Here is a 72,089-nt window from a genome sequence, read left to right as displayed (position 1 = left end):
GCCAAATATTATCAAATATCATATAAGTCCAGGGCTCAGTACCTGCTGGACACCCACAGTTCTTAGTCAAAAAGACAAATGTCAGTTTGTTTGAGAGTGGTGGGGAAATGGGAAATAATTTCAAATGCTTGGGAATGAGTGGAATCTATTAGATTTTACAAATGGTCTGTTTGCTCTGCACAAATATGGCTTCCTACAAGAATCCCTTGAAAACAAGCAAATCACAAAATTTCTCCCTTTTGGCCAGCTGATTATTGCAGTTTAATTTGATATTAAAGCCAAGGTGTCACAGGTGCTCACGCGATCCATGTCGCAGATCGTGGGTACTCCCATGCTCCGTTGTATGCCTGTCCCCGTCCCCCGGTCTGGACTCATCTCTCCAGTCTTCAGTCTTCAGTCTGCCTCCATGCTTCCTGCTATGCCTTCCAGGGCTCCAGTCCAGCAGTGTCTCCAGTCCGTCCCAGCGTTACCAGTGTTCCTCTGTGTTCATGATGTCAACCCAGCCTCGTACTGTTTCCTGCATATCCTTTACTTTGGCTGCCAACGAGGGCCTCATACCATCTCCCGCGGTGGTCCAGAGGGTCCACTGGTCCACAGATTCCTCCCTCCAGACTCTTCCCATAGAGACTTTTAGTTCTGTTGTCTGTGTGACCATTACACAAGGATAATTTTTCAGTGCTACTTATTGACCTCACAGTAAGTTTTGACTACATCTGTAGTCATATGGCTGCATAAACTCATAAACAATACATTTACTTAGGCCTTAATAGGGGACTGGGTAAAAGAGAAGGATGGTATAACTGATTAATTATTGGAAATAAATTTGGTAGGTTTGGAAGATTTATTGCATATTGACCAGCATAATATAGAGAGAACAAAGTCTGGTCAATATAGTACAGATATTTAAGGAAACAGATAGCTAAGGGATTGAATTTGAAAATAAAGTGACATTGATGGACTTACCAAGTTTATGTGCTTCTGAATATTACCAATTGCTGTTGTCTTATAGATCTGTAAAAGGGGGTAGGGAGGATATAGTAAGGGTCTCCCTGTTTGAGGATCTCTATCCTAGGCATATAAGATAATAGGAAAAGCAATAGATAAAGGGCAGCCAGAAATGAACATAGTAAGAAAAAAATTCCTGAAAAGAAGAAAGTATTCAAAAGCTAAGAAAGGTAAATATAGTTTGTAAATCTGAATCAAAATCAGAATGTTATATATATTGTGCATATATGGCTTATTATCTATCTCTAGAGAATTATGTCCCAGGATATACTAGAAAACGTCCTTAATGCCAAGAGAAGAATACTAGTATCTTTCACTCCTTCTAGGAATGCAAGGTCATAACTAAATTTTGGAGACAAATAAAAGATGATAAAGTAACTAATCAAGAGTTTTCCCTACTATATCTTTTTCACTACAAAGACAGGGAATAACAGCCCTAAATATTGTAAAAATCTTAAAGATTTGAAGAAAATAATGAAATTCAAGAAAATAATCAATACATATGTTGACAAATAAAAGCTTACTTTGTTTAACAAGGACATAGTAACTATGCGATAGTATAAAGGATGGGAAAGGTAGAGGAAAAGATAAGAAGATATGTAGAAATGATTCATTGCTCAATGGTAGGGGAAGGGCGAGGGATTAGACTATGTATTTATTCAGATGTGTGGTTAAATCTTAAACAATCATGTATGTATTCTAGGTCCAATAAAGATTTTTCAACAAAAAAACTTTGGCCATGTGCCACACAACAGGCCACAAGCAGGGAAAAGTTTGTTGACCGTTCTGGCTCGGAGGAGATGGGAGGACCTGCTATATAGTTTGTGGCACAGCCACCTGACTCTGCCACGATGTGACACGGTTTGCTCATCGCAATAGAACGCTGGCTGGCTAGCTCACAGTCCCAATATATGGTCACGTGAATAAGGTCTTAGGCTGTAGCTCAATAGTTAGGTCAATCCACAAAAGGTTAATTGATTTATCACTTATCTCTTAGTAAGTAGTCAAGGGGGAGGTAACCTTTTAATTTTATTCAGCACACAGAGATTACCCCTTCCTCCAGTGAAAACTAAAGGTTGCTTTCACCACGGCAAGTTGGAGCTTAATACATATTCGCTTTAGGGGCCATATGTTTTGAACAATGGAACAATTTCAAATGTAAAACCCATATTCAATAGTCACACAATAATTCATTCCTCACTGACAGATCCTCTTTAATGGCACATTTAATAATACAAATATTAAAATGATAAAGTACAATCCTAAGCATTCTGACATGTTTTTACACATATTTTAAAGATTTTCCTGGAATTCTTCTAACTTGTTACTGTACAGATAACTTGGTTAAGCCTTTCTGACCATGAAAATTAAGATTTCTACAACCCACGCACGAGAATGAGATATGAACTATATACTGATCTCTGGATAATAATGTACTGCAAAGAAATGACGTCTATACCATGAGCTAGCGGAACAGGCTCTATAGAATATTGAGGCCAACAAAGAAAATATCTAACCATCTAAGTATTTTTAGATATAATATGAAGTAGTAACAGTAAAAGTCACCCCAGAGATTGTGTAGTTTTAAGGGTTTTCTATCAAACTGCACCAGAATGGTTTCTCCTACCATTGTATGCAAAACAGAACAATGGCAGGTAGAATTTATTGTATAAAGAAATAAAACATCCCATTGTTTGTGTCGCTCAGGATTGTATTTAGTATCCATGGATTCTGAATGCAGTAACAATGTGCATTATGAAGATAGGTATGTGTTTTCTCAGCATTTATAATATAATGATGAACAATTTACGTACTTGAGGAGCAAATAAGGAAACAATAATGTCCTTTTTCATATGAAAGAAATGTATTATGAAAACAACAAATAAAGCAAATTACACGTCTAATACAATGCTCTGCTTCCTTGGAACAGGAATGTTCTATAAATGTCCAGTGATGATAATTGTTCACCATTTCATGCATTGAAATGGAATGTAACATATTAAGTAGGGAAGTCGTTTATTTGGCATTAAACATTATATTAATGCTATACATTAACATTCTGCCAAACAATGCAGAAAACAAGAAGTGAACGCATATATTGAACAATGGAATTTACTTGTTCAGTTGCAATGTTATCTCCTGTTTTGTATTGTATGAATATTGAGTAAATTATTAAATATATTTTTATGGCATGTATTTGCAAAAATTTTACATTATTCTAGATTATGGTCTTGTAAAACATATACATATTCACTATTTAACTATGTGAACTTCTAATAATCATTCAATAAATTATTATATTATGAAATATTATTATTATTATTAATAATAATAATAACAATAATAATAATTTGGGGTTATTAGATGACACCATAAACAGAAGCATAAAATTATGCACGTAGATATGCAATCTTCAAAAACAAGAATTTATGCAAGAACCATGGACTACACTCGCAAAATCAAAATCAGATTGCCATTTGTAGAGGTCAGAAACCCTGACATCTCACCAAGTGTGGGTACAAGAAGTGGTTGGAGCTAGATGATCATTGAATGCCCATCTTTTTGGCATGATCATTTTACTTCACCAGAGTTTGTCAGAATACCCCACACCCTCAACTACCTTTATAAGATGACTTGTTCTCATATACAAAGAATATATATGGTAGCTAAAAGACAAAATTGGTCAACTCCAACTGGCAGATGGATGGCTCACATTAGGGCAAAAGAGATTTGTTACAAAGTTCCTTGTATCTCTGCTTGCTCGCCAACATATGATGTCTCTTGATGTATCAGGTGATGGCCTCTCAATGTACCCTGTGGCCTGCTGTGCAGTGTTTATTTTATTATATACAATATCTGCACTTAGCTAACAAAATAGAGTGGGATAACAAATAATATTTTAAACGTATTTCTCTTTCTCTGATTGTATCTGAGTCTCTGAGTCTCTCTGACTGTCACTGACTGTCTCTGAATGTCTCCATCTCTGACCATCTCTTTAAGTGACTGCCTCTGACCATCTCTTTTAGTGACTGTCACTCACTGTCTCTTGGAGTGACTGTCACTGACTTTCTCTTGGAGTGACTCTCTCTGCCCGTCTCTTTCAGTGACTGTCACTGACCGTCTCTTTCAGTGACTGTCTCTGACCATCTTTTTCAATTACTGTCTGTGACCGTCTCTTTCAGTGATTGTCTCCAACCATCTCTTTCAGTGACTGCCTCTGACCATCTCTTTCAGTGACTGCCTCTGACCGTCTCTTTCAGTGACTGCCTCTGACCGTCTCTTTCAGTGACTGTCTCTGTCCGTCTCTTTCAGTGACTGTCTCTGACTGTCTCTTTCAGTGACTGTCTCTGACTGTCTCTTTCAGTGACTGACTCCGATTGTCACTTTGTCTGGGGAGATTTATCAGAAGTGTGTGAGAGCAGATCTGCTCTAGTTGCCCATAGCAACCAATCAGTGCTCAAGTTTCATTTTTGCACTGCTGTTTATAAAATTACAGCTGATTGGTTTCCATGGGCAACTGGAACAGTTCTGATAAATTTCCCCCTATCTTTGTATCTCTATCCACCTCTTACATCTTATCTCACATATAAGTGTCTTATACTCATTGCCTAGAGTAATCAATCAAAACTCAGAGCTCATATTAATGACCTGTGGCAGAATAGCAACCAATCGCCACTCACTTTCCAACTGCCATCAGCAGACATTAGCATACAAAGGGTGCTGGAGGGGATTCAAATTAATTGTACCAGTGTCAATGGTACAAATGATCACCTTCCGGCTCCTGTTGTTTTCTCTTCGGGAGCACATCATGAAGGAAGAATCCTTAACTCCTCTTTCCTTGTTCCCCCAAAGCAGCGCTCTGCACTGTATGCAATGGCTCTGAAGCCGACACACATGATGATGTCATCACATCACCTGTGCCAGCTTCAGAGCTGGCGCGTACAGCAGGCACATGCTGAAGAAAAAAGGCGGCTGCTGCGCTGCTCCATGGGGAATGAGGAAAGGTGATTTTTTTTCTTTCCTAGAGTGGGGGGGGGGGGGGGGGCACTGTGGCTATGGGAGGAGGGGGCAATGTTCCAAATGGGTGGGGGAGCAGAGTGGCTATGGGGGGAGGAGGCAGTGTGCCTTATGGGTGTGGGGAAGTGTGGCTATGGGAGAGGGGTCAGTATGCTTTATGAGTGGGGGATTAGTGTGGCTACTAGGGCAGGGGGCAGCGTGGCTACTCGGTGGGAAGTATTTTAATAAATTCTGGTTTATTGTATACAGATGATGTGGGACAGCTCTCATTATTTGGTGGTGGTCTTAGCCCCCAAATACCCATCAAAACGTCTCATAAAATATGCTATAATATATACCAAGCTACAATAAATGTCACTGTAAATGTCAGGAAAAGCCCTTCATTGTTTGCGGAATGTTTCAATACATTTTGGATTTGCCGATGCTTTGCCATAGGACTGGCACATTTCTTGCTTCTGTCTTGGGCAGCAAAACTTGTTTTCTCGTTTCCCAAGCAATGAAGCGAAACATTATAAATAGATACATGTGGAAGCAATCTATCAAATGTGTGGAAAGTTACTTTACATGTTTCCTTTATGTAATTTTGCTTAGGCCTGTAAGCATCACCATCTGCTTCTCCTGCTTGAGCACACAGCCCACTCTCCTCGTCTCTTTGCATCTTTCTCTTTGGCTTTTCTTTACACAGCCATATATTTTCCTTCTGCTTCGTTTAGCTTTCTGGCTACAACGTGTTAAAAATCCTCTCTGTGATTACAGGCCCCATCAAAGAGGCGATGTAGAGCAGAAATTGTTAGTCACAGCTGAATACATCTTCTTAGGGAAGATGCATATGTATTCTTATTGCAATGTGCCTGAAATCATAGGCTCAGTTCACATCTGCGTTTGTCAATTCTATGGTATTGCTCCATCATGGAAAGAGAGGACAATTTAGAGTAGTGCTGGATCCGTTACATGATTGACACCAAGGACATCCATTAGAAACCAGTTGTCATAGTGTCTGTCAGTTTGCTGTTAAAAATATACTGCAACATTCTGTGCAATTTCTTTCCAACAATTATACTTGAATTTATTTCTAAGCATCCTGTCAGGGCATCCAAGGCAAATGTGAGCGCATTATGAAGGGGTTATCCTGTATGTGACACAATTATAGGCTGCATTCACACTACGATATTTGGATATGTTCAGTGTATACAGCAGAAACATTCCCAGCATGCATGTGGAACGTATCCATAAACTATACTGGGAGCCTTTTTGCCTCTGTCTGGACCGAAAACGTTGGATGAAAAATTCAACAGTTACATCATCCGGCAGCAGCAAATCATTGCCTACTGCTGATGTTCGCTCTCCCGCTTTCAGGGGAGGAGATGAACCGCATACGGTGAGATAAGTTGTAATCTTTGTGATCTGGTGTCAAGGAATTTTACACTGCATCCCCCAGGGGCATGGGCGGCATTTGCCTAAAGCCCCCTGTTCTAAAGGGGACCCCTGCATGTGGACTGTTGTGGGCAGAGGATGTATTGCTCCTTTATTACTTCTTGGTTGAATGCTTGGGTGATTATGTTTATAATCCATCTTCTGTCTATATATCTATCATCTATCTGTATAGTTATCTATCTCCTATAATGTATCTATTTCCTATCTATATATCTGTCTATCTAACCATTTATCCTCCTTTTTGTCTATCTATTTATCTATCAATCAATCAATCGATCTTCTATCTCTCATATCTATCATCTGGCTATCTACATATAATCTTCTTTATAATTATGCATCTATAAATCTATTATCTTTTGGATTTATTTTCTATGATCAATCTACCAATCATCTGTCTATCTCCTATAACAATCTCCTACAGTCCCATATTACAGATTGTCTCACCATACTACTGTGTGTAACTACAAAGTGCTATTATTGTGCTGGGCTTAAGGGAACCTCTTACTGAATGTGACTGTTAATAAAATAGTTTTATTTTGGGGCACCACTTTTAGTTTTGCCCAGGGCCCTAATTTGTCTAAAACCTGGGGATTGATAAAGAAATATTCTGGGGCTTGTGAGTCTGTGACACTGTTGCTGCATTTTGTCTGAAGCTCAAGATGTTAAGAATTGACAAGCATGCTTTGTGGCTTGTACATAGGTGAAGTGTGCAGGGGAATCAAGGAAATGTACACATGACTCCCACAAATGAGTTACTAATACAGAACAGCATCTGTAAAATTCCATTCTCCTTAAAGAAAGCCTTTTGGTATGTTTTGGGACACTAAACCACCTAAAGATCCTTATGGACCGGTCTTTGATATTGCATGCCAAGAACATCAAAATGCCTTGCTGAAAAGTTATGTCTTTTATCCATACACTGCAACCATTACATTTTTGTGCCAACTGAAGGCTGATACACACAAAAGAAACATATTTCCTATGCACTAGAGGATAAATAATTGTAGCTAGGAGAGGCTGGGCTTTATGCACTTAAAAAAACAATAAAATACATATTTATATACACATTAATACACACGGTAGTAGTGGCATCTAGGTACTTACAGGTGGCGTATTCATTGGATCAAGAACTGCATGAAAACTTTCCCTGAGATTGATTTATCCATGTATAACTTGCCACCAGATTTCTTCAGATCCGTGCAGCACATCTTCACACTGTGCCCCTAAAGACAGCACAGTCACTTACATAAAAATGTCACCGACTAACAACAATGCACGCCTTCGCTATGTATTCCTCTTACAACACAAGTGCATAAAATATGAACTTGAAACCATTAAAATTTTAATGTATTCAAGTAATAATATGGTTTAAAGTGCATCCGCCCAAACAATTAATGATATATGTCCTCCCCACCTTACTATAAAGCTGCTGTTGTAAAGGAAGCCAATGCAAGCAGCAGAGAGAAGAACTGCTATGCCGGGTCTGCAGGGGTGTAATAGTACTTCATGCTCTCACCGTGCACTAAGTGTGACAAGGCCAGGAACAATGTGGAGAAGTTTTCTCCCCTCCAGTGCCTTGCTGAGCCCCCTGCAGGCCCAGTAGCTGCTTCTATGGCTGCTGAGGTGGTTGTTACACCTCCTAAAAAGTGTACTAATACTGATATCCCAGTGATATCAAAATCAGGGGTATGTGAATGTACCAGACGTGAGCACTGCTGCTCCATTCACTAACATTGAAGTAAATGTAGCTGTGGTCTTCTGGGAGAATCACTTCCTTATTTACATAGCACACTTTAAAGCTCATACTCTTTGGGGCACATTTACTAAGGGTCCACGGAACACATTTTCATCAGGTTTCTGGACTTTTTCCATTTTGCGCTACATTTAAATGGGGTTTTTGGCACGTGATCGGATTTTGCCGCAATCGCCTTGACTTTCATGCGACACAAATTGGGGGGGGGGCGTGGTCGTCGGACAACCCAACTGATTCGGACTAAGCGCAGGATTTAGCATGTAAAATTGTGTCGCAAGCCATGCACTTACATGCACTGGGAAGAAGAAGGTGAACTGCAGCGGACCTCATCGGGGAAGCGACACATACAGGAAACTGGACGCACGATCATAGTGAATCGCGGCAGCTCCGAATCCTCATCGGACAACGCACCTCAGGGATCCCGACGGGACGGGTAAGTGATTGCGGGTTGTCTCATTGGGCAAAACACTTTCCCCCTCCATCCCCGCCCCTTAAGTTATCTCTAATTCAATGCAGTTTCTTCATTGGTAAAATTCTAAAATGCAACAGGACTATTACTTGTATTTAAAGTAACTATTACTTCAATTAAAGTAACAGATGGTGATCACATGAAACACAGGACTGTCACCAGCTTATAACAATGCTTTTTAACTATACGTGTCCCTATTGACGTGTCACCACAGTTCATTCAATCTGTCTTTTCCATTCTGTGGCACACTATTATGGTATATTCTCTTTCTCTCAGAAGTATCATCAGTCAGTCATCAGTGTAACAACACAGCAGATGTATCAGTAGAGGCATGTGTGCTGTCAGGATAAGTGCTTTTGGTAATTGATATAGCTAAGCTATGCCTGATTCATGTATTTTGATGTATTTCCTGTATAATGTAGCACAAATATTATCTCCATTCCACATAAAGGTGGATGATAAACAGATAACACTATTCTGTCGTAAATGAGAAACAATAAAAGAAAATCAAACATAAATAGAACCCAGCAGTATGGAAAACAATAATCTACATATACTATGCCAAAGGAAAGGCAGACTATACAAACAAGGATGCATGACTAATAAATACATTTTTTTTAAAATAATATGCCACAGACTGTACCAACAAGGATGGACACACAAAACTAAATAAAAAAAAAAAAGCTAAGTAGAAGAAAGCAAACTGCATAAGCAAAGGTGCACATGAAATACTAAAAGTTAGGAGGATTTTCCACTCACGTGCCACTTTAGACAGGTCAGGGTGGAAACGGGGTGGTTGGTGGGTGGGCAAGGGGATGAACACTCTCACAGGCCACATTCACTATAGTCTCTGCTGGAAAACTATAGCAGAATTCTCTGTCAGGTCATACCTTGACCAAACAGGTCCGACCTGTCAGAGACTGTTCCCGGATCTACCAAGAGGATCTGGGCACCGGAGGGTCACCAGGCCAAGAACGATGTTTAAAATACCAGTGTAACAATACTGTCTAACAATCGGGCAACCACAACCAGACTTGGCACTACCTGTCAGACTGGGTAAGTGGTGGCAAACTCAACCTGCAATGTCCCTGCAGGCTAGGAACCTGCCTGCAGCAGATAAAACCGCCCTGACAAGGATGAACCCACTATTAGTTGACCGAGTGACCCTACAAGGTGACAGCAAAGACTTACTTTGTCTGACATCTGCTGGATGGTGGATCATACAGGTAACAGGAATACTAGTCTACAGAAAAGTGTCAATCCAGAACCAAACAAACCTGGGACAGGGGAAGTGTGGTAACACCGGGAGATGCACAACATTGAAGGACAGACAACGGATACAGATAGACATGCAGAGTCGGACAGAACTTGGTCAAAAACTATGATGGCAGCAAAGGTACAGAATCAAATAGCAATAGAATGGTCTTTATGTAAAGCAAATACAGAGGATGGCAAACAACAAGATAGCAAGAGCACTAGATAGCAGAGATCAGACTAAATAACCAGCACCCACTGAAGGAACTCTAAGGAATATAAAGGGAGCAATGGACACCACCTCCAGCACTGACTGGTTCAGCCATCCATCACTCAAACCACAGGGGTAAACAGAACAAGCTAAAATTCACACCCAGCTTTCTCATGGAAAGATCCTGAAAAGGAGCTGTCAATCACAAACAGCTCTGGGTGTGGTTTTCAATTACATAAGTCTGAAACCTGATTCCATTCAGAACAATTTGTGTTTAAAAAAAAAGACACCCTAGCCTCAATAAATCCCTCAAATCTGAATGGACATGCATGACCTTCTGCCCTGCTCATCTTGATGAGTGACGAGGGGTATGACAGAAGTACATCAGACCCCATTGGAACCCTCGGTTCACATGATTTGTGAGGGTCTCATCACTGACGCTCCCAACTTGCTTGGTAGGAAAACAACTTTAAAGGACATCTACCTCAAGGATGAATGACTCTATGCAAATGAGCCTGAGGCCCCTTGAGGCCAATTTGCATACAGTCCTTCATCCTGCCCTTTAACTTACAAACTGACTTACAAACAACCCCTAGTTGCAGAAGCGCCTCTCTGCCTACTATAATATTTGGATACTGGCCTAGTAATTTACTGAGCTCTAGCCCCAGGTTTCAATGGTTAACCTAGAAACTATCAAAGTTTTCTGCACTGAAGCTTTTTTGTTAATCCTGTTTCCCATTACACAAAATCCTATTGTCTCTGGGACAAAAAAAAACTGTGTCAAGAGTCACAATTAGACTTCATTCACGCGACTGTTTGAGGGACAAATATCCCCAGAGGTGGCAATGGCAGCCGGTACATGCTCTATCCTTTCCCTGTGTGTGCGGCCGTGCAGTGCTGTTTTCTATGGTGAGGGGAGGGGTGCGCTGCTGTATTCCCACCCAGCATACATGTGTGAGAATGTACCCTTACAAAATACACCTGTTCCCACTTACATACAAATTAAAACAAACCAAAAGAATCTTTTGAATAACCCAGGGACTGTCTATATGAGGTATTTTCATATACCTATATAAGGGTAGTGAGGAATGGCCATTTGTTAGTGCTGCATCTGCTGGGGTCAGTTTCGGATGATAAAAGGACTTGACAGCTGAATTGTTGGTTGTTCCTTCATTAAAGCGTGATGATCAGACGCTGACCAGCAAACACCTTGTGCCTACAGGTTCCTAAGAAGTAAACCCCAGACAAATGTGATTTGACATATGTTGTTATAGAGCATGTGTAGTATGTGTGGAAGTGGTTATAAAATACAGTATAATGCATAATTTAAGCAGCAATGTCACGATTCCTGTGGACACAATACTATTTCATGAGTTCACTTTAATGGCAGTACTGTATCAAGACGATCTTGAAAATATAATGTCATTCATCCAGGACAAGCACAAAGCTCAAACACAGAGTCACCAGGACCTCTGCCAGCCATGACATGAAATGCTGTGCGCTGGCAGGATCTTGTGAGGTGTCACTTCCCAATTTTTTTTTTTAACTTTTTCTGAACTGTCAATGTTAAATGAGGGATGGCTATTAAAAGAAGCTCCTGTTACCTGAGAGGAAGTGTGGAACTAATGAGCAGCTCCAGCTCCTACAGAGATGTAAAGACTAGTGCAAGTCGACCTTGTGTACCTATCCTGGAGGGATCAGAAAGACATCTAGGTGACATTTGTATTGTTTCTTCAGTTGCCTGCCCTTCATTTATGCCATAATAGATTTTGAGCCAAATGGGAAATGCAGGAACCGCAGAAACCAAAAAAAATCTTACTAAGAAAGTAAATCAAAGCCGTGCAACTGGCTTATATCTGTTTCGTTCTGGGGAGAATACTGAAAGGAGATCATTTCGTTTTTGAAAAAAGGGCTATAAAAAAATTTTGGCTCATGTAATTGGAATCTATAGAAAAATTATATATAGATATTTAAAATATAGTATTGAGATTTTCATTGTAAAAATATAAAAAAATACATTTTGTATGAACATCTCATGACTAACAAATCACCAATCTGACTAATTTGGCAAAAATTCTGCATGATAGTTCATAAACTTCAGTATGGATGGTACCAACCACATCAAATAGAGGAACTGATGAAACAAATATATCTTTTCTAAAAGTCTGTAAAATACAATCAAGGTGTGTACTACAACAGCAACCAATATTCATCCTGAGAAGCTGAGGATATACCAGAGTGCTGTGTGTTTTATTAAGTACTACAGAAACTTTACTTAGGAGGGTAGATCTTAACCCCTTAGGGACTCATTTTCACCTTAAGGACCCGGCCAATTTTTCAAATCTGCCATGTGTCACTATATGCGATTATAACGTAATGAACACTTTAACTTACCAGTGTGATTTTCAGATTGTATTTGGCCAAAATTAATGTAATGTTTAAAAAATTATGGCTTGTAAATTAAATCTCCATTTTGTTTTAACCCCTGTGAAACACCTAAAGGTTAACAAACTTCTTAAAGTTGATTTTTATACATTGAGGGGTGTAGTTTCTAAAATGCCATAACTTAGGGTTTTAACTGTTTAACTCTAAAAGCTGAGTAGTTGCCTCTAACTACAGATTTTGGTGATTTTCAAAAAATTTTAAAATTGCACCCAAAGTTATGAACCTCCTAACCACCAAAAAAAGGGAGGATACATAAAAGGCTATGTCTATATAAAGAAGACATTTAGGAAATGTTACTTATGAAGTTCTTTGGGTGCTATGACTATCTGCTTAAAAAGCAGAAAATTAAGAATTTTTAGACATTATTAATGTGATATTAATAATCTTCCCGAAGGAGATATCACTAAAATGTTTTTATTAAAATAATCCGGCCGTGTTTTAAAACATTAACTTGTCAGAGGATAATAGAAGTGACATACACTCACCGGCCCCTTTATTAGGTACAACATGCTAGTAACGGGTTGGACCCCCTTTTGCCTTCAGAACTGCCTCAATTCTTTGTGGCATAGATTCAACAAGGTGCTGGAAGCATTCCTCAGAGATTTTGGTCCATATTGACATGATGGCATCACACAGTTGCCGCAGATTTGTCGGCTGCACATCCATGATGCAAATCTCCCGTTCCACCACATCCCAAAGATGCTCTATTGGATTGAGATCTGGTGACTGTGGAGGCCATTTGAGTACAGTGAACTCATTGTCATATTCAAGAAACCAGTCTGAGATGATTCCAGCTTTATGACATGGCGCATTATCCTGCTGAAAGTAGCCATCAGATGTTGGGTACATTGTGGTCATAAAGGGATGGACATGGTCAGCAACAATACTCAGGTAGGCTGGGGCGTTTCAACGATGCTCAATTGGTACCAAGGCGCCCAAAGAGTGCCAAGAAAATATTCCCCACACCATGACACCACCACCACCAGCCTGAACCGTTGATACAAGGCAGGATGGATCCATGCTTTCATGTTGTTGACGCCAAATTCTGACCCTACCATCCAAATGTCGCAGCAGAAATCGAGACTCATCAGACCAGGCAACGTTTTTCCAATCTTCTACTGTCCAATTTTGATGAGCTTGTGCAAATTGTAGCCTCAGTTTCCTGTTCTTAACTGAAAGAAGTGGCACCTGGTGTGGTCTTCTGCTGCTGTAGCCCATCTGCCTCAAAGTTCGACGTACTGTGCATTCAGAGATGCTCTTCTACCTACCTTGGTTGTAACGGGTGGCGATTTGAGTCACTGTTGCCTTTCTATCAGCTCAAACCAGTCTGCCCATTCTCCTCTGGCATCAACAAGGCATTTCCGCCCACAGAACTGCCGCTCACTGGATGTTTTTTCTTTTTCAGACCATTCTCTGTAAACCCTAGAGATGGTTGTGCGTGAAAATCCCAGTAGATCAGCATTTTCTAAAATACTCAGACCAGCCCTTCTGGCACCAACAACCATGCCACAAGGCACTCAAATCACCTTTCTTCCCCATACTGATGCTCGGTTTGAACTGCAGGAGTTTGTCTTGACCATGTCTACATGCCTAAATGCACTGAGTTGCCGCCATGTGATTGGCTGATTAGAAATTAAGTGTTAACGAGCAGTTGGACAGGTGTACCTAATAAAGTGGCCGGTGAGTGTATATTTTAGCTTAAATCCATATATTAAATCTCAAAATGTTATACATTATTGCCTAAGTTTTTGTGAAAATAGTGTCTTTCTGCAACCCTCCAATGTTAGTACTGTATGTGCTTTTAGCATAATTTCTAAGAATTCATTCGATACAGCACAAACTGTGCTTTGAGCTTTGCATTGATTACTATGTCAAATGTACAACCTAACAAATCCCAGGGAATGTTCTGTGTAGTAGTTACATGGAATATAAGGTTAGAACTGTTCAAATCCATCAAGGTCAACAGACTTTATGTCAATATGTCACAAAGTGACATTTCCGCTGTGCACTAATTCTCCAGAAAAAGAGAAGGTATTAAGAATGTGTAAGACTGAGTTCTTGATGAATGGAGTATTTGATTACTATGTCAGTCTCAGCTAACACCTGAAGAAATCTTACTTCTAATTGTTATGGTAGTTTGTTAGCAGAAATTCTAGACACATATTGTATACCCATAAAAGAGGAAGACAGTATCTTGGAATTTAATTAGATATCTTTTTATATTTATTATTTAATTTACAATATCTACATTTTGTTTAAGAGTGGAAACCCAGGAATTAATTTATATTTTTATCTCCGACTGTCTCTTTATGTGTCTTTATCTCCGACTGTCTCTGTGTGTGTCTCTTTCCAACTTTCTCTCTCTGAAAGTCTCTGTGTGTGTCTCTCTCTGACAGTCTCTGTATCTCTTTCTCTGATAGTTTCTGTGTCTCTCTTTCTAACAGTCTGTGTCTCTCTCTGACCGTCTTTATGTGTCTCTCTGACAGTCTGTGTGTGTATGTCTCTCTGACAGTCTCTGTGTTTCTCTCTCTTACAGTCTCAGTGTGTCTCTCACTCTGACAGTCTCTGTGTGTCTCTCTCTCTGACAGTCTGTGTCTCTCTGACAGTCTCTGTCCCTCTCACTGACAGTCTCTGTCACTCTCTCTTACAGTCTCTGTGTGTGTGTCTCTCTCTCTCTCTCTCTCTGACAGTCTCTGTGTCTATGGGGGGATTTACCTAAAGTGTCTGAGAGCAGAACTGCTCTATTTGCCCATGATTTAATGTAATGTCCATAGTATATTTTCATTTAATCTATTGGTGTAGATTTAGGGGCAGATTAAGACTGCCATGGATCCTGGGCTGTATGAATATTATAGCCCCTACAAGTCTGGAGATTATTTCCTACATCAAGTTTCTTGGGAAATGGAGTCCCTTCTGCCTGCTTTGTTTATATGTGTATTGAAAACAGGAACAGATTTATCAGGACCTCATGGGTGAAGGTCCTTCTGAGTATAAAACACTATGGGTGGTTTGGGTGACCACGGGCCCCCTAGAAGGCTTAGGCCCTGGGCTACTGCCTAAACTGCATGTATTATAATCCACTACTGTGTAGATTAATTTGTTGGTTTGGTAAAAGAGCTAACTTTTTTTAGGGATCTGGTGTGTATCTTCGGTAAGAAGATGAACGATAAAACTATAATGAAAGTCAGTTCCTTTCTTTTCTGATATCAAACACTGTTCAGTAAGATACTATTAGTCACATTATTCAAGGTTATGCAGTAAAAGAGTTAATATACACATTCACATTCTTCCCTCTTCATAGAAATTGTTCGAACCAAAAACAACTCAATTTAGTGCCAGAACATCACTTACAATTCCTTTTTTTCTATCTTTTTTAGGTAGATACAGAATATAACTGTGACTTCTTCCTAACAGCTCCCAAATCTCAGCACTGTCAGAGAGACTGCTATTTTAATATAGTTTTACCTCATTTTATATTTTATTCATGGAAACTGCAGGTCAAGAAATCATGCACAAAATAATAGGTGCGGGAGGCAACGCTGTTATAAGCAATGCCTATACACTGTATTTTACCCATAACTCTGTGCTTGACAGATTTCTACTTTCAATAACGTATACAGCAGCTGCCACAGAATTTCAATCATCTGTTCTGTCACTGAGAGCCCTGAGATGACAAAATGACTTGGAGGAATAAAATAAAAAAAATATATATATTTTTCATGTTTCCCAAATGAGCAGTACAATGTCATGGAAATTAGGTTACAAAAAGCATAAAGCATCTGCATGTGATTCTGTGTCCTCTGTGCAGACAAGGTCACATATATTACCTTTATAATGCATTATGTAATGGTTTACCCCCCTTCCCATCAAGAGGGAGCTATAAAAACTATGAATATAGATGCCAACGTCATCAATTAATAGGATATCTAAATGATATGTTTCACCTTCCTCGAGTGGGAGGGATGAAACGGATTTGCTATTGCTGTGGCCACTCAAATACTGAATGATTACTAATGCAAATCCGGCACACTGTGAGAAGGATATTGAAAAACATTACTTTGCCAGCCATGGAGGGATTTTCTTACTATAAGGCTTATATTAGCATCACATAAAAATATCCCATACTGTCTACTTTTACTTCATAACATTTTCTCCTGAAAAGTAACTACTTATTGTCCCAGTAGCTGCATGAAAGGGAATGGTTTCTGATGAAAAAATCCCATTAAAGGAACTTTATTGCTAATTATCTTTTTGACTTAAAGGGAACCTGTCAGCAGAAATTGACCTAATAAACCACTACCAGTATGTTGTCAAGCAGCTGAATAATTTCTAAATTAAGGTTTCCTTCATGACTCAGTGTGGTTGTATCATCCAGAAAATCAACTTTGAAGTCAGTATAAATTGGTTGTATAAAGTCAAGCAGCGGAGTTTTTAACACTAAATACAAGCTCTCTCTTCTTTGGAATTCCACCTTAACTGTAATTGAAGGTCCTACATCCAGAGACATCACTAACCAGATCTCCAGAAGTCCTGTGCTTGATGTCAATCACAGAAAAGGAGGCATTCTGAGGCAGGGAGAGCTTGACTTCAGTGTTAAACTCTCCGCCTGCTTGACTTTATACAACAAATTTATATCTCATTTCAAAGTTGATTTTGTGGATGATGGAACCATGCAGGACCATGAAAGAAACATAATCTGGAAGGAGTAAATCTGCTAAACAACATACCTGGTGTTTTTCCCTGTAATAGAAATGGAATTCAAATGTCCAAAACTCCACTTTTTTTGCCATTTTGTAACATATAAGAAATGCTATAAAAAGTGATCATTTGGCCATAGAGTTCTCAAAATGATAGCAATGAAAACTTTATCTCATCTCACAATAAATGACCTGTCACACAGTTCCATAAACTTAAGTATGAAAAAGTTATTAGTGCCAGAATATTGATAAAATTAAGATTTTTTTTTACCATATGTACATTGGAATAGGGGAAGTCTTATACAGCAAGTATATCCCAAACTTTATATTTCAACTGGAAAAGTTGTGGGCCATACTATACACCAAGTTGTCTTATACGCTGGAAAATACTGGAATCTTGTAATGGAAATCAACCACTGCTGTTCGATGGTTTTGAGCAGCACTTACATAGTGCTGCCGTGTTGCAGATGAAGGAGCTGTAAATGCTGTGATTGCAGAGAAAAAGACTTTTAAAATCCATGTAAACGGCAGCCCTGGAGCCCCCAAGGGACCAGAAAACAGCTCGGGTGCTCCCTATATGCATACTTATGTAGTCCTCTTCCTTCCTTCTCCCTCCCATTCCCATGTAGGAGAGTCGGATCCAGCTGTGAGTGGTGCCCAAATTTATGCATATAGTGAACACCCGATCTGTTCTCCACCTCCTTTGGGTGCTCCAGGGCCGTGTACAGGGATTTTAAAAGTCTTTTTCTCTGCAAAAAGAATGTTCCCGTATAAATTCGTCTTCTGTAGCACCACATCAGTATGTAAGAGATAGCGGCTGAAAACCACTGTATAGCAGTGGTTGATTTCCTTTACAATATTGTTTTCACTTGTGGGCTGCTTTCAGAACTGGTACACTTCCGTTATTGTTATATATCATAAAACAGCCGAAATAAACAATAAAAAGCAAGGAAAAAAGCTTTACATGAATATAGATTTTTAAAAAATAATAATTTCAGATGAACGTGTCCCTTTAATTATAACTTTTATTATTAGAAATAAAACGTTCATGGTTTGACCTTTTCCTACATTGCAAAGATGAATCTGACAAAGTTACTCATCTGTAATTTCTTATGTAGTTGTTTGTAAAAAGAAAACTTGTTAAAAGTCTTTTGATGTTCCATTTTCCACAAACAATTTTCACTGAAAAGAAAGAATCTATAAGAAACAATGCCACTGGGAACCTGTGTACTAACTAAAATTATGAAGAGACGGTTGCCATTATATAAAAAGATAGCTTATAAACAGCTTGACTAACCTTTGCAGGTATTGTACAGAAGCGCTGAGCACCCATCAACAGCAGCTTTTTATTATATCACGTCTGGCGACAGTAGAGCTGCAGCTCTTGTTTTTCTATTCTGTTTTACTCATTCTGCCATTTTTCTTTTTGTTATGGGGAAGCTGTAAAAACTATTGTCTTTTCCTCACAGTCCATGGAGTGTTTGATGTGTTTGGTTATATGTGCTCCAATATTTTTTCGGTTACTGTGAATTTTATTTCCAGAGATCACTGAGGAAAAGAAACTTCAGTAGCCTGTGTAAAATTTATTGCTGTATCTGAAAAAACATAAGATTTTTTTTTTCACCAAGCATAAATGGGTAATAATTTCACTTTTCAAAGATTGAAAACTTGACAAAATTGCTAAATTCAACCCAAATCAGATTATGTTAAAGAAAACATACTTCTGACATTAAAAAAATGGACTTTCCAAAAAAATAGAACAAAAACTTACCCACCTCACAGGAAGGCTCCCATGACTCTAGCACCAGCATCAGGTTTGCAGTGCTTCTGTTCCCAATGCACCAGAAAAGCAGATGCGACCACTTACCCAATCGCTGGCCTTGAAGTTCCCCATGCAGAATAAATGTGATGTTAGTACTTCTGTTTCCAGAGAACTGGAAGGACCACAGAACAGGAACCGCTGCCAGGCCCTCTTGATACTTTAGTATGTTATTTTTGTCTTTTTTTTCAATTAATAATCTGTTGCTTGCAGGGTTTTGTGGCTCCAATGTAGAGGAGTACAGTGAGCACAACAGTGAGATCTTTAGCACTCTAAACAGAGGTCCAATTCCTGTCCAAAATCTAACCTATTAACACTTTATGGCTATGTGCACATCTGCTTTTATTTTGCCATTGTCAATATTCATCAGGAGGATTCTTGAATTCACAATGTCTGATAAATAGATATGATAGCTGCAGGATGAAACAGTGGATCAAATAAATTAAAAGATGAGGCATTCCGAGGCGCTCCTGTGACTAAGTTCCCCACACTGAATAGCAGGGCCGGATTATAGGGCTTTGCCCCTAATGGGGCTCCCACCAAATGTGGACGATTTGTGCGGTCGCACAGTGTATTTGGGTTTGAGCTCCCCGGGCTGTATCTAGCAGATGTGCCCGACTTCAGTCAATGATGGAACAATAAGTTCCATCTCTGCCATAGATGATCAGAGGTATACAAAGATGGTGGCACCCTGCGTCAGGACACCTCCAATATCTTGGTACACCTCCAATATCCACTAAACAGACACCGTGATAGAAGGGAAGGAGGCATGCATCGGGGGAATGATGGAAGGTGAGTACCTGAAAATCTGGAAAATTTCTGATTTGTCTCCTAACATACTAATAAAATAAAATAACATAAAAGAAAATTATGCTAACATAGAGTAAATTTGTGGTTAACCCCTTCACGACTTCCATATGGCTATATACGTCCTATTTGCACATGCACGTTTATAAACGTGTTGACAGTGACCAATTTCAAAGGGCCATATCTCCTGAATGCTGGCACATAGAAACATATTTTTTATTTCATTTCAAACAATCTCCTTTTTAATATCATAAATGGATTGTGTATAGAGGCTTAACAGAACTGGTTAGTTAGTTACCTATTTGGGAGGTTAGACTAACTGTATGATGAGCATAACATTTCAAAAAAAGAAAATCACTAATTGTTGTAAATTATCACCAAATTTGACATTTTTTCATAAATAAAAGCAAAACATTTCATTCAAAATATAGCACTAAGGTGAACTACAACATGTCATGAAAAAAACAATCTGAAAATCACCATGGTAAGTTAAAGCATTCTAAAGTTTTAATCGCATATAGTGACACATGGCAGATTCAAAAAAGGGGGATTCCGGGAATATGAACGTCTGATACAAAATCCCTTGATGCTATAAATTAATGATTGCAACAAAACTCAATGTCATTAGTCACAAAATAGTTTGATTTTATGATTCACAAAACATTATGGTCTCTCTAAAGTATGCAGAGTTATCACCAAGATGGCCACCATCAGAAACTACAAGTCCCAAGATCCTTTAGTTCTCAGTAACTCCTCCTACCTCTTATGCTCTTCTCCCAGTGTTAATCTAACAGGTTTTCTTGCCCTGTTACCATAGTAATGATGTGTAACTGCCATCACCAAAACACTGGCCATACTGGATGTACTGCAACCAACCGACGACAGCCAAACTTAGCGGTGCTCACATGACCTGCCCAGGAAGCTGCAGGACATGTGTCTTTCCAGTGTCTGCTCCACGCGGAGGAAATGAACGGACTGATTAAAGGGCCAGTAGCATTTTAATTCTTCATTACAGTCTATGTAATAACATTTTTCTGCTAAGGGGAGCAAAATTTTAATTAACAACTAATTAATTATTAGCTTAGGTTTTAAGGACCCATTTGTATATGAATTATGCTGATTCCTGGAATACTCCTTTAGGTGAAAATGAGCTGGGTCCTTAAGGCAAAGTAGCTTTATCCTTTTAACTGCCTGTGTCATTGAGAAACTGTTAGAGACACCGAGCTTAAGGGAAGTCTACCTCGTCCCAATTCAGCACTCTGTTGGACAAGTTATTAACTTAGTAGATAAGACAAACGTGTTATGTTAGATAAAATTCTGTTTTGATTATACTATATCTAACCCGAATGGTACCTGACACAGGTAATAGAATATGTGCAGCTATTGTCTGAGGTTCCTTTAAAAGGAGGAGAATAGTAGGGGCCAGACACTCACCCAGAGGAAGCGCTATTGAGAAACACGTGTCGGGCCTGTATGGTGTGGTGTCCATTTGCTTGCTATGGTATAACCAATGTATTTCCTCATACTTATCCCTATGCCTAGTACTTTAGCGCTATGCTTACTGTGACAGAATTTTCACTTACAACGATAATATTGAATACTATATTATGAGTATATGGTAATGGATGACATGTACTGTGAAACACACCTTTTTAGTTTGATTTGCTCTTTTACTTCTGGCTATGTTGTAATTATGTCCTTAATGATTTAATCTATATATTGTACTGAATGTATTTGTGTTGCTTAAATTTTTGGTTATTGAAAAAGTAAATGGTGGTTTCTAAGTAGCATGACAATCTCTATTAATGAGCCTTTTATCTTTTTTCACACTGCTCATTCAATAGTTAGGAAGGAAGGATGAAAAAGACACCACTAATTTTATTGCATATTTAACATATTTAAGATATTCTCAACACCCTCTGCAAATTGCAAAGTTATTTCTGTATAAGGTTTGTTAAATTTAAGTGCTTTTTACTAAACGCAGAGAATGAGCTAAATGTGTCTAGTGACAATAGAACTATCTGTCAGGTTCTTAAGTTTGAGTGTATATTCTGCAGAGGTTGAGTGAGGTTGAGTGAATGACATCTTGCTGCATCTCAGAGCTGGGGGTACATCACAGGTGCCAGCAGGACTGATGGAAGGGAAAACCAATCAGCTGCTTTGGCAGTGTCCAGGCACTCCATTTTAACTCACTAGTGAATTCATTTAGTGCTTGTAAGGCATGTGGTGTTGCTCTGATTGCTCTGTTTATCTGTATAATCTCTGTTCTTTTATTTTGCATCTGACCATATGCTTGTATTATTGACTATTCTTTGTCTAACAATTTTGTACCTTGCCCTCTTATTGCTTTTTGTTTTTCTCTCCTTCTCTCTTGTTTAAATTTCTTTCTGTTTGATGCGCTAACCCAGAGAAGAGACCATCACCTAGTTGTCACCAGTGATTTGGCGTAGATGTGGCAAGTAGGCAGATGTTGTGAGAAGAGAAGGGCTTGCTCTTCCTTGTCTTCTATTGCCTCAAGAAAGAGCCAATGGGGCAGATTTATCAAGTATCTGAAAGTCAGAATATTTCCAGTTGCCCATGGCAACTAATCACAGCTCAGCTTTCATTTAACCAGAGATCATGAATATTTTAAAGGGTAGATGTGATTGGTTGCCATGGGCAACTGGAAATATTCTGACTTTCAGACACTTGATAAATCTACCCCAATATGTCACTGATTCTGATGGAATAAATATATCATGTTACATTTGACCTAGTGTGCTACTTTTCCCCTGGAAGACAAACTTTCAAAGGTTATTAGCTACAAACAGTACATTAGTAAGATATATATATATATATATATATATATATATATATATATATATATATATATATATATATATATCATTAATTTGAGTTTGCTATAGTCTAGAATTGTATGGCCATCATTTTCAGCTATGGCCAATACTGCAACTGGTATTTGTTTTTCTGTTAAGACATAATCAAAAACTTAAGAACTGCATTTCCTGAAGGAAAGTTTCTGTCATTGACTTCAGAGTTTGTTCTTTATCTCTCCTTCCGAAGGCAGATCTTAGATTTCTGTGTTTTAATTTCCTCGGAGCATTGATTGAATTCAATTAAGAGTTTCATTTTCAGTCTTTGAGTGTATCTTTTTTTTGTCCTTCTTCATGTGTCCTTGGCTTTGTATGTTTGCAGGATATTTTGTGTTAAGAAATATAGAAATGGCCTTTTGTCATGTAAAAACATCATAAATGAATAGATCTCTAAAAAAGAAAGTATATCTTGTTTATATGGTTGTATGCTATAAATTTTAGTTCTAGTAACTTTTAAGTTCTTTTCTTTTAGCAGCTATGACAGGGACAATTTGAGGTTTGCCCACAAATTAAAGTCCTCAAATCTTAATCCCGTAGTGATTCTTGCATGAAAGGTTTTTTTTACCATCTAATTTGCTATGTTTTTAGCTTCTTTTGCTCCTATCACCACTGAAGATCCCCAGTCTAAAATTTTGCTTTGTAGGAGGAGTACTAGCTTAGCAGTCACATGTCCCTATCATAACTTACTATCATGCCACTTGCCTGCTTAACCCGATAGCGCAATAAGACGTACCCTTACGTCTTGCTGCGCATGGGGGAGTATGAAGAGGGCTCACGGGCTGAGCCCTCTTCATACTCACCGGGCATTTGCTTCATAATGAAGCAACCGCCCGTCACTAACACCCGCGATCGGTGCTTGCACCGTTCGCGGGTGTTAACCCTTTGATCGCCGCCGGCAAAGCTGCCGGCGGCATTAAAGAGCCGGCGGCGCGTGGGCGCCGCCATCTTGGCTCCGATCGTTACTCCCTGTGACGTCACCGGGGAGTGGCGATCCGTTGTCATGACAGCCTCGGATCACACAAAGATCCGAGGCTGTCATGATCGAGGCTATCTATTACAATGTGCGATCTGCATATTATAATAGATGGTATGCTAAATCCCTATATACTGCCATACTGTAGTATGGCAGTGTATGGTAGGATCAATCAGACAACCTAGGGTTAAAGTACCCTAGGGAGTCTGAAAAATAGTAAAAAAATAAATAAAAAAAAGTAAAAAAAAAAAATTATATTAAAAAAACATAAAAATTCAAATCACCCCCCTTTCCCTAGAACTGATATAAATATAAATAAACAGTAAAAATCCTAAACACATTAGGTATTGCTGCGTCCGAAAATGCCCAATCTATCAAATATAATAACCGTTTTTTACTGCGTTTTACCCCGAAGTCGCAAATTGCATTTTTTAGCCATTTTGAAAAATAGAATAAATTCTATAAAAAGTGATCAAAAGGTCGCACAGTCCTAAAAATAAAAGCGTTGAAAACGTCATCAGAAATCACAAAAAATGACACCACCAACAGCTCTGTACACTAAAGTATGAAAAAGTTATTAGCGCAAGAAATGTATGAAAACATTATAAAACCTATACAAATTTAGTTGTTTAGTTTAGCTCTGTACATGGAAAAATAAAAAAGTTATAGATTTTTGAAGGTGGGAGTGAAAAATAAAAATGCAAAAACGAAAAAGGGCCTGGTCCTTAAGGGGTTAAAGGAAACCTACCATAACGAATTTACAATCGGAAGTAGATCTGAGGGTAGATTCCTCCTGCCTCACTCATAATCTGTAATTTAACCCCTTACCGAAGTGTTAACCTCTCCTTTGCATCGTATATTCATTGGGGGATATTTATCATACGCTGGCGCTCGTGCGGCCCGCGCCGGCCCACTCCCGTCTGGCCGCACCCCCCGCTCGGCCGGCCGCGCCCCCCCCTTCACGCCCCTTCACGCCCCACTGGCGTGAAGGTGGCGGATTGGGGAAAATAATCACAAAAGCTAGCAATAAGCTAGCATTTGCGATTATTTCAGGGCCTCTGCGCCAGTGGCGGTGCGCAGAGGTCCTGATAAATATGCCCAATGTGTTGCCCACTCTTGCCTGATGCACCTTAAAAACATTTCCAGAATCCGCCCATTTCTCACAACTGAAACCTCTAGAACACTAATTGTTGCTCTGATTCACTCTTGTCTAGACTACTGTAACTCCCTACTAATCGGTCTTCTTTTCACTAAACTCTCTCCTCTACAATACATTTGCAATGCAGCAGTCAGACTTGTCTTTAAGGCCAAACACTACACAGATGAAACCAAAAAACGAGGTAGACGTGGCACATCCAATAAAAGATAGCGTTTATTCTTCTCACATTAAAAAATCTGTGCAGTGAGCATGTAGGCGAGCCACCTACGCGTTTCGGCTTGTACCTAAGCCTTACTCATGGTGAAAGGTTAAAAACAAATGAATGTAAGTCATTTAAATTACCTGCATGCACCTGATGGCTGATTGACGTCATGTCCGCAATAGTTTGGAGAAGACGTAATGCATGAAACCGAGGCTCCAGTATAGAGTAGCCATACAATAAGCATGGTTTTTACAAATTCTTATGCGGATAGTAAAACAGTGTATTTGAAATTGTAACTTTGATATAATATGAAGTACAATGAAATTTGTTACATTTACATGTAAATAGCAATCTACTTTTAGGCTTAAGCAGTTGGACGAAGGATATTGCAAGAATATATATTGGTTTGAATGAAAGACTACAAAATTGTGGATGGGTGACAGAAAGGAGGGGAAATATATTTAGTATATATATGAAAGATCGTTTTTGGAGTTCATGCCTCTAGGAAACCTTGTGCCCAAGGCTAATATCCAGTAAGCTTCGCGTCTTAGGAGTATTTTTCTCCAATCACCTCCACGTGCTGGGCAATGAACCCGTTCAGCTCCAAAAAACCGAAAGGTAGCTGTGCTTCTATTGTGGCATTCTACAAAGTGTCTCGCTGCTCCGGATGCGTTGACATCACCATTCTTTATGTTAAGGATATGTTGACTTATCCTTGATTTAAGTTTTTGTACTGTGCAACCTACATAGGTACTGGTGCATTCTGTACAATATATTTGATATACTACATGATGAGAATCACAATTTATGAATGAAGTGATTTTCTGAGTTCTCTGTGAATCTATTGTAAATTCTAGTGTTTTATTGAGGGCTAGTGGGCATACGTTGCAGCGAGACCCTCCACATTTGTAGAAGCCTTTTATTGAAAGCCATGTGTTCTGTTCTGTTTGGGTATTGATCATACTGGGAGATAGAATATTGGCTAATGTTTGGCCCCGTTTAGCGACACATCTATGTCCCTGTTTCAAGATTTCATTCAATGTGGTGTCTTGGTTTAGTATTGGAATGTACTTTTGTATAATATTCTTTATCTTGTTAAATTGTGGACTATACGGTGTGCTAAATGTGGGGATACTTTGTGTCTTTCCTGTTCCGTTATTTTTGGCTTTCATTGAACTGCTTGATAAGAGTTGTTGTCTTTTGATTTTATTGACTCTGTTTTGGGAGGAGGACAGTAGTTTTCTGGAATATCCTCTTTTGAATAATTTATTTTCAATATTGATAGCATTATCTTGAAAACTACCATCGTCTGAACATATTCTTTTCGCACGGAGAAGCTCTCCATAGGGGATGGCATGTATGGTATGAGTGGGATGACAACTGGTAGCACATAATATAGAATTGCCTGCTAAGGGCTTTGTGAACATAGATGTTTTTACTGTTTTGGATGATGTGGATGCTGTTAATGAGATATCAAGAAAATTAATTTTGAGGGATGGATTTTCATTGGTAAATTTTAAATTAACATTATTGTTGTTTATGTATTTGATGAAATTTGAAAATGTAAGGGAGTCCCCTTGCCATACTAAAATGATATCGTCCACATAACGACCATAATAAATTATATTGTGTGAGAAAGGATTGTGGACAGAAAAAATAAATTGTTCTTCCCACCATGCAACAAATAATATGGCTAACGAGGGTGAAAATTTCGACCCCATTGGGGCTCCACAGGTTTGTAAAAAGAATTCTTTGTTGAACATAAAAAAATTGTGTTTTAACAAAAATTCGATTGCAAGTAAGATGAAAATCTGAAGGTTGGATTCGTACATACTGTATTTTGTTAAATGATATCTGATGGCATCTATGGCAATATGGTGAGGGATGCATGAATATAAGTTGACCACATCGCAAGTGGCAAATCTGAAAGTATTCTGCCAAGTAAAATCGTAAAATGTTTTGAGTATGTCGGATCCATCTTTGAGAAAGCCTGGTGTACGTAACACTAAGGGTTGGAGATGAACATCAACCCAGGCACTGAGCCGCTCATTGAGGGACCCAATGCCTGAGATGATGGGGCGGAGGGGTGGCGGAAAAATGTCTTTGTGCGTTTTTGGGAAGCCATGAAATATGGGTATACTTGGATTGTCGATTAGTAGATATTTAGCTGTTTTTTGATCAAGAACTCCTAAGGCAATACCTTCCGCAATAATCTGTTTTTATCCCATCAACTCTAGGTCCAAAGTTTTAGATCAGTTTCAAGGATTAGTAGAAAAAGAGCTCCATGAATTAAACAACAGCATGTCTCAACACCAAACATATAGACAAGCCAATTTAACTCCCAAACAATTTAAAGCTCTGAATACATTAAAAAATAATCCAAATATAGTTGTGCGCAGGTCTGACAAAGGAGGGTCAGTGGTGGTCTTGGATACGACACTATATGTCCATTTAGCTCACCAAATTTTAGATGACACAGCAACATATCGCAAGCTTCCTCGCAATCCCACAGACTCCATAAAAGGGACTCTAAAACAGATTATTGCGGAAGGTATTGCCTTAGGAGTTCTTGATCAAAAAACAGCTAAATATCTACTAATCGACAATCCAAGTATACCCATATTTCATGGCTTCCCAAAAACGCACAAAGACATTTTTCCGCCACCCCTCCGCCCCATCATCTCAGGCATTGGGTCCCTCAATGAGCGGCTCAGTGCCTGGGTTGATGTTCATCTCCAACCCTTAGTGTTACGTACACCAGGCTTTCTCAAAGATGGATCCGACATACTCAAAACATTTTACGATTTTACTTGGCAGAATACTTTCAGATTTGCCACTTGCGATGTGGTCAACTTATATTCATGCATCCCTCACCATATTGCCATAGATGCCATCAGATATCATTTAACAAAATACAGTATGTACGAATCCAACCTTCAGATTTTCATCTTACTTGCAATCGAATTTTTGTTAAAACACAATTTTTTTATGTTCAACAAAGAATTCTTTTTACAAACCTGTGGAGCCCCAATGGGGTCGAAATTTTCACCCTCGTTAGCCATATTATTTGTTGCATGGTGGGAAGAACAATTTATTTTTTCTGTCCACAATCCTTTCTCACACAATATAATTTATTATGGTCGTTATGTGGACGATATCATTTTAGTATGGCAAGGGGACTCCCTTACATTTTCAAATTTCATCAAATACATAAACAACAATAATGTTAATTTAAAATTTACCAATGAAAATCCATCCCTCAAAATTAATTTTCTTGATATCTCATTAACAGCATCCACATCATCCAAAACAGTAAAAACATCTATGTTCACAAAGCCCTTAGCAGGCAATTCTATATTATGTGCTACCAGTTGTCATCCCACTCATACCATACATGCCATCCCCTATGGAGAGCTTCTCCGTGCGAAAAGAATATGTTCAGACGATGGTAGTTTTCAAGATAATGCTATCAATATTGAAAATAAATTAATCAAAAGAGGATATTCCAGAAAACTACTGTCCTCCTCCCAAAACAGAGTCAATAAAATCAAAAGACAACAACTCTTATCAAGCAGTTCAATGAAAGCCAAAAATAACGGAACAGGAAAGACACAAAGTATCCCCACATTTAGCACACCGTATAGTCCACAATTTAACAAGATAAAGAATATTATACAAAAGTACATTCCAATACTAAACCAAGACACCACATTGAATGAAATCTTGAAACAGGGACATAGATGTGTCGCTAAACGGGGCCAAACATTAGCCAATATTCTATCTCCCAGTATGATCAATACCCAAACAGAACAGAACACATGGCTTTCAATAAAAGGCTTCTACAAATGTGGAGGGTCTCGCTGCAACGTATGCCCACTAGCCCTCAATAAAACACTAGAATTTACAATAGATTCACAGAGAACTCAGAAAATCACTTCATTCATAAATTGTGATTCTCATCATGTAGTATATCAAATATATTGTACAGAATGCACCAGTACCTATGTAGGTTGCACAGTACAAAAACTTAAATCAAGGATAAGTCAACATATCCTTAACATAAAGAATGGTGATGTCAACGCATCCGGAGCAGCGAGACACTTTGTAGAATGCCACAATAGAAGCACAGCTACCTTTCGGTTTTTTGGAGCTGAACGGGTTCATTGCCCAGCACGTGGAGGTGATTGGAGAAAAATACTCCTAAGACGCGAAGCTTACTGGATATTAGCCTTGGGCACAAGGTTTCCTAGAGGCATGAACTCCAAAAACGATCTTTCATATATATACTAAATATATTTCCCCTCCTTTCTGTCACCCATCCACAATTTTGTAGTCTTTCATTCAAACCAATATATATTCTTGCAATATCCTTCGTCCAACTGCTTAAGCCTAAAAGTAGATTGCTATTTACATGTAAATGTAACAAATTTCATTGTACTTCATATTATATCAAAGTTACAATTTCAAATACACTGTTTTACTATCCGCATAAGAATTTGTAAAAACCATGCTTATTGTATGCCTACTCTATACTGGAGCCTCGGTTTCATGCATTACGTCTTCTCCAAACTATTGCGGACATGACGTCAATCAGCCATCAGGTGCATGCAGGTAATTTAAATGACTTACATTCATTTGTTTTTAACCTTTCACCATGAGTAAGGCTTAGGTACAAGCCGAAACGCGTAGGTGGCTCGCCTACATGCTCACTGCACAGATTTTTTAATGTGAGAAGAATAAACGCTATCTTTTATTGGATGTGCCACGTCTACCTCGTTTTTTGGTTTCGTTTGGATATAAAGCCAGCAAGACGCCGAGCACTCCGACACAGCTTCCCACTGCCTCAAATCGGCCTCCACATGGGTATGTGAAACCAACTTTACTACACAGATGCCTCCAGTCTGATTCCTTCTGAATAGAGTTTAAATTAATAACCCTCATCCACAATGCTCTTCATAACACTTCAACCCCCTACCTCTCCTCTCTCATTTCAGTCTATCGTCTAACCCGTGCTCTTTGATCTGCCAGTGATCTTAGATTATCCTCTTCCTTAATTCGAACTTTCCACGCACGTCCCCAGAACACTACACTGATAGATCCGGTAGATCCTAAAAGTGTTGTTGTCTTTTAATAGAACAAACTGATATGTGCATCTCAAAAGTTCTATTTTCCGTCAATAGCATATACTGATACATAGATCATAAAAGTTCAGTTGTCCATAAACAGTGTGCGATAATACATGTATCCTAAAAGCTCTGTTGTTTGTCAATAGCGTGGTCCGTCACAAAGATCATAAAAGTGCTGTTGTCCTTCAATAGCACTCACTGATACATATATAAAATGTGTCCTTTAATAGCATGCACTGATACATAGATTCTTAAAGTTCTGTTGTCGGTTTATAGTGTCCAGATCATAAAGGTGCTGTCACAGTATAGTTTGGTATTGCAGAAACAGGGATGTGGCCGTGGTGCTGGTGGTGGTAGGGATCTCTGGGATCCCAGAATCTGTAAAGCACTACGGAATTTGATAGGCTATATAAATACAGATTATTATTATTATTATAGATTATTACAAAACCAGAGACCACTCTCAGTGTATCTCACATGTGCATTATTTCTGCATCACATCGATGAGTGCAAAGGATTCCATTCCCTATGGCTGCAGACACTTGAGAAAGCTCCAAGCAAATAACGGGAAATCCAGCACTTTTAAAATCTTCTCAATCTTTATTTCTCCATGAGTTTAAAATATAAGATTCATGGCATCACAACACAACACATTTTGAGTGCAAGGCACTCTTCATCTCTGCTCAGCCGAGATGAAAAGAGCCTTGCACTCAAAACACGTTGCATTTTGATACCATGCACCTTGAAATAAAGGGAAGATTTTAGAAGTGCTGGAATCCTGCTTATTTGCATGGAGCATTATCAAATGTCTCTGCCTGATACAGGTTCCTCTGGTGCAAGAAGACACCAGGGTGCACAGCGTGTACTGTTAGGTCCCAATAGGCCACACAAAGTTGAGACATTGACAATTACATGGCAGACAGTGCATCAACTTCCATGGGATTATCTTTGCAATTCTCAGGAAGACGGGCAGCTGGCAGAACAAGCAAAAGGATTCCAAGGCACAGCAGTCAGAATGAAAGCTCTGGTTCTGAATAGGAGAATTACCAAATTGCTGGCGTTTAAAATGATCTCCAAAATGGAACAGTTTTGGAATAGGAGGATGAGGAGGCATTGGGTGACATTCAGAGCAGCTCATGGGTGTCATTGGAGCATGGCTGGTGAGATTCAGAGAAAGAGACAACTCCCACAAAAGACAGCTGTTCTATACCTCTGGGAAGCCTTGCCCGCATGAGCCACTGTTTTCTCCAGTGCCTGTGCACCTACACTCAAATTGCCTGAATACTCAACAGTGCTGAATACTGAGTGGCCACCCTGCTGGATAGCTACAAGGATAGCTTAGCATCCTTCATTCTAATACTAAAGAGTAAAACTGAAATGAGGTAGTACAAGCGCACTTTGGTGCAGGAACTATTAGTTCATATTCAACATTGACAGTTCAGTAGCAACACAAGGAGGAGGAAGTCATCAATGCAGAAGGAGGACCACCATGGCCTCATATGTTAACTTCTGCTCAAACTCCACCTCCAATGGATGGGGAATGTAGTGCCAGGAGGCAGAATTGCACAGGATTACCTGTCAACACAATTTGGTATTGAAGGATGGGTTTCCCATTCAATTTCTGGGAGGGAACATTAGACATGTGACCAATTTTTGCCCTCTATGTCTTGCAGGTGCTGTAAGAGTACGTGTTTAGCACCCCCACTTTTGTCATCATGACAAAAGGGTCTTGCCCTCTAAAGCCAACATGGACATCTTAACATATTAAGATGAACAAAGCATAGATCCCTTGTAACTTCAAGTTGAAATTTTTGGATTCCACATCCCCGAAAATACTAATTCAAATTCTTTTCATTTCCACATTCCAGGAAGGGTTTGTGGTTTCCCCATTGCTTCCCAATGCAGAGAGAATAGCTGTGTATGAACACCTAGAGCACCTTTAACTGCAGTGAGATGAAGGATGTGTGGTTTATCCATTGCTTCTTTAAAGGGGTTCCTTCTTTTCTTAACTTTCAGTATTTATTTGTCACTTTTGTAGTCAATTCCTCTGTTTCTATTAACTAAGATGGCCACCCCGCATATCCAAACAACTGCAAGTCCCATCATCCAATTCTTGAACACAGTGCACACTTTTTCTGTAGTGTGCAAGATCGGTCTCAGGTAATGCAGAGGAACAAGCATCCACGCACACAAGTGTAAGCATGCATGATAGCCTACAGGTCATAACCAGGGGATGAAAGAATTAACTAAGCAAGGTAAGGGGATATAAAAGTATTTCATATCTTGAAGACGGACCAGAAGTTTTAATAAGATTAAATTACTAAAGTTTATTGTATGAAGAGAAAATGTTTATGAGGGGCAATGTTAATTACCGGACAACCTCTAACCTTTAATCCTCTATTTCAATAACTGAGTTTGAACACCCGGAGTACCTTAACCCCTTCATGCTCTGCGCCATACATGTGCATGAGCCCTCTTCATACAGAGATGGGTTTTGCTGCATATTGCAGCAGACACCCACCGCTTATACCTGTGGTCAGTGCTAGAACTGTTGGTATTAACCCTGCCGATGCCCCCGTTGGCATTTGGGCACCACCATCTTGGTTCCGATCATCACTCCACCAAACATCATTGGGCAGGGGGGGGACATCGATCGGCTGCCATGACAGCTTTGGGTCTTTAATAGATTAGTTATAATGAGCCAGTGGCCACCAATACAGTAAAATTGCAGTATATGGTAGGAACTATCAGACCATCCAGAGTTAATGTATCCTATATGGTTTAAAAAATAGTTTAAAAAAGTTTAAAAAATAATAAATAATTTAGAAAACCTATAAGTTCAAATCATCCCCCTTTCACGAGAACTGATATAAAACTAAATAAATATTAAAAATCAACATGCTAGGTATCAAAATATAAAAACTGTTATCGCCAGCAGTGAACCCCATAACGGAAAATAGCGCTCATTTGTCTGAAATGCAACTTTTACAACATTTTAAATTACATAAAATGGTAATGGGGATGGTTATGTTATATAGAATTGTTTCCCCTAATTCCCTTCCTCATGCAATCCCTACCCTTCCTTGGTTGAACTTGATGGACAAATGTCTTTTTTCCACTGTATAAACTATGATATTATGATAAAAAAATGAAATAAAAAGTGATCAAAGGTTGCACACTCCTCAAAATGGTAGCAATGAAAACGTCAGCTCATTTTGCAAAAAATGACATGTCACACAGCTCCGTACACCATAGTATAAAAAAGTTATTACAGTCAGAAGATGGTGATTTTTTTTTTGTACACATTTGTTTGATTTTTGAAAATGTATTAAAACCTATACAAATGTGGTATCACCGTGATCGTACTGAGCCAAAAAATAAAGCAGAGCTGTTATTTGGAGCGTGCAGTGAAAGTCTTAAAAACTGACTCCACAAGAAAGTGACGCAAATGCATTTTTTTTGCCAATTTCACCACATTTTGAATTTTAAATGACTAATTTTGAATAATAAATGAAATCACACAGCTCTGTAAACGGAAAAATGAAAAAGTTATGGATTTTTGAAGGTGGAGAGAGTGAAAAAATCATTTAGGATTAACCACTGTGATATACATATATATCTTTTTATAAGGGGTTCTTATAGTCTTTGGTTGTGTGGATGGATCAGTATTTTATAACTGTCTCATGAAATATATAATCGGTGTATCTGTATCATAATTCACATTCATATTCTTTTCTCTTAGTATAAAAAATGAATAGAAAAAAACAAGAAATGCAGATACTCATGGAATACTGATGAAATATTGATGGGATACTGATGTAGGCTTCAGGATCCATTCACATGGCAGTATTCTGTCCGCAAAATACAGACCATATGCCGGTCATATTCTCTGAATTGAGTTCCTGTCTGTGGGGTTAGAGTTCTACAAGGCAATCATGTTTTCAGTACAGGGCAGTGGTCATAAGTGGAGGCATATATATTCCTAGCTTGGTATATAATTATAGTTCTAAGAGTCCAAGCCCCTGGGTATTCAATTTGGAGAACCATGTGCAACATCCCCCACCGGGGCCTAGCCTTTTCTTGGGGCCTGGAGACAGCCTGGGCCCGCAGTACCTGAGTGGCTGGCGGTTGCGGCCTAAGCACGCTTGTGTCACGGTGCTTGGTATGGGGAACCGGAGGGCTGTCCTACAGCCTGGCAGGTCTCCAGCAGTGTGGTGTTGGCAAGAAATGATAAGGGAGAGGCTGCTATAGCGGATCTCCCTGGGGCAACCCTTTGGTGTCTAGAGTATGAGTCTCTGTGTGGTGGACAGGGTGCCCGTGATGGTGACAGCCGGAGTAGCAGGGACCAGACGGAGGCAGAGGTTGAATAGAAACACTTACAGTTCTTTATTGGAACCGACAGGAACATCAGCAACGTGCCTTTAACAAGATGGTGGAGTACTGGAGAGGTATTTGGAGGGAGCCACAGGATGTAGATCACCAGCCTGGATGCAATGGCAGGCTGGGAGGTAGCTGTGTCCTGGAAGGATGCTTCAGCTTTATCCTGGATATCTTCAGGTATCACCCTTGAAGGTAGGATGATACCCCTTTCCTCACTAACTAGCTATTAGCTCCACTTCAGGCAGGGGCTAGGCTCTTCCTGCTCTGGTCTGGTATGCTAGCTGTACAGACTCCGAAGAGTCTGTACTGGAGAGACTCCAGTCTGCTTCTGAGCTACTGCTCAGCTAACTGCTCTCTAGAATATTCTTGGCCAGGGGTTTTATTATCTCCCCTTGGTCAGGTGGTGGCTGCTCCTCCAATTACCTCTCAGCTCACAGTGACAGGATGTAACACAGATCATTGGATACTAGACTTTTACATCATACACAGATTAACTTCTGCCTTGCCAGGCAGGATTAACCACTGCAATGTCCCCTGTGTGATGTGGTGACATGCTATGGGGCTTATTCGCAAGCACTCCTTCGCCATTGCATCGGCGAGGGTGTTGCACATGGATCATGGACTAAAAATGTCAGGGAAATGGGGCCTACAGTAATTCAGATTAGAAATATGGACTAAATACTGACAGCAAAAACAGGATTGCAATATTCCAGTCAGTATTTTGCAACAATTTTTATAAGCCAAAACCAGGAGTGGATTGTACAGGATAATGGAAACACTTGTACCTTTTTGGCTGGTTTTGGCTTACAAGTACTGATGTAAAATAGTGCTCATAATTCTGTGATGTAAAAATTGCCTTATGCTATTGAACCCTTCCTGATGTTTTTTTATTGGTCGGTGAGTTAAATATAAAGGATATTGAAAAGAAGTCTTTTTGTAAACTGTTCAAGCAAACATGTAAAACTCAAGGCCTTTAAGTAAAAAAGCTACATTGCTAATATAGGCAGTGCATAACAGAGATGATTTTATATATTTTTTATATCAACACTGAAATTTAAGACATTCTAAATTCAATATCTTTACCAAGGCCAAGCAAGAGCTTACTTTATTACTCAGGGTGACTGGAGCACGGTTCTCTGCGTGAGATGTGTGCTACTCCACATTTAAGATTGCTGTTGGTATCATACAAAATTCAACTCGTTGAAATAAAAAATGATGTTTTATTCATCACTGTGTAAACGGAATAACAAAATGACAGCCCAGGGGAAAAAATAACATTAGAAACCTGAAACCAGATATAGTTTGATATCACCAACAGACGAGGCTTTATCATAAGTTTCTTAAAGTTTAGATCAACACTCATTGATAATTTGGTTTGTTAAATTATTTTATTCTTTACAGTTTATGTGGCAATCTATATGCTGTTGACAGGCGTATCTATCAGCATGGAAAGTCGCTTCTCAAAAATGTTTTAAATATACATTTAACTGTATGGGGCAATATATGAATGAACTTTATGGCCACAGGCTGGTTGTATCAAACACAGCAGATTCTGACTTTTCGCCAATAACTTTGAGCAATTTATTTTCTCCGATTTAATCAAAATTGATTGTTCTGAAAATTTAGGCCTCTTTCCTCCAAAGAAAAATGCTTTTAAAATTATTTAAATTAGCCAGAAGTGATTTGGGGGGCATCAGCTTTGTGGGCTATTAAACACCCCCTGGAGCATGTACACACCCACCTCTGCCTCATCACTGCCTCCCCTTACTGATTGCACTCTCTATGGTGGCTTTGAGGATAGAGGAGAGAACAAGTAAATAAATTATAACTCAACTATACAGGCAGTCCCCGGGTTACCTACAAGATAGGTTCTGTAGGTTTGTTCTTAAGTTGAGTTTGTATGTAAGTCGGAACTGTATACTTTATTATTGTAAACCCAGTCAAAATTTTTTTGGTCTCTGAGACAATTGGATTTTAAAAATGTTGGGTTGTCATAAGAACCAGGATTAACAATAAATCTTAATTACAGACACCTCTGATAACTGTTACAGCTGATTATTGTAGCCAAAGAACAGCAAATTACCAAAATCCAGAGGTCCGTTTGTAACTAGGGGTCGTATGTAAGTCAGATGTTCTTAAGTAGTGGACCGCCTGTATATGAAAACTATATAAAACTATATGTTTATTCCTGATCTTTATTATGTTGCCTGTGAATTGGGCTGCATTTTGCGGACTTATTTTAAAGACAAATTTTGCTTTGCCCTTAAAAGCTTAAGAAGTAATACAGCAAGGAGTTAATTGACATAATTGACTACTACATAATACAAAATTCACTATTGTTGCACTTACAAAATAAATATGGTCCTAAACGCTAACAGATAATCATTTTTTTCCCCCCAATTTTGTTATTTTTTTAAATTTGAATATTAAATACCGTAACATCAACTCATTTTGTTTTTCTTTTTTAATTTTTTTACATTTTACTTGCTGGAGCCATCAAGTTTTTTTTATATATATATTACAAAGTGCACTTGTGGTTCAGTTTAAGAGAACATGTGCTTTGGCCATTAACAATCCACAGAAACAGTGGCTAACTGAAGGCCCCATTGATTTCTATTGGTCATGTTCATGGTGTGGTGCATGCACCATGAGGCAATGTGCAGCAACTGCAAAAATGCCACCTGCAGGAATATACTGAATGTTCACACTACATAATATATAGGACAGGTCCTATTCCTGCCTTTGTCTGTGCCACCAGCAGCCACTTCTTATGTGGAGTGAGTGATACTTACCCACAGATGTCAGGCACATAGTGGCCCATGGCCTGATGTTTGTAGAACTGTTTCCATCAGGACACCTGGGGACTTGCATTTTTACTACATTAGGCATTAAGTGGGGAGATTTATCATAACTTTGAAAAATCTGATGTATATGGTTTTACACTAAAAAAGTTGCAACAAATTGCACTGAATTTGCACCTTTTTTGCCACCAAAATGTTGAAATTATGGATATGCGGCTTCTTTGGTGCAAAAACAAGTACACCAGACCCCTCAAAGTAGTGCTATAATTTAAATATAACTTACATCTGCAAATGTTTTACCTATTTCTTCTACTCTCAACCATTCCCAGGTATGAAGCTTTTTAATAACATCTCAGATTATAGAGCCCTTTGTTTCTGGTGAAACAATTTCACAGGAAAAAGCCTGTTGTTTTCAATCAAGCAACGTCTATCGTGTAAAATCCCTCACTGTGGTGTCCAGGAAGCAAACTGTTTTATTCCTCGTTGCATATTTCACGTATACTAGAACGCTTAGGGTGCCATTTTCAAGATGTCAGTTTTGTTTAAAACACAATGTGACCTTTTATACATTTGATTTAAAAGTGTCAAAACACGCACAGTGAAGCAAAATGCTAAATTCTTCAGGGCTTGAACATTTATCATCCAAAATGTTTTGGTGTTCAATAAAATCCGACAATTAAGAACAATCACAAGATTGTATTCATTGCAGGATTAATATATTAAAAATTGCATGTGGCTGGCCCCTGCTTTTCACAGAGTTTCAATCACTTTGTGCATTTGAATTCTTTAAAGTAAGGGGCACTTCTAGTGATAGAGACTGAAAAATACCCTGCTCGAAATTTGGCAGCATTTTCTTCTTCATGCCACTCCAAATCACCCCCCTTTACCTAGAACTGATATAAAAATAAATAATAAAAATCTTTAACATGTTAGATATTGATGTGTCCCAAAATGCCCAATCAATATATAAAACTGTTATTCCAGATAAACCCTGTATTGGAAAATAGCGCCAAATGTTCAAACTCCATTTTTTTGTCATATTGTAACACTGGTAGCAATGAAACCGTCATCATTTCCTGCATAAAATGACTCTTCCACAGCTCTAGACACCAAAGCATGAAAAGGTTATTAGTGTCAGAATTTGGCATAATAAAGAAATTCATTTTGTGCAAAAGGTTTTAGTTTTTTTAAACCTTTTAAAACCAAATAAAACCTATATAAATTTGTCAGTTTTTTGTCAAGTTTGCCTTATTTATTTTTTCCCCCGCTTTTCAGTACACTGTTGTAAAAACAAAGCTGGAAAACAAGCCCTTATAAAGCTCCATACTCAAAAGCAAAATAGAGCATCATCAGGAATGGGTTAATGGATGGGTTCGATACAATAAGAGCCATGGGCACTGAACTTTTGCATTCAGTACAGCTTTATGCCATCCATTGAAAAAATGTGTGTACATCTGCCGTTAATCCGTTCCCAATTTGTGTGTGACTGATGAGGTATGTGGTCAGTAGTAGTATGGTGTAAACATTGAATGTTTTTTGGGTGTTACTTTTTTGGGTTGCTGTGACATGGTGCGCTTCACAAGCAATGTTTTAATTGCGTTTTGAGATGCAATCTAAAGGATGTGGGGAAGGGCTGGACCCAATATTCAGTCAATTGCAATTTTCATCTGCAGCATCCATCATATTTGGAAACCACCTGTTTGTTCAAAATGCTCACTAAACCAGTAGATAATTTCCATAAGGGGCGTAGTTTCTAATAGGGTCACTTTTCGGGTTCTCCTTTGTTTTGTACCACTAGGGCTCTCCAAATGCATCCTGATTAGAGATGAGCGAACATGCTCGTCCGAGCTTGATGCTCGGTCGAGCATTAGGGTACTCGAAACTGCTCGTTGCTCGGACGAATACTTCGCCCGCTCGAGAAAATGGCAGCTCCCGCCGTTTTGCTTTTTGGCGGCCAGAAACAGAGCCAATCACAAGCCAGGAGACTCTGCACTCCACCCAGCATGACGTGGTACCCTTACACGTCGATAGCAGTGGTTGGCTGGCCAGATCAGGTGACCCTGGGATAGACTAGCCGCTGCCCGCGCTGCTCGGATCATTCTGTGTCTGGATGCCGCTAGGGAGAGAGCTGCTGCTGGTCAGGGAAAGCGTTAGGGTGTTCTATTAGCTTACTGTTAGGCAGGAGTGATTCTCAAAGAACCCAACAGCCCTTCTTAGGGCTACAATAACGTTCTACTTTTTTTATTTTAATTTGCATCTAGTACCATTTTGTGAGGAATTAGCAGGGGGACTTGCTACCGTTGTGTTTAGCTCTTAGTGGCACACATATCCATAGCAAAGACCGAAGTGGGAAAATTTAGTAGGGGTTGGATTTCAATTAGGCACTAACTCAGTGTCATCTCATCTGGCATAGTAGTGTGCTTTGATACTTGGCTAGAAAATAGCCATAGGAGAATACAAAGAGCTTACTTACGCATACAGTAGCGTTCTATATATTTGATTTCTGGTTGATCTGCTGGTGGCTGTACTTTCTGCAGTGCATGTACTAGCCAATTGTGAGCAATTTGTAGTGAGACTTGCGACCGCTGTGTTCTGCGCTTAGTGACGCACATATCCATAGCAAAGACCGAAGTGGGAAAATTTAGTAGGGGTTGGATTTCAATTAGGCACTAACTCAGTGTCATCTCATCTGGCATAGTAGTGTGCTTTGATACTTGGCTAGAAAATAGCCATAGGAGAATACAAAGAGCTTACTTACGCATACAGTAGCGTTCTATATATTTGATTTCTGGTTGATCTGCTGGTGGCTGTACTTTCTGCAGTGCATGTACTAGCCAATTGTGAGCAATTTGTAGTGAGACTTGCGACCGCTGTGTTCTGCGCTTAGTGACGCACATATCCATAGCAAAGACCGAAGTGGGAAAATTTAGTAGGGGTTGGATTTCAATTAGGCACTAACTCAGTGTCATCTCATCTGGCATAGTAGTGTGCTTTGATACTTGGCTAGAAAATAGCCATAGGAGAATACAAAGAGCTTACTTACGCATACAGTAGCGTTCTATATATTTGATTTCTGGTTGATCTGCTGGTGGCTGTACTTTCTGCAGTGCATGTACTAGCCAATTCTGAGCAATTTGTAGTGAGACTTGCGACCGCTGTGTTCTGCGCTTAGTGACGCACATATCCATAGCAAAGACCGAAGTGGGAAAATTTAGTAGGGGTTGGATTTCAATTAGGCACTAACTCAGTGTCATCTCATCTGGCATAGTAGTGTGCTTTGATACTTGGCTAGAAAATAGCCATAGCAATAGGATAGCATTGTTTGGTTTTAAAAACTCAAAAAAAAACAAAAAACACAAAAAAAAACAAAAAACACAAAAAAAAACAAAAAAAAGTTAAAAAAAAAATAAAGTTATAACTCTCATTTTAAAAATGTTTAACCCGAGGGCTAGGGGTAGAGGACGAGGGCGGGGACGTGGGCGTCCAACTACTGCAGGGGTCAGAGGCCGTGGTCCTGGGCGGGGTGAGACAACACCCGCTGATGAGGGAGCAGGGGAACGCCGCAGAGCTACACTCCCTAGGTTCATGTCTGAAGTTACTGGGACTCGTGGTAGAGCACTGTTGAGGCCAGAACAGTGCGAACAGGTGATGTCGTGGATTGCTGACAATGCTTCGAGCAATTTGTCCACCGCCAGTCAGTCTTCCACGCAGTCCACCCATGTCACCGAAATCGCCACTCCTCCAGCTCCTGCACCTCAGCCTCCTCCCCCCCAGTCTGCCCCCTCCCAGGAAAATTTGGCATTTGAACCGGCATACTCTGAGGAACTGTTTTCTGGACCCTTCCCACAGTCACAAACCACTTGTCCGGTTGCTGCTGAGCTATTTTCCGATGCCCAGGTTTTCCACCAGTCACAGTCTGTGGGTGATGATGACCTTCTTGACGTAGTGGAAGTGTGTAAAGAGGTGTCCGACGATGAGGAGACACGGTTGTCAGACAGTGGGGAAGTTGTTGTCAGGGCAGGAAGTCCGAGGGGGGAGCAGACTGAGGGATCGGAGGATGATGAGGTGACAGACCCAAGCTGGGTTGAGAGGCCGGGTGAACACAGTGCTTCTGAGACGGAGGAGAGTCCTCGACCAGAACAGGTTGGAAGAGGCAGTGGTGGGGCCAGACGGAGAGGCAGGGCCAGAGCTGGTGCATCAGCGCCAAATGTGTCAACTAGTGAAGCTCCCGTGGCGAGGGCTCTTGCGGCGAGGGCTAGATCTTCAGAAGTCTGGAGGTTCTTTAAGGAAACACCGGATGACCGACGGACTGTGGTGTGCAACATTTGCCAAACCAGGCTCAGCAGGGGTTCCACCACTACTAGCTTAACTACCACCAGTATGCGCAGGCATATGAATGCTAAACACCCCACTCAGTGGCAACAAGCCCGTTCACCTCCGGCCGTGCACACCACTGCTCCTTCCCCTGTGTCAGCTGCTAGTCAGCCCCCTGCCCAGGACCCTGCCACAAAAACCCCATCGTCGCCTCCACGATCCTCCACAGCATCCACCAGCGTTCAGCTCTCCATACCCCAGACGCTGGAGCGGAAACGCAAATATAGTGCAACCCACCCGCACGCCCAAGCCCTTAATGTGCACATTTCCAGATTGCTAAGCCTGGAGATGCTGCCCTATAGGCTAGTAGAGACCGAGGCCTTTCGCAGCCTCATGGCGGCGGCCGCCCCTCGGTATTCGGTCCCCAGCCGCCACTACTTTTCCCGATGTGCCGTCCCAGCCCTGCACCAGCACGTGTCAGACAACATAATCCGTGCCCTGACCAACGCCGTTTCTGACAAGGTCCACCTGACCACGGACACGTGGACGAGTGCTGCCGGGCAGGGCCACTATATATCTCTGACGGCACATTGGGTTAACTTGGTGGAGGCTGGGACCGAGTCTGACCCTGGGGCTGCTCATATACTGCCGACGCCGAGGATTGCGGGGCCTACCTCGGTCCAGGTGTTTCAGGCCTACTATGCCTCCTCCTCCTCCCACCCCTCCTCCACCTCCTCCTCCGAACTACCATCCGTGGGCACGGCGCCATCAGTCGCTAGCTCTAGGCACAGCAGCAGTGCCGTCGCTAAGCGACAGCAGGCGGTGCTGAAACTGCTGAGCCTAGGCGACAAAAGGCACACCGCCCAAGAGCTATTACAGGGCATCACGGCGCAGACTGATCTGTGGCTGGCACCGCTGAACCTCAAGCCGGGAATGGTTGTGTGTGACAACGGCCGTAACCTGGTGGCGGCTCTGCAACTCGGCAGACTGACACATGTGCCATGCCTGGCCCATGTGTTAAATCTGATAGTTCAGCGTTTCCTCAAGACATACCCCAATCTGTCTGATTTGCTCACGAAGGTGCGCCGCATCTGTGCGCATTTCAGGAAGTCCAGCCCAGATGCTGCCACTCTCAGGGCAGCGCAGCGCCGCCTCCAACTGCCCGCTCACCGACTGTTGTGCGACGTGCCCACGAGGTGGAATTCAACACTGACCATGTTATCCAGAGTTTACCAGCAGCGCAGAGCGATTGTAGACTGCCAGATGTCAACTTCCACCAGAACTGGTAGTCAGGTCAGTCAGCTTCCTCAAGTCTACAATGAGGAGTGGACGTGGATGTCTGATATCTGTCAGGTGCTGAGTAACTTTGAGGAGTCAACACAGATGGTCAGTGGCGATGCCGCCATCATCAGCCTCACCATCCCGCTGCTTGGCCTGTTGAAAAACTCTCTGGTCAGCATGAAGTCGGAAGCTTTGCGCTCGTCACAAGAGACAGGGGAAGAATATTCCCTTGTTGATAGCCAAAGCACCCTCAGGTCTGTTTCTCAGCGCATATCGGAGGAGGTGGAGGTGGAGGAGGATGAGGAGGAAGAGGAGGAGAATGTTGGCGAGACACAAGAGGGGACCATTGTTGAGTCCTTTACTGTTCAGCGTGTATGGGCAGAAGAAGAGGAGTTGGAGGAGTTGGAGGAGGAGGAAATGGACAGTCAGGCCAGTGAGGGGAGTGAATTCTTACGCGTTGGTACTCTGGCGCATATGGCAGATTTCATGCTAGGCTGCCTATCCCGTGACCCTCGCGTTCAAAGAATTTATTCCAGCACCGATTACTGGGTGTTCACTCTCCTGGACCCACGGTACAAGCAAAATCTTCCCACTCTCATCCCTGCAGAGGAAAGGAGTGTGAGAATGCATGAATACCAGCAGGCCCTGGTGCACAAGCTGAAACAGTATTTCCCTTCTGACAGCGCTAGCGGCAGAGTGCGTAGTTCTGCGGGACAAGTAGCGAGGGAGAGTAGGCGAGCAGGCAGCTTGTCCAGCACTGGCAAGGGTACGCTTTACAAGGCTTTTGCCAGCTTTATGTCACCCCAGCAAGACACTGTCACCTGTCCCCAGTCTCGGCAGAGTAGGGCTGATCTTTACAGAAAGATGGTGAGGGAGTACGTAGCTGACCATACCATCGTCCTAAATGATCACACAGCTCCCTACAACTACTGGGTTTCAAAGCTGGACATGTGGCACGAACTGGCGCTGTACGCCTTGGAGGTTCTTGCCTGCCCTGCCGCTAGCGTCTTGTCCGAGCGGGTTTTCAGTGCAGCTGGTGGCATCATCACCGATAAGCGTACACGCCTGTCGACTGACAGCGCTGACAGGCTGACGCTTATTAAAATGAATAAAGGCTGGATTTCTCAGAATTTCCAATCTCCACCAGGTGAAGGAAGCTCAACCTGAATAATTGATCCACTCCTCCTCCTCCTCATTTTCCTCCTTCTCCTCCTCTTTGTACAGTAAAGCAGAGGAAAATGGCTATTTTTTGACAGGGCCCACTGGCTCTTGCTATAGTACTTCATGCATTTAATTTTTCTGGAGGGCCACCTACCCGGTCCTCTGTTTGAAACAATTTTTGTGAGTGCCACATACAGGCACTCAATCTATTCCATTTTACTGCAGGGCCACCTACCTGCTCCTCTGGTTTGAAAAATTTTTGGGACTGCCACATACAGGCACTCAATCTATTCCATTTTACTGCAGGGCCACCTACCTGCTCCTCTGGTTTGAAACATTTTTGGGACTGCCACATACAGGCACTCAATCTATTCCATTTTACTGGAGGGCCACCTACCTGCTCCTCTGGTTTGAAAAATTTTTGGGACTGCCACATACAGGCACTCAATCTATTCCATTTTACTGCAGGGCCACCTACCTGCTCCTCTGGTTTGAAACATTTTTGGGACTGCCACATACAGGCACTCAATCTATTCCATTTTACTGGAGGGCCACCTACCTGCTCCTCTGGTTTGAAAAATTTTTGGGACTGCCACATACAGGCACTCAATCTATTCCATTTTACTGCAGGGCCACCTACCTGCTCCTCTGGTTTGAAACATTTTTGGGACTGCCACATACAGGCACTCAATCTATTCCATTTTACTGGAGGGCCACCTACCTGCTCCTCTGGTTTGAAACATTTTTGGGACTGCCACATACAGGCACTCAATCTATTCCATTTTACTGCAGGGCCACCTACCTGCTCCTCTGGTTTGAAACATTTTTGGGACTGCCACATACAGGCACTCAATCTATTCCATTTTACTGGAGGGCCACCTACCTGCTCCTCTGGTTTGAAACATTTTTGGGACTGCCACATACAGGCACTCAATCTATTCCATTTTACTGCAGGGCCACCTACCTGCTCCTCTGGTTTGAAACATTTTTGGGACTGCCACATACAGGCACTCAATCTATTCCATTTTACTGGAGGGCCACCTACCTGCTCCTCTGGTTTGAAACATTTTTGGGACTGCCACATACAGGCACTCAATCTATTCCATTTTACTGCAGGGCCACCTACCTGCTCCTCTGGTTTGAAAAATGTTTGGGACTGCCACATACAGGCACTATCCAAATTAAATTGTCTCCATAGCAGCCTCCACACGTTGTCTCCATTGCTACCTCCAAAAGTCGTCCATATAGCTGCCTCCATACATCGTCCCTTTATCAAACGAGGTGTGTCAGGCAGAAATTTGGGTTGTTTTCATGGATTCCACATCAAAGTTGTTAACTTTGTCGCCACCCTGCTGTGTTATCCACAAAATATACTGGCAAACTTTTACCATTTAGGGATATTATTTCAGCGCTTCTTGCGCATCTGTTTACATTCCCCTCACCCGGCATATCCTAAACTTATAAGAACGCTACTACACTTGATCTTATACAAAAGGTTCTTAGAAGTGCTGTTTGGGGAGTAGCCTAGAGACAGGGGCTTGAATTGGCGAAAGCTCGCCTGGCAGCGGAGCGCCAGCTCCATGCGCATCATGCGCTTCTTGCGCATCTGTTTACATTCCCCTCACCCGCCATATCCCAAACTTATAAGAACGCTACTACACTTAACTTGGTGCAGGCTGGGACCGAGTCTGACCCTGGGGCTGGTCATATACTGCCGACGCAGAGAATTGCGGGGCCTACCTCGGTCCAGGTCTCAAAGGCCTACTATACCTCCTCCCACCCCTCCTCCACCTCCTCCTCCTCCGAATTACCATCCGTGGGCATGGCGCCATCAGTCGGTAGCTCTAGGCACAGCAGCAGTGCCGTCGCTAAGCGACAGCAGGCGGTGCTGAAACTGCTGAGCCTAGGCGATAAAAGGCACACCGCCCAAGAGCTATTACAGGGCATTCCACATCAAAGTTGTTAACTTTGTCGCCACCCTGCTGTGTAATCCACAAAATATACTTGCAAACTTTTACCATTTAGGGATATTATTTCAGCGCTTCTTGCGCATCTGTTTACATTCCCCTCACCCGCCATATCCTAAACTTATAAGAACGCTACTACACTTGATCTTATACAAAAGGTTCTTAGAAGTGCTGTTTGGGGAGTAGCCTAGAGACAGGGGCTTGGATTGGCAAAAGCTCGCCTGGCTGCAGAGCGCCAGCTCCATCCCAAGATCCAACTAACATAGTTGCAGCACCTTTAATCTACTACTAGTTCACTGCCTCCATAATAATAATAATAATAATCTTTATTTATATAGCGTCATCATATTCTGTAGCGCTTTACAAATCATAGGAAACAAATACAAATGTAATGTAACAGAGCACAACATTTGTATGGAACAACAGGAGTGAGGTCCCTGCTCGCCAGAGCTTACGGTTTATGAAGATGATGGGGTAACACGAGGTAAAAGAATATTTAATGGTCAAGCCATTCTTCTTAGGGAATAGAAAAAAATATAATAAATGGAATTGCTGTCGCTTGAACCACTCAGCCGTCATCTTATATACCAGGTCCAGGGTGAATGGGACTGCAGAGAAGTCTGGTGCCTGTTGGTTGCTGGATAACAGATGGGAGGACGACACAGGACGGGTTAGTAGAAGAGTTAAAACTTCATGCAGTTAATGAGTGTTATAGGCTTGCCTAAAGAAATGGGTTTTAAGAGCACGTTTGAAACTTTGGAGGTTAGGTATTAGTCTGATAGTCCGGAGCAGAGCATTCCATAGAATTGGTGCAGCTCTAGAGAAGTCTTGGAGACGCGAGTGGGAGGTCCGCACTAGGGTAGAGGTTAATCTAAGATCACTGGCGGATCTAAGAGCACGGGTTGGGCGATAGACTGAGATAAGAGAGGAGAGGTAGGGGGGTGCAGCATTATACAGAGCTTTATGGATGAGGGTTATTATTATTTTAAACTGTATTCGAAAGGAGACTGGCAGCCAGTGCAGCGACTGGCATGAACTGTAAGCATACATGGTCCCCTTATCAAACGAGCTGTGTCAGGCAGAATTTTGGGTTGTTTTCATGGCTTCCATGTTAACTTTGTCGCCACCCTGCTGTGTAATCCACAAAATATACTGGCAAACTTTTATCATGTACCGATATTATTTGAGCGCTTCTTGCTCACCTCCTTTGGTTCCTCTCTGACACCCATTGGTTTGAAGCCTGAGTCCAATTAGGGTATGTCGCCATGCCACTCTCTAGCCTGCTGCCGCTGCCTCTGCCTCTGCATGCCGTCCCCTATAGTGTCAGGGTCAATTATTGGATGTTTTAGATGCTATCTAGCTTCATTCTGTCACTCTGTCATGGCCATGCTGTTGCCCATAATTTTGGCATAATGGTGCGATTAAGCAGCCTCAGAGGCATCCATGCATGCTGCCCCTGCTGTTTCCTGTCCATTTCCGTGGTGTTTCCATCCTTTTCTGAGGTTCCCAGGTGTTTGGCCAAGCTTCCCTGTGCAGAGCCTTGGTCCCCTTGAAAAATGCTCGAGTCTCCCATTGACTTCAATGGGGTTCGTTATTCGAGACGAGCACTCGAGCATCGGGAAAAGTTCGTCTCGAATAACGAGTACCCGAGCATTTTAGTGTTCGCTCATCTCTAATCCTGATACATGTAAATGATTTCTGTCAAATATGGCTTCTAAAAGGCCAACGCCCCTCTTTCTCTTTTGAGCCCTACTGTGTACCCATACAAGCTTTTATATCCACATGTGGGGCAATTTTTACACTTGGGAGAAATAGATTTACACACTTTTGTTGTTTTTTCTTCTTTTATCTCTTGTGGCTTAGAAAAATTAGTTTAAGTCGAATTTTGTGAAAATCAAAAAGATTGCTCCTAAAGTCATAAGCCTCCTAAGATCCTAAAAAAGAAAGGATGTTTGAAAAATGATAAAGCATATGGTAAATGTTAGCTATCAAGATATTTTGGTGATATGACTAAATTTCCAAAAAGTAGAAAATTTTTAATTTGGAAAATATATTTCCATACTTTAACCTCTTCATGACCACTCCACGTAAATATACGCCAGCTTTTTCTGTGACAGATTGCCGAAAGGACGTTAATTTACGCCATGACAGTGGCAAACAACAGCTATATCTCCTGAACCCTGGCATCTAGAAACACAATTCTGGTGTCAAATTAAACAGGCGAATATGATATATGTGTATGGATGCCAGAGATATCCACCCTTAAAGTTGTACTGAAAAGTAGATTATGTTATGTACAGCTTTCTATTGCCGATTGTAACTTTAAGAGTGGATCTCTCCAGTTCTGTTAAGCATCCATACACAGTCCATATATCATATTAAAGAAGAGATTCTGCTGTTTAATATAAAACCAGAATTTTCTAGGTGCAAGGATTCAGGAGATATAGGTGTTTGAAGTGTGCCCCCCTCCAGCCTGTCAGCTGTTCTACAGTATTTCTAAGGTTAAGATCACATCTTCATTGGTGGTTCTTTTACTATTGGCCATAGATGCTGTTGAAAAGCATGGATGAGTCCTGAATACAGAAAAATAATAGACACCACAATAGAGGCCCAACCAATCATGTCAGTAGGGTGGTTTGGAAACCTTTGGTCTTTGTGGCTTCTGTTGGATGACATTTTGAGGTGAGATCCCTGGTCTAGTTTTCCCCCCCACTAAGGAGCTCACAGTTTGAGAATCACTGAACTATAGGAATTTTATCTTAGTGCATACACTTACACAGTGTACAACTCAGAAACCTGGATTTCTCCAAGGTGATTAAGTTTCGGTTATTTTTCTGAATTCTGTTGTTGTTCCTATCTTGACAGAAAGTCAATACACTGAAATCTTTATAATATGGTACTGTAAGGTAATATGTTATATAACAAGACTAAAGTAAATAGTGGCACCCAAGACAGCTTCCTATTATACGCCATGGCATGAAGTATGATTAGTTTGACAGAAAATAAAAATGATTGTGTAGAAGCCCCTTTTTTACCCAGTTAAATGGATTGTCACTAGAGATGAGCGAACATGCTCGTCCGAGCTTGATGCTCGTTCGAGCATTAGCGTACTCGAAACTGCTCGTTGCTCGGACGAATACTTCGCCCGCTCGAGAAAATGGCAGCTCCCGCCGTTTTGCTTTTTGGCGGCCAGAAACAGAGCCAATCACAAGCCAGGAGACTCTGCACTCCACCCAGCATGACGTGGTACCCTTACACGTCGATAGCAGTGGTTGGCTGGCCAGATCAGGTGACCCTGGGATAGACTAGCCGCTGCCCGCGCTGCTCGGATCATTCTGTGTCTGGATGCCGCTAGGGAGAGAGCTGCTGCTGGTCAGGGAAAGCGTTAGGCTGTTCTATTAGAATAGTGTTAGGCAGGAGTGATTCTCCAAGAACCCAACAGCCCTTCTTAGGGCTACAATAACGTTCTACTTTTTTTTTTTTTTATTTGCATCTAGTACCATTTTGTGAGGAATTAGCAGGGGGACTTGCTACCGTTGTGTTTAGCTCTTAGTGGCACACATATCCACCTCAAACACCAAAGTGGGAAAATTTAGTAGGGGTTGGATTTCAATTAGGCACAGTCTGCCATTTTTCCTTTTTTATTTTACGTTTATTTTGTTTAATAACTCAGTGTCATCTCATCTGGCATAGTAGTGTGCTTTCATACTTGGCTAGAAAATAGCCATAGGAGAATCCAAACGGCTTACTTACGCCTACAGTAGCGTTATATATTTGATTTCTGGTTGATCTGCTGGTGGCTGTACTTGCTGCAGTGCATCTACTAGCCAATTGTGAGCAATTTGTAGTGAGACTTGCGACCGCTGTGTTTTGCGCTTAGTGACGCACATATCCATTGCAAAGACCGAAGTGGGAAAATTTAGTAGGGGTTGGATTTCAATTAGGCACAGTCTGCCATTTGTCCTTTTTTATTTTACGTTTATTTTGTTTAATAACTCAGCGTCATCTCATCTGGCATAGTAGTGTGCTTTCATACTTGGCTAGAAAATAGCCATAGGAGAATCCAAACGGCTTACTTACGCCTACAGTAGCGTTATATATTTGATTTCTGGTTGATCTGCTGGTGGCTGTACTTGCTGCAGTGCATCTACTAGCCAATTGTGAGCAATTTGTAGTGAGACTTGCGACCGCTGTGTTTTGCGCTTAGTGACGCACATATCCATTGCAAAGACCGAAGTGGGAAAATTTAGTAGGGGTTGGATTTCAATTAGGCACAGTCTGCCATTTGTCCTTTTTTATTTTACGTTTATTTTGTTTAATAACTCAGCGTCATCTCATCTGGCATAGTAGTGTGCTTTCATACTTGGCTAGAAAATAGCCATAGGAGAATCCAAACGGCTTACTTACGCCTACAGTAGCGTTATATATTTGATTTCTGGTTGATCTGCTGGTGGCTGTACTTGCTGCAGTGCATCTACTAGCCAATTGTGAGCAATTTGTAGTGAGACTTGCGACCGCTGTGTTTTGCGCTTAGTGACGCACATATCCATTGCAAAGACCGAAGTGGGAAAATTTAGTAGGGGTTGGATTTCAATTAGGCACAGTCTGCCATTTGTCCTTTTTTATTTTACGTTTATTTTGTTTAATAACTCAGTGTCATCTCATCTGGCATAGTAGTGTGCTTTCATACTTGGCTAGAAAATAGCCATAGCAATAGGATAGCATCGTTTGGTTTTAAAAACTCAAAAAAAAAAAAAAACACAAAAAAAAGTTAAAAAAAAATTAAAGCTATAACTCTCATTTTAAAAATGCTTAACCCGAGGGCTAGGGGTAGAGGACGAGGGCGGGGACGTGGGCGTCCAACTACTGCAGGGGTCAGAGGCCGTGGTCCTGGCCGGGGTGAGACACCACCTGCTTATGAGGGAGCAGGGGAACGCCGCAGAGCTACACTCCCTAGGTTCATGTCTGAAGTTACTGGGACTCGTGGTAGAGCACTGTTGAGGCCAGAACAGTGCGAACAGGTGATGTCGTGGATTGCTGACAATGCTTCGAGCAATTTGTCCACCAGTCAGTCTTCCACGCAGTCCACCCATGTCACCGAAATCGGCACTCCTCCAGCTCCTGCACCTCAGCCTCCTCCCCCCCAGTCTGCCCCCTCCCAGGAAAATTTGGCATTTGAACCGGCATACTCTGAGGAACTGTTTTCTGGACCCTTCCCACAGTCACAAACCACTTGTCCGGTTGCTGCTGAGCAATTTTCCGATGCCCAGGTTTTCCACCAGTCACAGTCTGTGGGTGATGATGACCTTCTTGACGTAGTGGAAGTGTGTAAAGAGGTGTCCGACGATGAGGAGACACGGTTGTCAGACAGTGGGGAAGTTGTTGTCAGGGCAGGAAGTCAGAGGGGGGAGCAGACTGAGGGATCGGAGGATGATGAGGTGACAGACCCAAGCTGGGTTGAGAGGCCGGGTGAACACAGTGCTTCTGAGACGGAGGAGAGTCCTCGACCAGAACAGGTTGGAAGAGGCAGTGGTGGGGCCAGACGGAGAGGCAGGGCCAGAGCTGGTGCATCAGCGCCAAATGTGTCAACTAGTGAAGCTCCCGTGGCGAGGGCTCTTGCGGCGAGGGCTAGATCTTCAGAAGTCTGGAGGTTTTTTAAGGAAACACCGGATGACCGACGGACTGTGGTGTGCAACATTTGCCAAACCAGGCTCAGCAGGGGTTCCACCACTACTAGCTTAACTACCACCAGTATGCGCAGGCATATGAATGCTAAACACCCCACTCAGTGGCAACAAGCCCGTTCACCTCCGGCCGTGCACACCACTGCTCCTTCCCCTGTGTCAGCTGATAGTCAGCCCCCTGCCCAGGACCCTGCCACAAAAACCCCATCGTCGCCTCCACGATCCTCCACAGCATCCACCAGCGTTCAGCTCTCCATACCCCAGACGCTGGAGCGGAAACGCAAATATAGTGCAACCCACCCGCACGCCCAATCCCTTAATGTGCACATCTCCAGATTGCTTAGCCTGGAGATGCTGCCCTATAGGCTAGTAGAGACCGAGGCCTTTCGCAACCTCATGGCGGCGGCCGCCCCTCGGTATTCGGTCCCCAGCCGCCACTACTTTTCCCGATGTGCCGTCCCAGCCCTGCACCAGCACGTGTCAGACAACATCATCCGTGCCCTGACCAACGCTGTTTCTGACAAGGTCCACCTGACCACGGACACGTGGATGAGTGCTGCCGGGCAGGGCCACTATATATCGCTGACGGCACATTGGGTTAACTTGGTGGAGGCTGGGAGCGATTCTGACCCTGCGGCTGGTCATATACTGCCGACGCCGAGGATTGCGGGGCCTACCTCGGTCCAGGTGTTTCAGGCCTACTATGCCTCCTCCTCCTCCCACCCCTCCTCCACCTCCTCCTCCGAACTCCGATGGGCACGGCGCCATCAGTCGGTAGCTCTAGGCACAGCAGCAGTGCCGTCGCTAAGCGACAGCAGGCGGTGCTCAAACTGCTGAGCCTAGGCGATAAAAGGCACACCGCCCAAGAGCTATTACAGGGCATCACAGCGCAGACTGATCTGTGGCTGGCACCGCTGAACCTGAAGCCAGGCATGGTTGTGTGTGACAACGGCCGTAACCTGGTGGCGGCTCTGCAACTCGGCAGACTGACACATGTGCCATGCCTGGCCCATGTGTTAAATCTGATAGTTCAGCGTTTCCTCAAGACATACCCCAATCTGTCTGATTTGCTCACGAAGGTGCGCCGCATCTGTGCGCATTTCAGGAAGTCCAGCACAGATGCTGCCACTCTCAGGGCAGCGCAGCGCCGCCTCCAACTGCCCGCTCACCGACTGTTGTGCGACGTGCCCACGAGGTGGAATTCAACACTGACCATGTTATCCAGAGTTTACCAGCAGCGCCGAGCGATTGTAGACTGCCAGATGTCAACTTCCACCAGAACTGGTAGTCAGGTCAGTCAGCTTCCTCAAGTCTACAATGAGGAGTGGACGTGGATGTCTGATATCTGTCAGGTGCTGAGTAACTTTGAGGAGTCAACACAGATGGTCAGTGGCGATGCCGCCATCATCAGCCTCACCATCCCGCTGCTTGGCCTGTTGAAAAACTCTCTGATCAGCATGAAGTCGGAAGCTTTGCGCTCGTCACAAGAGACGGGGGAAGAAGATTCCCTTGTTGATAGCCAAAGCACCCTCAGGTCTGTTTCTCAGCGCATATCGGAGGAGGTGGAGGTGGAGGAGGATGAGGAGGAAGAGGAGGAGAATGTTGGCGAGACACAAGAGGGGACCATTGTTCAGTCCTTCACTGTTCAGCGTGTATGGGCAGAAGAAGAGGAGTTGGAGGAGTTGGAGGAGGAGGAAATGGACAGTCAGGCCAGTGAGGGGAGTGAATTCTTACGCGTTGGTACTCTGGCGCATATGGCAGATTTCATGCTAGGCTGCCTATCCCGTGACCCTCGCGTTCAAAGAATTTATTCCAGCACCGATTACTGGGTGTTCACTCTCCTGGACCCACGGTACAAGCAAAATCTTTACACTCTCATCCCTGCAGAGGAAAGGAGTGTGAGAATGCATGAATACCAGCAGGCCCTGGTGCACAAGCTGAAACAGTATTTCCCTTCTGACAGCGCTAGCGGCAGAGTGCGTAGTTCTGCGGGACAAGTAGCGAGGGAGAGTAGGCGAGCAGGCAGCTTGTCCAGCACTGGCAAGGGTACGCTTTACAAGGCTTTTGCCAGCTTTATGTCACCCCAGCAAGACACTGTCACCTGTCCCCAGTCTCGGCAGAGTAGGGCTGATCTTTACAGAAAGATGGTGAGGGAGTACGTAGCTGACCATACCATCGTCCTAAATGATCACACAGCTCCCTACAACTACTGGGTTTCAAAGCTGGACATGTGGCACGAACTGGCGCTGTACGCCTTGGAGGTTCTTGCCTGCCCTGCCGCTAGCGTCTTGTCCGAGCGGGTTTTCAGTGCAGCTGGTGGCATCATCACCGATAAGCGTACACGCCTGTCGACTGACAGTGCTGACAGGCTGACGCTTATTAAGATGAATAAAGCCTGGATTTCTCATAATTTCCAATCTCCATCAGGTGAAGGAAGCTCAACCTGAATAATTGATCCACTCCTCCTCCTCCTCATTTTCCTCCTTCTCCTCCTCTTTGTACAGTAAAGCAGAGGAAACTGGCTATTTTTTGACAGGGCCCACTGGCTCTAGCTATAGTACTTTATGCATTTAATTTTTCTGGAGGGCCACCTACCCGGTCCTCTGTTTTAAACAATTTTTGGGAGTGCCACATACAGGCACTCAATCTATTCAATTTTTCTGGAGGGCCACCTACCCGGTCCTCTGTTTTAAACAATTTTTGGGAGTGCCACATACAGGCACTCAATCTATTCAATTTTTCTGGAGGGCCACCTACCTGCTCCTCTGGTTTGAAAATTTTTTTGGACTGCCACATACAGGCACTCAATCTATTCCATTTTACTGGAGGGCCACCTACCTGCTCCTCTGGTTTGAAAAATTTTTGGGACTGCCACATACAGGCACTATCCAAATTAAATTGTCTCCATAGCAGCCTCCACACGTTGTCTCCATTGCTACCTCCAAAAGTCGTCCATATAGCTGCCTCCATACATCGTCCCTTTATCAAACGAGGTGTGTCAGGCAGAAATTTGGGTTGTTTTCATGGATTCCACATCAAAGTTGTTAACTTTGTCGCCACCCTGCTGTGTTATCCACAAAATATACTGGCAAACTTTTATCATTTACCAATATTATTTCAGCGCTTCTTGCGCATCTGTTTACATTCCCCTCACCCGGCATATCCTAAACTTATAAGAACGCTACTACACTTGATCTTATACAAAAGGTTCTTAGAAGTGCTGTTTGGGGAGTAGCCTAGAGACAGGGGCTTGGATTGGCGAAAGCTCGCCTGGCAGCGGAGCGCCAGCTCCATGCGCATCAGCCGCTTCTTGCGCATCTGTTTACATTCCCCTCACCCGCCATATCCCAAACTTATAAGAACGCTACTACACTTAACTTGGTGCAGGCTGGGACAGAGTCTGACCCTGGGGCTGGTCATATACTGCCGACGCAGAGAATTGCGGGGCCTACCTCGGTCCAGGTCTCAAAGGCCTACTATACCTCCTCCCAACCCTCCTCCACCTCCTCCTCCTCCGAATTACCATCCGTGGGCATGGCGCCATCAGTCGGTAGCTCTAGGCACAGCAGCAGTGCCGTCGCTAAGCGACAGCAGGCGGTGCTCAAACTGCTGAGCCTAGGCGATAAAAGGCACACCGCCCAAGAGCTATTACAGGGCATTCCACATCAAACTTGTTAACTTTGTCGCCACCCTGCTGTGTAATCCACAAAATATACTTGCAAACTTTTATCATTTACCGATATTATTTCAGCGCTTCTTGCGCATCTGTTTACATTCCCCTCACCCGGCATATCCTAAACTTGTAAGAACGCTACTTCACTTGATCTTATACAAAAGGTTCTTAGAAGTGCTGTTTGGGGAGTAGCCTAGAGACAGGGGCTTGGATTGGCGAAAGCTCGCCTGGCAGCGGAGCGCCAGCTCCATGCCAAGATCCAACTAACATAGTTTTAACTGCAGCACCTTTAATCTACTACTAGTTCACTGCCTCCATACATGGTCCCCTTATCAAACGAGCTGTGTCAGGCAGAATTTTGGGTTGTTTTCATGGCTTCCATGTTAACTTTGTTGCCACCCTGCTGTGTAATCCACAAAATATACTGGCAAACTTTTATCATGTACCGATATTATTTGAGCGCTTCTTGCTCACCTCCTTTGGTTCCTCTCTGCCACCCATTGGTTTGAAGCCTGAGTCCATTTAGGGTATGTCGCCATGCCACTCTCTAGCCTGCTGCCGCTGCCTCTGCATGCCGTCCCCTATAGTGTCAGGGTCAATTATTGCATGTTTTAGATGCTATCTAGCTTCATTCTGTCACTCTGTCATGGCCATGCTGTTGCCCATAATTTTGGCATAATGGTGCGATTATGCAGCCTCAGAGGCATCCATGCATGCTGCCCCTGCTGTTTCCTGTCCATTTCCGTGGTGTTTCCATCCTTTTCTGAGGTTCCCAGGTGTTTGGCCAAGCTTCCCTGTGCAGAGCCTTGGTCCCCTTGAAAAATGCTCGAGTCTCCCATTGACTTCAATGGGGTTCGTTATTCGAGACGAGCACTCGAGCATCGGGAAAAGTTCGTCTCGAATAACGAGTACCCGAGCATTTTAGTGCTCGCTCATCTCTAATTGTCACGTATCTGCAAATACGTGTTATTAATTGTAAAGTTTTCAATATTTCAATATGCTTTTTGGATCAATTCCTTAGGATTTCCTATCTCTTTGCTTACTGCCATTAAACAATTACTTCCATAGGATAATAATGTTGACTCTGTAATGCATATTGTGAGGTGCAGAGCTCATTACAGTCATCTTACTGCAGACTCTACTGCCAGGTGCAATCAAAGCTACCAAGATATAAATGACCTATCCTATAACATAGAAAAGACATAGAACAGAAGCACAAACTCCTGAGTATGGGGTGGATCTGCTTAGGTTCAGCTTCACCAAAATTGGCCAAATCCACACCAAGCACCCCTACCATTAACACGCCATTACAGATGTTGCCATTTTAAATGCCACCATCAAAGCTGGAGGGCAATGATTTGAAGGAAAGCACACTGGCATTTAAAGGGTTCACACCAATTACAAGTGTTACCCAAGTGCTGTCGACAAAGCACACCACCATTTTTTCTAGGATCGCTACGCCTTGTGACCTCATCATTGAGCGACAATCCTTGGGAATGTGCAGGGTTTAAAATGTTAAAACCATTGATCAGTGCCAGATCTAATTGCAGTGTTATAGGCGTGGGTGAACTTACAGCAGTCAGACCCATGTTTAAAAGACTGTAAAATATTTTCTCTTAGATTATCAATCCCTCCATTGCATGAGACAGATTTCAGGAGGCTATTTGGGCAATGCTTGAGGGCCCGAAACAAAAAACACCGTTAAAAGGGTATTCCAGGAATATGACCGTCTGACACAAAAACCCATGAAGTTATAAATAAATGAGTACAACAATACTCAATGTCATTAGTCACAAAAATAGAGCTTGAATGGTTTGATTTTATGATTTACAAAATGTATGGCCTCTCTAAAGTATGCAGAGTTATCACCAAGGTGGCCGCCACTGGAAACTACAAGTTCCAAGATCCTTTAGATCTCAGTAACTCCTCCTACCTCTTATGATCTGCTCCCAGTGATGATCTAACAGGTTTTCTTGCTCTGTTACTATAGTAATGATTTGTAACTGCCATCACCAAAACACTGGCCATACTGGATGCACTGCAACCAACCGACTACAGCCAAACATAGTGCTGATAACATGACCTGCCCAGGCAGGTGCAGGCCATGTGATGTGGACATGTGACCAGCGGCCATTTTCTGTCCTGTGTCTGCTCCGCAAACGACCGTGCAGAGGAAATTAACGGACTGATTAAAGGGCCAGTAGCATTTTAATTCTTCATTACATTGTATGTCACCAGCATTTTCTGATAAGGGGAGCAAAATTTAAAATAACAACTAATTACACATTAGCTTATATTTTGAGTACCCATTTGTATATGAATTATGCTTTTTCCTGGAATACCCCTTTAATGCTTTGTATGCCCTTGTTTATAGCTGAATGTGGAGAATACTTTTATAATCATTATTGGTTGATTACTTAAAGGGGTATTTCCATTTCAGCAAATAAATATTATTGTTTGTATCATGAAAACTTATTCAATTTTCCAACAAATTTTCTGTATCCATTCCTCAGTTTTGTAGTTGTTTGCTGTTCTCCTGTAGAATGTTTCATTGTTTATTTCCCGTGGATAGAAATCTGACTATGGTCACACAGATGCACAGCTCGTTATAACCCACAGCTCTGATTACTCTATGTAACTCTCTATGATACTAATGAAATGTTCACCTGTGTGACCATGGTCAGATATATGCCCACTACAAGTAAACATAAAAGTAAACAAACTTTAAACAGCTCTTAATAGCTGCGGGCTTAAGATGGATTAGTAGGCGGAATGCTAGAGGCTACTGGTCCGTGGAGTAGCCCCAGCTCCGGCTACTCCACACCCCCGCAGCCTCTAGGAAATTTGCATATTGGGGGAATTAAAATGTATAAAAGTTCTAGGCCACAAAAGAATAAGCCTTAAAAAGGGATATACTATTCTACATTAGCGGAACCTGCCATTGGATCTTATTTAATAGGTAGATCCGTGGTGGTAGGTTTCCTTTAAGGACTGTGTAAGAACCTTAGGAGCTAAGTACCTACAGATGCAGCAGATAACCTTGGAGCACATTTTATGGACTTCAGGTTCTTAAAGGGCCAGCGTCACCTCCTCTGAAAAGCACAGCCTGCTAGAAAGCTGACAAGCACAGGCAGGTTGCATTAAAATACAACATTAAAATTACAGCAAAAACTCAATTTTCACTCATATGAGAAGCACATTTCAACCAACTGCATCAACAAAACATTTTGCCTAATTAGCAAAAATAATATGCCAAAATAATAACAAAAAATGTGGTTACAAAAAAATCCAAAATAAACGTCTTTCGATCTTGGATTCCAATTTTTGTTAGTTTCTGCAGTCCTGAAGCCCTTCCACCATGAAATGGTTAAACATTTGATTGAAACGACTAATGCAGCTACTAGCAATGCTGACGTGTAGGCTCATTTTATCATCCTGGTATTATTTATCTGACTCAATCAGTAATTATTATTCTCTGTTATTGTCTCACTTGGCTCAAGGTTGGGAAGCAGCATTTGCCAAAGTACATTTTCTTGTGTTGAAATCAAAAGCTTTGTCAGTTTACAAAATACAGCAGATTCCACTATGATTCATAATAATTTTGGATTTTCATATAGAATTTGTATGAAGAATTTATTTTTTTATGACATGCATTGTTGAGCAAAATATCTTCAGCTGCCTGGGAAACAAACCAGAATTTGAATATTCTTGTTTTTACTTCAAATCACAGAAGTTCATGATGGATGATAAAGCTAATACATTTTTGTCATAATCAGGTAAGCTGAGGATAAAAACATTGTTTAATCTTTTACAGCCCACACAGTAATTCCAGAGGCTGATGCTGTCACGACTAAAATGGGTCAAACTTATTTTTACATAGGTATTTTTTCAATATTATTATCATTAAAAGTTATTGAGTTATTATTATTAAGGATTTTAAGATTTTACAAAAAAATAAAATAAAAAAAGAGGTTCCAGCGGTAAAGAAAATACAGTTGCAGGATCCATGCATTTGAGATTAGTAATCACAAAGCAACTAGGACCTATTCAGGTTTGCCGACTTTGGCTGAACCCTGAACAAAAGGTCAGTTCGGGTACCCGAACCCTTCCACCCACCGGTAACACCCTTGATGGCAATGATTGCGGGTATACACACAACTTGGCACCAACTTTTACCCCACTAAACTAGCAGCGCCTCATGATAAAGGTTTGTGGTGCAAATTACAACAGGGTTCTGTTGTACACAAATTAATAAATATCCTCAGTAACAACAACAACAGACACATCAAAAATATCTAATTTAGGGTATATATAAAGGTATAAACCGATTTTGTCTTCCTAAAGAGGGAGACAAGCCCAGGACATAATCACCTGATACAAGAATTGTAATCAAGTTAAACTTTATTAAATTCAGTATACAAACAATATATAAAAGATTTTTTCAAGTTAAAAATTGTACAGCCGTAGATGATGGTGAGCAGATAAGGGAGTAACACCACTTGGACATACCAGGGAAAGTCATATATTACATATTTTTGGGGGTCAAGTTAGTTAGGTAGATGCACATCATTATAAACATTTAATCTGTATATATACAATTATATTGCACTAGCCCCCGAGTATTTAGAGTAAACAAGGTATCTTACCCATAATCATTTAATGACTTCCCAGGTCCAGGGTGACTCCGGCCCCGACGCGCGTTTCGGCTCAAATGAGCCTTCGTCTGGGGGACCCCCAGACGAAGGCTCATTTGAGCCGAAACGCGCGTCGGGGCCGGAGTCACCCTGGACCTGGGAAGTCATTAAATGATTATGGGTAAGATACCTTGTTTACTCTAAATACTCGGGGGCTAGTGCAATATAATTGTATATATACAGATTAAATGTTTATAATGATGTGCATCTACCTAACTAACTTGACCCCCAAAAATATGTAATATATGACTTTCCCTGGTATGTCCAAGTGGTGTTACTCCCTTATCTGCTCACCATCATCTACGGCTGTACAATTTTTAACTTGAAAAAATCTTTTATATATTGTTTGTATACTGAATTTAATAAAGTTTAACTTGATTACAATTCTTGTATCAGGTGATTATGTCCTGGGCTTGTCTCCCTCTTTAGGAAGACAAAATCGGTTTATATGTATTATTTTTCAGCCTCAGGCTTTAATGGTGTATACGCCTTTAAGGGCCATTGTGGTATAACAATTTAGTCCCAATTTTTCATCTGGGTTCCTTTCCTTTTTAGTTTTCAGTAGTCAATTATAGGTTGTTGGTATATATAAAGGAAATCTACCATCAAACTCAAACATGATAAACCAGGGACACTTACTCATAGATGCAGGCGCACGATTGTGGTTATCTTCTTATATTTGTTATTCGTGGCCTCCTTCCTTTTAGAATAAACTTTCAATTATGCTAATAAGTCGGAAGGGCTCCTGGGGGTGTTACTAGAGGCCCTCCATACTGCAACTTCACAGGCTTTCACAGTGTTAGGTTACATTCACACATATTTATGGGGGACGTATATATACGGCCAAAGTATATACGGCCGATATACGTCCCCCATACACTTCTATGGGCTCACATGTGCGGCACCGTACCGCTCCGTAGCCCGTAGAAAGAGGGGACATGTCCTAACTTTCTACGTGATACTGCGCCGTGTGCTGTATATGCCTATGGAGAGGGGCGGGGGTGAGCTGCGCTCATCCCCTGCTCCTCTCCGCAGCGCCAATGTATGTCCGCTGTACTATGGTATGGCGGGCATACATCGTGTGCATATAGCCTTAGAGAAGCACATCCCCCTCACTGTGTTCTAAAACTTCCAGTGTTCCAAGTGAGATTACATCAGGCAGAGGGAGGGATGAAGCTCTGAGGGAGCAGAGAAGGATGGTGCCACAGCATCTCCAGAAGCCATTCAGGCTTATTATCATAGTTTTAAAAGACGACTTTACAAGGAAGGAGACAATGGATAACAAATATAACAAGACTACCACAGTCACAGTGCTTGGATCTATGAGTAAGTGTCGCTGTTCTATCTTGTTTAACTTTGATGGTAGATTTACTTTAACTGCAAAATGCAAACTAATTTGCTAAACAGGATCAATGTTGTATTTGCTAAACTATTTTAATGTTTGTTATGACTGACCTTCCGCTTGTGCTGTGTCATGTCAGAAGTGTCTGAGAGCAGAACTGTTCTAGTTGCCCATGGCAACCAATAAGGGTTCAGCTTTAATTTTCCCACAGCTGTTTTTAACATTAAAGCTGAACTCTGATTGGCTTCCATGGGCAAATAGAACAGTTTTACCTCAGACTCTTCTGATAAATCTCCCCCAATGTGTGTATTTGTGGATATTCTTATGTACAGTGCGGCCCTAGCATTGACGTTGCTCAGCTAAACTGCACATTGGCAACAGAGTGTCATCCTTTATATATGTTCACTGAAATGTGTGTTATTATGTGAAGCTGCAATTTCATATCTTTGATAAATGCCGTGATCACAACTGATATTGCTTTTATGGTAAGGGAACTGGAAAAGTGTTTTGTTGCTATGCTAGGTAAATATTCCAGTGGCTCAATCATTTGCATCTTACATCATATAGCTATTGTATATCTGTAGAGTGAAGGTGAGGCCCAGTAATGTAGTTATGATTTTTGTTTTTATGTGCAAAAATATGATTCTGGATTCAGAAAAATGCCCTATTAAGAGAAGGTTAAAATTAATTGTTACATAATAAGTATGAAAAATACAGTTAAAAAATACCTATAATATGGAAGGAGTGGTCATTTTTATATAAATTGCTCCATGTTATTTGTGGCATTGGGTATATAGGAACACTGTCCATAAACCATCAGATATATCTCATTTTATGTAGGAAAGTGAATGCAATCGGAAATTATTCTGAATCGTTGTACCACATGAGAAAAATGCTTGAATATAGGGAGAAATCTGTAGATATGTTGATATTAAATGATGCAGAAATGAAATCCGCATATTATGACTGGTTTTCCTGCAGTGTTTGGAGAAAATTTAAAAAAAGATCACTTTAAAAGAACAATAAAAATATTACGGTATATATTTCACCCATACTTTTCCTCTGTAGTAAATTACTGGATTTCTGCACTGAAAATATGCTCTTCATCCATGAAGGAGACACCTTATGTTAAACATTTTTTTGTTAAATATCACATTTCTTTAAAAATTTCTTTTAAGAAATAAAAAATATCTAAAACAAATATATATATAAAAAAATATCTAAAATAAAATATCCTGTCATTTTAACTTTGGCCACTGGGCTTAATAATTATATTTTAAGATATTTGTACAATTGTGCTGTCTCTCTGATTGAGTGATACACTAATATTGGAAGTGATGTGCTCAAGAACTGCATCGGGTGTGGCCTGCCTGAGCACCAGGATGGACAGACATCTCTGAGAAACATCTTAAGACTTCACAAGTGATGGTCCTTCCAAACATACCCCCTCCAGAATGGTGACAGCAAAGACTGGGCTGAAATAATTGACAGACTTTAACCATGGATGTGGGCAGCTGATTAGTACTTCTCCTCCATGCTTCCTGGCTGCTTCTCTCCCTCTATTTACGGGTTCAGCAATGGGAGAACCGGATCCCTGAGATGCCTCCCTGGTACTTCCAGAGCCAGTATTCTCCTCTTGGAAGGGTCCTGCACTGCTAATGGCCATTGGTTATCCGCTGCTTATAAATAATCCTAGCTAGATCCTGAAAGGCTAATCCTGCACAATGTTGTGGGGGATTTAACTGTTTCCAATCCTGTCCCATAATACTCAGTACCTTCCTCAGGCCAGAAAGCTTTAGAAGAATTTATTTAACATTTTTAAAGAAATGATGCCAGTCCTGTGGGCCTCTATACATTTATATCTGCCCCACCTTGCTCATAAGATAGATGTTACAGTGGAGGAGTTAAGAGGCAGAGTGGACAACCTGGAGTCTAAAATGTGTGAATTAACCAACTTCAACATATAAGTTATTGACTGTCACTACCAGGATGGGGTGACCTCCATTAAACACAAATTGGCTTACTTGGAGGATAGATCCAAAAGAATAATTTGAAATTCCATGGAATTCCTGGAATTGTTTCTCCATCTGAGCTGAAATTTTACATCATGGCCATCATCAAAGTTCTACACCTGACATCTCTCCTGAAGAGCTTGTAATCGACAGGGCCCACAGGCTACCTAAACCCAAGTCTCTGTCAGAGGAAATCCTTAGAGACTCCATTATAGGTGAGTAGTTTCTTCTTTCATGTGAAGGAATCTCTCATGTAAGCAGCTACAAAGCTGAAACCCTTATAAGAACTGCACTGGATGTCAAATGCATTAAAACAGGATTGTTTAGAATAAAGAATTCTCTGACACTCTCTCTTCCTCATTCAAGGTTTATTACAGAAACATATTAATAAAAAAGGCTATTTGGAAATCATTAAAACATACAACCAAAATATGTAAAGCACAAACCCTATGTTTATATCTACAGTAATGACAGTGGATATTAATATAACAATAAAGTGTGCATCACCAAATGCAAAAAGAAATTATAAAATGAAAATTTATTTTTAAAAGCATATAATAAGGATAGTATAACCAAGCTGGGTTTATAGGTATGGCAAGGATGTCAAAATATGTAATATGCATATACTATACCACCATATGTAGTGAGGAAAGATAATTTTTTTTTTCATATAAAGAGCCAAAATTGACTCATTACGGCAATTTATTAAGGTAGTAAGCAATTAGCCAAAATATTAGTGGAACATAACGCTATCCAGTATAATTCAAATGTTGAAGTGGTGGCAGAGTCTATACAAATATTACATAATATAGTGAAGTACAAAAATCAGTCTAAAGATCCCTGAAGTCAAAATATTCTAAATACTAAATAGTGCATATAGTGATACATGAGGGACTTGTAATATCGGGCTGTGGCTTAAAGATGAAAATGAGATGTGTCCTTAAGGGACACTTTCTCCTCTATCTGTATCTTTCCCAGATTGTCTGCTGATGCTGCTAAATTCTCCACCAAGTTTTTAAGAATTTTTACTGTCAATTTCCTTCAATTTCCTAACTGTAAACATCTTCTGACCCAGTTGGAGTAATGCTGTAGCAGCATCCAGAAACTTATAGAAGTCTTCTGGCATAATAAGTTTATATGAGTATTCCACCAGGTGATTACTGCCTCCAGTGCCCCAACTACACAGAGGAAGATGCCAGAGACTGATTGCTGTATCCATAGTGTAGTAGCCATCATGGCTACATCTTTCCTGAGGCTGCAGATACCAGGACCCTGACGGGTGCTGCATCTGGAGTCATCACCTGCCAGTAGTACAGACCTGCCAAAAGCAGAAAAGAATCAATTGCATCTGCATCTTTAAGACACAAATGCCACTGATATACAGATTGTTACAGCATAGAATCCTCTGTCTGCACCCCTCTATATGCTGTGGAAGTCACTGTGGACGTCACACTGACTGCGCCCTGCACTGAAACTTCAGCCAAGCAGAGGAGGAGGGAGCCTGAATAGAGGTGAGTAAATGTTGTATTATTTTATCTCTGGCCACCTCATGCAACAAGGAAAGATTCTGTGTATTATAAAACTATGGAAAATTAGACTTGATAAAAACTGGTAATGGTGGAATGTGGCTATGGGGGGCAAACTTTAACCTTGGGGAGATCTTTATATCATTAAACCAGAGGGAGGCTGTGTATAGAAAGCTATATATCATTCAACTGTGGGGAGCTGAATATAGCTAAAATATATATCATAAAATGAAGGGCTGGATATAGGGAGTTAAGCATCATTAAACTGGAGGGGGTTGTTTATAGCTGAACTATCTAATATGAGTGTACGTGTGTGTGTGTATGTATGTATGTCCGCTAAAGGAATCTGCACCGTCGCACTTACAGTCACCGAATTTTGCACAGTTGTCGCCTGTGAATAAGGGAACGTCATAGACTCGGTTTTGATCCGAAATTTTCACTAAACACTTTTCAAAATCCGCTTAATAACCACCATATACAGAAGCCATTATCTGCTGCTGCTGTTTTTGCAGTTGGAAGCCGTGATTGGCTTCTTTTCTGTCACAGGTCATTAATATGAGCTCTGAGCTTTCATTGGTTAATATAGGCAATGAGTATAAGATGCATATGTGTGAGGTAAGATGGATAAAGATAGAGAGACAGGCTGTGACAGGAGCTGACAGACAGGCTGTGACAGGAGCTGACAGACAGGCTGTGACAGGAGCTGACAGACAGGTTGTGACAGGAGCTGACAAACAGGATGTGACAGGAACTGACAGACAGGCTGTGACAGGGGCTGACAGACAGGCTGTGGCAGGAGGTGAAAGACAGGATGTGACAGGAGCTGACAGACAGACTGTGACAGGAACTGACAGACAGGCTGTGACAGGAGCTGACAGACAGGATGTGACAGGAGCTGACAGACAGGCTGTGACAGGAGCTGACAAACAGGATGTGACAGGAGCTGACAGACAGGCTGTGACAGGGGCTGACAGATAGGCTGTGGCAGGGGCTGACAGACAGGCTGTGACAGGAACTGACAGACAGGCTGTGACAGGAGGTGAAAGACAGGATGTGACAGGAGCTGACAAACAGGATGTGACAGGAACTGACAGACAGGCTGTGACAGGGGCTGACAGACAGGCTGTGGCAGGGGCTGACAGACAGGCTGTGACAGGAACTGACAGACAGGCTGTGACAGGAGGTGAAAGACAGGATGTGACAGGAGCTGACAGACAGACTGTGACAGGAACTGACAGACAGGCTGTGACAGGAGCTGACAGACAGGATGTGACAGGAGCTGACAGACAGGCTGTGACAGGAGCTGACAAACAGGATGTGACAGGAGCTGACAGACAGGCTGTGACAGGGGCTACAGGGACTACAGCTAGTATTTCATAAATAAGGGGACTGTAAATAGATGAGCTTTATATCATAAATTGGGGGGAGTGTATATAGGGGCAATATGAAAGTGGAAGGGCTGTTTATAGCATTTACATTTTTACCAGGCAGCAAAAAGCCTAGAATAGGACCTCGTAGCCTATAATCAGCAGGGGTCACATACACCGAACTCCTGCCCACAAGACATTCATGTCATATCCTAGCAATGTGCCATCAAAATTTGTCCTGAGATAACCCCTTCTAGGTAATGAGCCAAAACCAACTTTGTTTTCATAAAAGATATTAAATTGTTCATTATCCTTAAATTACAAGTTCTGTTAATTGCTACAAATTAATTTTTCTGTCGTTCCAGTGAATTACACTGATGAAGTATCTGAGATTAATTTCTAATGCAATAATCTTATGAGACTATATTTAATGTGTCATTTAGGAATACTGACTATCATGTTAGCATCATTTTCTGCATTTCCACTGATTGAACTGTGGATGTTGGCTACAGCTTGTGGGAAGAGTAAACTTGCCTAAGGCTACATTCACACACATGTATGGGGGACGTATATACGTCCGACGTATATATGTCCGATATACGTCTCCCATACACTATAGTCTCAATGCACCGTACGGGAGCGGTGCGGTGTAGCACACGTGCAGCACCGTACCACTCCATAGCCCGTAGAAAGATAGGACATGTCCTATCTTTCTACGTGATCCTGCGCCGTGCGCTGTTTATTCCTATGGAGAGGGGCGGGGATGAGCAGCGCTCATACCCTGTTCCTCTCCGCAGTGCCGATGTATGCCTGCCGTACTACGGTATGGCGGGCATACATCGTGTGCATGTGGCCTAAGGATGATATTAACCTCTTAACGCTCAGCGTCCGATATATCGGACGCTGAGCTCAGTGACTTAGCGCTCAGTGTCCGATATATCGGACGCTGAGCCGATGCCGGTTCAGCTCAAGATTTGAGCCGAACCGGCATCGGGAAACACGGGGTGCCGGCTGTGACTGATAGCCGGCACCCCAGTGTAACACCCGCGATCGGAGTTGTCTCTGATCGCGGGTGATTAACCTGTTAAATGCCGCGGTCATCGCGACCGCGGCATCTAACATGCATTTGGGTTGTCTTTCCCCCACGATCGGCCCCCCCGAATAATTTTCGGGGGGCACCGATCATTGCTACGGTATCACTGGGGTTCGATCTGGACCCCAGTGTTACCTGCAGGAACTGCCGGTAAGATGGCGTCTGTGACGTCATCTTACTGGCAGAGTGCCACCCTATGCAAGTGCATAGGCTGACACTGATAATGCCCTGCAATACATAAGTATTGCAGGGTATTATTATGAACAAGCAATCAAATGATTGCTTGTTCATTTCCCATGGTGGAAAAAGTGAAAAAGTAAAAAAAAAAAGTAATAAATCACCAAAAATGCCCAAAAGCCCCAAAACATATAAAGAGACATATAACTAAAAAATAAGTCTGAATCATAACACAAACCCCACATATATAGTATCACCGCGTCCGTAACAACCCGTAGAATAAAAATAAATAATTATTGAACCCGCACGATGAACGCCGTAAAAGAAAACTGTTATAAACCCTCCAAAAATTATGATTTTTACCTATTCAATCCCACAAAAAATGCTATAAAAAGTGATCAAAAAAACATATGTACTCTAGAATGATACTGGTGCAAAGTACAACGTGTCCCGCAAAAAACAAGCCATCAACCAGCTCCGTAGCCAAAAACGTAACAAAGTTATGCCACTTGGAAGATGGCAATACAAAAATGATAGATTTTTCCCCACAATAGGGTTTTATTTTACAAATTTAGTAAAACGCAAGAAAATATATTCATGTCTGGTATCCCCGTTATCGTATCGACCCATAGAATGAAGATAATATGATTATTAGTCTATACGGTGAACACCACAAAAAAAAAAGTAAAAAAAACAGTAGAGAATTGATGCTTTTCTACTCCTGCTCTCAAAAAGAAGTTCCTAAATTTTCAACAATAGGTGATACCAACCCCAAAATAGTAACATTGTAAAAAGCATATCATCCCGCCAAAAAAATGCCATCACATGGCCCTAGTAGCGCAAAAGGGAAAATTTTACAGCCTTCAAAAGAGGCCAATGAGGAAAGTAAAATCCTGGCAGCTGCAGGGCGCTCTTTCCCTTCTGCGCCTCACTGTGTGCCCATAAAACAAGTCACGGCCACATGTGGGGGGTCTTTGTACTCAGCAGAAATTGCAGAACAAATTGTATGGTGGGTTTTCTTTTCTTATCTTTTGGAAATGTGTAAATTTGAGGGCTAAATGAACGTATAAGGGAACAATATGACCATTCTAAATTTCACCTCCATTTTGATTCAATTACTATGAAGATCTCAAGGGGTTAACAATCTTTGTAAAAGCTGTTTCTGATAGTTTGAGGGGTGCAGATTTGAAAATGGGTTGGTTATATAGGGGGTTTTGATGCTAAATATGTAAAATTTCATTCAAAACTGTATTTATCCCTAAAATAGTCAATTCTGAAAATCCGGAAAAGCGCTATTCGATTTGTAAGCCGCGTGACATCAAAATAAATTATCCAGACATTTCAAAAATGGTGAAAATGTAAAGTAGACATATGGGAAATGTTATTCAGCAATTTATTTAGGTGGTACATCTATCTGCCTGAAAACACAATGATTTCAAATTTCAAAAATGGCAAATTTTTCAGAAAATTCATCATATTTTCTTTTTTTTTGTAAATAAACGCAAAACTTATCAGCTAACATTTACCACTAAAATGAAGTACAACATGTGGGGAAAAAATAATCTCAGAATCGTTTTGATAAGTAACAGTGTTCAAAAGTTATAACCATATAAAGCGACGCATGTCAGAATCCAAAAAATGGGACTGAGCCTTAAGCTGTAAAATGGCTGGGTCCTTAAGGGGTTAAAGGGCAGCTTAAAGTTAGAGTACCTCAAAGTGTTTTTGTATCAGAACTTTTTTCTTATGTTGCTTTCAGTATTCATTAACTTGTTTGCTAGCCTGTGGTATACACATGAGAGAAACCCACACTGCTGATTTTTCAATCTCTAGACACTTGCATTCATTCACCACTTGTAATTTAAAATAGAGAACCCTTATCTGCATTCATTTCTTACATCATTGCTCCAGCACTTTGCAGATTTTATCTGAGTGTGGCTTTTATAACCTTTTGGAAATTGCTGTGATAAAGGATGCATCAGCAGTTTGCAATCCCATTGCTTTTCTGAGCTGCACATCAAATCTCTCCCTGCACATTAATGGATGGACCAGGAGGCTTTACTGCCTTTTATTTCCAAAGCAAGCGTTGTTTGTTCTTTCATGTAAATGAAGCAAAAGAGAAAAGAATATATCACGTTACAACAAAACACCTGGAAAACATGGGGAAAAAGCGTCCGCTGCTGTCAGTTCAATTTGATTTGCTGTAAAAGTACAAATTAGGAGTTGATAGGTAATAGTATGTTGTTTCCCTGATTTAATATGGCTAGATATTACAAATGTAAATTCTTAGGCCTCTATAAAAGCACCAATCACCAATTTGCATACATTTGAAAGATTTCTCTGAATTCACAAATGAAAGCATGCTTATAATACACAAGGCCATATATTTAGCTTATATGTGACCTGGCATATTCCCTAGGTGTGTATTTCTCCAGATTTTTCTGCAGGATATCTATATTTTAGTATGTCCTAGAAGTGTTTTAAGTTTAAAAATCGAATACAAAAATAATAATAATATTTACTTAGACTATAAACAAATATTGTAAAAATAGGAATATTCTCTAACTTTTTCATACATTTGGATGTTGCCAGCTAAAGTTCTCAAAGGGGGTGTCACATTTGGTGCATTTACTTAAAATGCTAAAATTCTCAATTATTCAATGAATAAGTTACAAAGGGTCAATATATTGTTTTATGAAAACCTTTAAAGGAAACCTGTCATCAGCAACTTACCAGTATATTGTCAGCACCTTTAAGTTTTTGTTTCTTTCATGGCCCATGTGGTGGAATCATCCAGAAATCCAACTTTTAAGTGAGATCTAAATTGGTTGTATAAAGTCAAGGAGGAGGAGAGTGTAACACAAGTCAAGGTGGTGAGCTCTGAAGCCTTCTCCTCTGTGATTGACATTGTGCATCGGACTTCAGGAGATCTGGTTAGTGATGTCTCTGGACGCAGGATCATCACTATGACAGTGATGAGGGCTTTCTGAGGAAGAGAGCATGACTTCAGTGTTAAAATTTCTGAAAAGTACACAAACAAAATAAAATGATATTTATAACATACTGTAATGAGGATACAAGGTACATCAACATAGACAAGACAGAGAGCCCTTAATCTGAATCCACCAATCTTGCCCTTCCTACTTACTAGAAAACCATCCTAAATGGTATTCAGTAATTAAATCCCTCCATATGCCAAAATGCATAACATGTAGACAAGGACAAAACAATACAAACAGATAAGAATGGTTGCCAAAGCCAGGTCAAAACAGAGAGAGCAGACAAAGTACAAGATCACAAATATGCAAGAAGTCTAAGCAAAAGCCAAGGTAAGGATACTAGAAAAATCCTAAAAAGGGTGGATAATTCTCTTATGTGATCTATCAGAATATTGATTGGGCCAGAGCTCACAGTAGGAGTTCAGAAAGACATTAAGATACAATCAGCAGCTCCTCAGTCGCATACAATAGACATAGGATGACACCGACACAGATGTTACACATAGTATAGAAATACAACTTATGTTATCACTTAACTCAAGGTATGGTCAGATCATATGAGATCAAAACCTCAAGTATTTCCATAATCAACATTTATGTTTCAATATTCTAAAGGAAAAACTACTTGTATTACAACAATTCTAAGAAGTAATAATAATAATAGTTACAGTAGTAATTACTATTATCTTGTACCTTTAGTTGAACCTTTGGTACATACAGTATGATGCCATGGTTTTACTTGCTATAATATTTATCAACATTATAACCCATACGAAAGCTTGTTCAATAATTAAAGGCAGAGAGAAAGACTTAGAGAAAAGCAGTAAAGGAAACCAAAACACCTTATAATCCTTGCATGAAATTTTCTGTAAAATCTTTTATTTTCGTCTGATAGGCAGTTTTTCTGGGATGAAAGAAATATTCTCTGTGTGGCTACAGAATCAGAGATTATATGCTTGTTGTATGCCATACTTACAAGACATTTTAGTAAGGTTCAGTACATTATAATTTTGCCGTTTCTATGTAGATATAATTACATAAGTGGAGGACATTTGTAAATACATTATTTATCATGCACTTGTCTATAGTGGAGAGGGGAGACTTCAAAATCCAAACCCAGAAAATGATGCAGTGAGAGAAAAAGTTTTTGGCGGAAAAAAAAGAAAAGAATATATATATATATATATATATATTTATATTCAGTGGTTGGATTTAGAATGTATTTGTACAGTAAGGTAGCGTAATCCAGTGAAGTAAAAAAAAAATTTCCTGCTCCTTAAAAATACATGCATTTCCCAATTTAAAATGGTGTGTGTGGAAGGTTAGTTTCACATTGGCATTCGTGATGCGCACCAGTTGCGTTTTGACTCCGGTGTG

At 41.2% G+C, this 72,089-nt stretch overlaps 1 long non-coding RNA gene across 1 annotated transcript; it reads right to left on the bottom strand.

The window, feature by feature from the left end:
• Positions 1–18,335: 18,335 nt before the first annotated feature.
• Positions 18,336–60,862, bottom strand: LOC140128985 (uncharacterized). The gene is made up of 3 exons (XR_011855229.1): positions 60,839–60,862; positions 18,583–18,880; positions 18,336–18,467 (listed from the first exon to the last, which is right to left on the bottom strand). It is a non-coding gene; the product is annotated as an uncharacterized lncRNA (long non-coding RNA).
• Between the last annotated feature and the right edge of the window lie 11,227 nt (positions 60,863–72,089).

The sequence above is a fragment of the Engystomops pustulosus genome, chromosome 4 (assembly GCF_040894005.1).
Source record: "Engystomops pustulosus chromosome 4, aEngPut4.maternal, whole genome shotgun sequence".
NCBI classification, from domain to species: Eukaryota; Metazoa; Chordata; class Amphibia; order Anura; family Leptodactylidae; genus Engystomops; species Engystomops pustulosus.
The sequence above is the reverse complement of the archived record's forward strand: the minus strand, read 5'-3'. Positions and strand labels throughout refer to the sequence as shown.